A 72,089-nucleotide genomic window follows, 5' to 3' on the forward strand; every position below is an offset into this window, starting at 1 on the left:
ATTTAAATAAATAAAATTAAAATAACAAAAATGTAAATATTTTATAGATTATTTAAATATTTAAATAACTAAATATATATCATAACTAGATTTTAAATAGTTAAAATAATGAAATTATGTAATAAATTTAAAAAATTTCTTCAAAGTAGAAAAAAAACTTATAACATAATATTTAAATTAATAATAGTTTAATATATTACAAAATTAATAATGAAATTATGTAATAAATTCTGTAATAATAGTATAAATTATGGTTTTATGGATAATTAAATTCAATAAATAATTAATATTTTAAATATTATTTAAGTATTTAAATAACTAAATATCTTAAATAAAAATATTGAACATAACTAGATTTTAAATAGTTAAAATAAAGAAATTATGTAATAAATTTAAAATAATTCTAAAAAGTAGAAAAATAATTATAACATAATATTGAAATTAATAATAATTTATTATTTTGACATAATACTGTAAATAATTAATTTCACTTATATCAAGTATTAATTCAAGAAAATAACTTTCAAAAAATCATATTTGTTAATAATAATTTTAAACTCAATCTGTATTTATTATATAATTACATATACTAAAATTAATATTATTGTCTTTTGTGATAAATTTTTTTCAATGATTATGTATAAATTTATTTTGTTTTATTATTTAATAGAAAACTTTCAATAATTATTGGAGATTAAATTAGTATTATTGAAATTTTTAAATTTATTTTATTTTATTTATTGTATTTTTGTTGTAGGTTATTGATTAATATTTACAAAAGATTAAACTATTGTTTGAGATTATACTATTTATTGACTAAGTTAATATATTTTTAGTACTTATTGTATTTTTGTAATTTTTGAAATTATTGTATTTTTCATTATCAATATATTTTCAACAATTGTGTATTTTTTCTATAAATATTCTATAATTATTGGAGATTAAACTATTGTTATTTATTAGAGATAAAACTATTAATTTAGCTGAAATTATGAGTGTTCATGAGTTGGTTCGGTTTGGTCGTAAGCTATTTGGCCAACCAAATTTACATGGTCAGATTAGGGAATTGGTCAGCTAAAACCAACTAACCTTTTGTGAAAATTGACCCACTTAAGTTGTATCGGTTTGGGTTGATTTTGGTCAGTTTACAAATGGCCAAAGTGAAACTGATCCAACGTGGTCGAATTGGGAAATTTTTAACCAAAGCCAACCTAAAATACTAGAAAACCGACCAACTCTGGTCGAGTTAATAAGGTTGGTTGGTTTCATCAGTTTGATAAATAAACCTAACTAAAATTAATTATTGTTATTTTTGTATTATAAAAATTTTATTAAAAGTAGTATATAAAATATGAATAGTTATCAATTATTTAAAAAGTTGAAGATATAAAACAATTGTATGCTCTAATGTGTTTCTATTGTGACGTTGAAGTGGTTTAGGACCTCTATTATAAGAGGGTGGAAAGGAAGACGGAGCCCGGCTATAAGATGCTCCCGAAAGATCACGATCTCGTCAGGACCGTGCTCCCATGGGAAGTTACCCGTAGGAAGACTGTAGGTATACTCCCTAGGTAGATTGTATTGTCGGATGAGGTATCAGAGCCTCTCCAGGGTCATAGTGGAGGGACCGAACCTATCCGGCATCCGACCTCGACGAGAGGTGGACGCCAAATTACCCGAGGCCTCCCGCACCTCGTGAGACTGGACTTTTGTGCAGTCACCCTGAGCCGAGGTATCCACCTCGGGCTCATCCAGTTGGCTATCGAAACTAGACATAGTGGAGAAAATGAAAATGAACTGGAAGGAAAGGAAACTGAAAGAAAAGCTAAGGGGACTCACCAAGAAAAAACAACCGAACTGGGGAGAATTGACCCAAGTTGGAGACCTTAGACGTGAGTTCAAGACAAATGCTGAGAAGTTACGGCAAGGGAAAAATGACCAGGACCCCCGTTATTTATAGCCACTGTACTCGGGCATCAATGGTGAAGATCAAGATGATCTGATGGCTCTCAAGAAAACCGGCTACGCGACCCCGAGGTGAAATCAGTTTAGCGCGTTTTTTGACGTCCGCGGAGTCCATATATCGCGTGACGTTCGCACGTAGACTATACGCGACCTGGGTTTCCCTTGATTGAGCCGAGTAATGAACTGGTCTGACCAATAAGCCACCTGACCAGAAGGCTAGAGCTCCGAGCCAAATCCACCCGGCACACCGCGGACTCCTCGCGCTAGGTCAGAACCCCCACCACGGGGGAGTGGGGGGCAATTGATGGAGGGTGATTTGGCCTGACCTCGTAGCACGGGGACATGTGGGTACAACCTGGCATAAGTGACAACTCAACGTGGCAACATGGCCATAACTCGACATAATGAACTCGCCGGAGCCCGGTGATACAACTCGGTGGGCGTGGCAACTCGTCGAGAAGAAGCATCTAGCTTACCCCGAATTCTCCCTAAGGGAGGAGCGCCTCGAGCTCCCTCCAAGTGAGGACTTCCGACCTCCTCCCAAGACTCGAGCTCCTCCCAGCGGGCCCTGAACTCTTCCTTCCTGAGAAGGGAACACCCCGATCTACGGGTAAGTATCCCAAAGTGGAAGCACTTCGGGACAGCCCCATTAACACTCTTGTCCATATTTACCTAAGGCTCGCCTCAAGCATAAGCACCTCGGCGTACCCCCAGCACCCTGGCATAAGGTAGCTCGGACTAAGGCAACTCGGTGCAAAGTAGCTCGGCAACCTGCAGGAAAGATCTGCCTGACAATAGTACTTGCTGAATCTGGAGGCTGCGCCCACGTCGTGCCTGCCACTTTTGCCAGATGTGGCACGCCTGACAAGTCCGTTCCCTGCAATGGCTGCCCGCATCCACCACCTCAGCTCTGGCAATAACGGCTGTGGTAAAGGCGCTTACGCCTGATTTGAGAGATCCCCAATATAAAAAGACCCCGACCCTCGAGGAGCCAAGGTACTGAACTTGCATCATCTGCACTCTTAGCTCTCTCTTTGTATTCTTCAGTTCTTTCAGAGTTCTAACTTAAGCATCAGAGTGTTCCCGCCGGGCGAGCTCCCCGAGAATTCTTCACCTTCCTCTTCGTCTCAAGTACCGTCTGTCACCAGCTAGGAGTCAGGTTTCCGCCAAATAAGAGTGCCCGGATCGTGCAACATCAACTAGACTTTGATATCTTTTCATTATTTTCTATTTTTATCTTTGTTAAAATATATTTAATTTAACCAAGTTGAGTTGGATCAATTAATTAATTTATATTACACATGGATAAAATGGAGAGGGGATAGAAAGAGATAGAGAGGGAGTTATGAGGGGTACGATGAATCGATGGGGCTGGTGGAGAGAGAGAGAGAAAGATTTAAAATGACAAATAAAAACTAGTGAGGTATAATGACCGGCCAACCCTACCCAACATTTTTCAGAAAACCCTCATAGGATATTGACATATGAGATGGGTCCTTTGTGAATTATTATCTTACCCAAAAGGAGAGTTTTATGGGTCTACCTATATCTGTGTCAAATTTCTTCTTGCTTATGCTTTATAGAGTAGACTATACAAGCCTAACAAGAACCGTTTTGAAGCTATTGAATCAATGAGCTTTCAATGAAAGACATAGTACGATTGATTCGTCCCATCTCCTAACAAACACTTCATATAATTAGAGGTGTAAATTGGATGGATTTGGTCCAATCCGATTTAGTCCATTGTGAGTCCACTTATAAATGGACTAGACCCAATTCAGTCCAAATCCAATGCAAATCAAATCCAATCCAATTTATTAGAATGTGAATGGATTGGATTGGATCCAATCCAAATCGAATGAAATATAAAAAATTATATAAAAGCACTTTTAGCATTGAAAAAATACTTTGGTAAAAATATTTTCATAAAAGTGCTTTTACAAAAGAACTTTAGTGAAAGTACTTTAGAAAAGTATTTTTGTAAAAGTATTTTTATAAAAGCACTTTTTGAAATGTACTTCCATAGACTTTTATAAAAGTACTTTTGTAGAAGTGCTTTTGTAAAAGTACTTTTATAAAAGTACTTTCGTAGAAGTGTTTTTATAAAAGTACTTTCGAAAAGTGATTTTATAAAAGTACTTTTGTAAAAGCGCTTTTCAAAAAGTACTTCCATAGACTTTTATAAAAGTGCTTTTGTAAAAGTACTTTTATAAAAGTACTTTAATAGAAGTGTTTTTACAAAAGTACTTTCACAAAATTACTTTTGTAAAAGTGCATTCGTAAAAGTTCTTTCATAAAAGTGATTTTCTAAAAGTGCTTCTGATGAGGGGTGATTTGGCTTGACCTATTCATGCACAGACTCGTGGAAGCAATCTGCTGAATGGATGATGACTCGGCATTCCCTACCACCTCAATGATACAGGTCACCTTGAGTACCTCAAGCACCTCGGCCAGGACTGAGGCCTGACCAGCTCGTGATGACCCAACCTGCCGAGCAGCTGTATCTAACCTCTTCAGGATCACGCTGCACGTCTGTAAGCCTTATCCTCATCCCGCCTGGATCGGACTAACTCGATAAGCCTTATCGGCTAGCACAAAGTCCACCTCCTAGTGCGGAATGGACTCCTAACAGCACATGTTGAAGATCTCATAAGTGTTTCGTAAGACCCACGACAACTCACCTATATAAGGGCATCAACCCCAATGACACAAGGTACATGCGATTTTCTGCTTACTAGCATTCTAGGATACAAGTATTCAGCTCACTCAACGAAGTACTAACTTAAGCATCGGAGTGCCCACACCGGGTAAGCCACCTCGGGCCCTCTGAGCCTTCCTCTTTTGCAGTTTGACCAGCCAACTAAGCAATCGACGTCCGAGCTGCCCTCCAGCTAGGAGCATCCAGATCGCGCACCATCTCACTTTCTGCAAATTTCATTAATGGCTTCCTCAAGCACTGGCAAGAGTGTAGAGATTACCATCACTTGGGGGCAGGACTAGCCTGCACTTAATCTAGAGACTCCCTTTGTGACCATCGGACAGTTCACTATCCCCCTCACTCTTCCTAGGGTATCAGCAGCACAGAACCCGGGATTCTTCACATAGCAAGTCAGCGTGCCTTTGCCTCATGTGAGCGCCGCTCTCCCAGTTGTAGAGCTTTCTGTGGTTCCTGTTGGGATAGAAGCGCAACAGTTCCATGAGCTCATGCAAAGCGTACGAATTATGGAATTGCAAATGCAGTCATGGGAACAAAGATTTGGAGCAAGCGTCCTTCCGCAGTACAAACAGTATCAATTTCCTCCTCTCGATTAGAACCAATAGAACCATAACCAGCAGCATAGACGCCAGTCACCTCCCCGGGGGTTGGTGCCATCCCGGGTCCCAACTCCTCCTCAAGGCCCAACTCCACATCGGGACCCAACACTAGGTCGGCATTCATCACCACCGCGTCAAGTCATAGTAGACCAGCAAAACAACCTGCCACAACGCAACCAACAGAGCAATCATCAGCAATGATCATGAAATGAACAACAACATCATGATCAGCATGACCCGTAGCACCGCCGTCAGGATGATAGGTAGCCCAACAACCAACAGCCCGGGGTAAGGGGCGAGAACCCAGCCCAGGACCCTTCCAATCACCTCATCCATTAGGATCTAGCCCGTGTTCGTGAGAACGTCGGCAACCAAGATCAGACCCCTGTTTGTGACAATTTTGAGATCAGGAGAACACCAGGGTCGAGACTCTGGCCAACACCAAGGTGAACAACACCAATGAGTTGGCAAAGAAGCGACGCCGCTGATGAGCACGCCACACCTCAAGTAAGAGCAGCGTTGTCCCAATGATTGAAGTTGAGAGAAGGAGGGAAGAAGTGAGCTCGGTAGCAGCACAATCGGCTCCCATCTCACTGAGCTGACTATCCCCCTAGCACCAGAGATCCTCTCGGCCCTAAGGCCGAAAAGCTTTAAGATGCTCGCCTTGGAGACTTACAATGGGAGCATAGATTCCCAACGATCACGTAGATAGTTTCCAAGCCCTGATGCTACTCACGGGGGCTGATGAAGCTAGCCTTTGCATGGCCTTTTCAATGACCCTCAGAGAGGACGCAAGGTTGTGGTATCGAACTCTACCCCCAGGATCGATCAAGAGTTGGAAGCAGTTTGTTGAACTCTTCACGACGCACTTCGCCACCAGTAAGAAGTGTTTGAAGTCCGTGATAATCCTTTTGAATGTGGTCCAAAAAGAGAATGAATCCCTGAGAGACTACATCAAAAGGTTCAACTCAAAAAGACTATAGGTACTAAACCTTAACTCAGTCGTGCAACTCATTGCGGCCCGAAGAGGAGTACAACACCCTGATCTCCATTGGCACCTCGAGTTGAACCTGCCAAGTGCCATGGAGGTGTTCCTCAAGGAAGCCAACAAGTTTATCAAAGCAGAAGAGGCTCTCGGGTCCCAGTTAGAGTTGTACCAGGTCAGGAAAAGGAAGAGAACAGAAGATGAAAGCAACAGCAAGCACCGGCGGTGAAAGAGTAAGTCACCGAAGCGAACCAGGTCACCGCGCAGTAGGTGAAGCAGGTCGCCAAGGAAAAGACGGTTTCCGCCTCGGGATTCTAAATCAGGTCGGCGATCTAGGATCGCCGCCAGTTCATAGAACAAGCTATGCCGTCATGAATGCCAAGCGGGGTGAGATTCCAAGGTCCATTAAGGACATCGACTATGTCAAGGGGGCAGCCAAGATGAGAGGAGATCCCGCGAACAGAAACCCGAACCGGTACTGCCACTTTCACTGGGACATCAGGTATGACACAGAGAGTTGCCGCACCCTAAAGGACTAGATCGAGGAGATGATTTGTCGTGGTTACTTGAGAAAGTTCATCAAGTATGAAGATAGAGAGACAGAGAGCTGACCTGCCAAGTAGCGAAAAGATGCACAGAGTCAAGCAGGCAGAACGACTGCGACCAACCACCTCAAAATCCTCTAGCAAAAATAAACTGATCCGAGGGGTAATCAATATGATTACCGGTGGGTCAATCATAGCGGGTTACAACACAGCGGCGGGCAAGACAGTAGTCCGGGAGCTCGAGCCTGAGGACAAGAACCCGCCAAAGCACCCTTGAGTGGAGGAAGTGATCTACCTCACCAAGGATAACGCTCGCGGGATCTAGTATCCACATGATGATGCCCTCGTTGTCAAGATGGTCATCAACGACTTTGAGGTGAAGTGGATCCTGGTAGATTCTGGAAGGTCCACGGACATTATCTTCTTGGAGGTGTTAAACAGGATGAAGCTAGATCAGAAGGATCTCTAGCCGGCAAACACACCCCTTGTCGGTTTCAGCGAGGATGTGGTGAAGCCCCTTGGCAAGATCACAATACCGGTAGCAATGGGAGCGAAGCCCAACACAGTCCAGTTCAAGCACACCTTCCTCATGGTCACCACCCCGTCCCCTTACAATGTGATTTTAGGTCGGTCCATCCTGCATGCACTATGTGCGGTGGTGTCAACCTATTATCTTTCAATGAAGTTCCTAACGAGCTACGGAGTGGGGGTAGTACGGGGCGACCGGTTGGAATCACGGAAGTGCTACGTCGTGGCATTAAAGGGCAAGGTAAATTTGGTGGATGACGTCGAGCTGAAACCTCCCCCGAGCACACCGAGGAGTGAGCTACACTGATGGAGGATACGGTCCAAGTCCCAGTCTTAGATACCGAGCCCACAAAGACTCTCCAGATTGGTGTTCGCCTAAATGAACCACTTCGGTCACAACAGGTAAGTTTTTTATTAAGTAATTTAGATGTTTTTGCTTGGTTGGCAGTAGAAATGCCCGGCATTGACCCTCGTAAAGAAGGCCAATGACAAATGGTGCATGTGCATCGATTACACCGACCTCAACAGAGCCTACCCAAAGGATAGCTTCCCCCTTCCAAGAATAGACCGCCTGGTAGACGCGACCTCAGGGCATGAGTTGCTTAGCTTCATAGACGCCTATTTCGGCTACAACCAAATCAGGATTGACTTAGCCGACCAGGACAAAACAACATTTGTAACCAAACTAGGGCTATACTATTATAAAGTGATGCCCTTAGGACTGAAAAATGCTGAAGCGACCTTCCAGCGCCTTGTAAACAAAATTTTTGGACCTCTTATTGGAAATAAAGTAGAGTGTTACGTTGATGGCATGGTCGTGAAGACCCAATTTTCTTCATATTTACTTGATGATTTAAACTGTGTTTTTCAAATCTTAAGAAAATTTAACATGAACCTCAACCTGAACAAATGTGTCTTCGGGGTCACGTCGAGCAAGTTTCTCAGGTATATAGTGAACCAACGTGGCATTAAAGCCAACCCGAAAAAGATAAAAGCAATTTTAGATATGAGACCACCCCAGAACATAAAAGAAGTACAATGACTAACTGGCCAAGTAGCTGCCTTGAATTGGCTTTTGTCTAAATCAGTTGGTTGGCGTTTACCTTTCTTTAAGGCCATTAAAAAGAATGAGGACTTTGAATGGTCTGAGGATTGTCATCTCGCATTCGACGAGCTCAAAAAATATCTAAGTACCCCGCCGATTTTAATCTGACCTAAGCCTAGAGATGAGCTTGGACTATACCTCTCTACGAGCGACTAGGTGGTCAGTTCAGTACTAATCAGAGAAGTAGACTAGGTCCAAAGGCCCGTCTACTATATAAGTAAAGATTTGCAGATAGCTAAGACTAGGTATCTCGACATTAAGAAGCTATTCTACGCACTAGTCTTTGCAACTCAGAAGCTATGCCCTTACTTCCAATCCCATATCATCATCATCCTAACTAATAGACCATTGAGGCATGTCCTTCAGAAGCCTGAGGTCTTAGGCAAACTAATGAAGTGGATCATCAAGCTGAGCGAGAATGATATCCAGTTTGAGCCACAAACAATCATTAAATCTTAAGTCCTAGCGGATTTCATTGCGGAATACACATTCAACATGCTGACCCCTGAGGTGGTTGAGCCGACCAGCACCTCAGAGGCATCAGCCAACACAGCACCTGTTCCGGTGAGGGAAGTCCCAACCTGAACGAGGAGCCCTAGATTCTCCACATTGATGGCTCGTCTAATCTGCGAGGAAGTGGAGCTAGACTCATACTGTACGGGCTAAGTGAAATGAACCTAGAGTACACTCTCCAGTTTGAATTCGAAGCATCAAACAACGAAGCGGAGTACGAGGCACTAATATTCATGCTGGTATTGGCGAAGGACGTCGGAGTGAAGTATGTCATGGGATGCAACGGTTCTCAGCTGGTCATGAACCAGGTGAATGGTGAGTACGAGGCTCAAGAACCTGCCATGATGGCTTACTTGGCCAAAGTGAGGGAACTCCTGCCTGGCTTCCACTCTTGGTTCATTCGACAAGTACTAAGGTTGAAGAATGCTAAGGCTGACACACTCTCAAAGTTAGCCAGCACTAGCAACATCACTATGATGACGGAGTACATCAAAGACCTGCCTTGGCGTAGCATTGTTAGGGTGGCAGGAGAGGTCACTCCCATGTTGTAAGAAAAACTGAGTTTGATCGACCCACTTGTCGATTATCTACTCCACGGGACCCTACCAGCAGAGCGTAATGCAGCTTGGAGGGTAGAGTGTCAGTCAGCCCGATATGTTCTCATTGATGGGCGACTATATAGGAGATCCTTTACGCTCCCCTACCTGTGTTGCTTACGACCTTTAGAAGCAAGTCATGTGCTACATGAGATCCACGAAGGTCTCTATGGTGGACACCTGGGGGGCAGGGCGCTTGCCCCAAAAGCGCTAAGGCAAGGATACTACTGGCCTACTATGAAAGCAGATGTGCTCGAGCTTGTTTGGAAGTGTGACAACTGCCAGAGAAATGCCAACATACTTCACCAGCCCGTTGCCAACCTGAAGTATCTGATCAGCCTGTGGCCTTTTGCCCATTGAGGGATCGACATCCTTGGTCCATTCCCACTTGCAACCGGGCAGAGAAGATTCCTGGTATAGCGGTTGATTACTTTATGAAGTGGGTGGAGGTTGAGCCCTTGGTGACTATCACAACCCAAAACGTATAGAACTTTTTCTAGAGGAACATAGTGTGTCGATTCAGACTACCAAAAGTGTTGATCTCCGACAACGGGAAGCAATTCAAGGATATCAAGTTTCAAAGTTGGTGTGCCAAGATGGGGATCCAGCAAAACTTTACGTCGGTGTTGCATCCACAAGAAAATGAATAGGCCGAGGTGACGAACAGGGCAATTCTCCATGGACTGAAAGCTCGACTAGCGCGAGCTAAGGGTTTGTGGGTCGACAAGCTACCCAGTGTCCTATGGACCTACAAGACTACTATCAAGACCGCGACGGGTGAAACACCATTCAACCTGACTTACGGTACAGAGGCCGTCATCCCAGCCGAGATCGAAGTACCAACTTACGGCTAGAGGCATATGACAAGGAGGCCAATGACGACGAGCTGCGGATGAACCTCGACTTAATCAAAGAAGTACGCGACCTGGCCTACATTCAGACTGTAGCCTACCAACAACAAGTAGCTCGGTGCTATAACGCCCGGGTCAAGCGATGCTAGTTCCAAGTTGGCGACCTTGTACTCTAGAAAGTGATGGTATCTGAGCCCAATGTCGGTAAGTGATGGTACCTGAGCCCAATGTCGGTAAGCTCGGACCGAACTGGGAGGGTCCATACTGAGTAAGACAAGTATTCAGTGAAGGAACGTATGAGCTCGAGACGTTGGAAGGGAGGCGTGCCTCGTGCTTGGAATGTCAACAACCTAAGGAGATATTACTTGTGAGCTCAGGAACCAAGCATCTGTCAAATTTTTCTAAGTCCAAGTGACCACTCACTCAAGCGATTCGGTCAAGCCGCACATCGGCAAAATTATATAATGAAGAGTGGACCACGAGTCACTCTAAAAGCCTAAGGGCCACAGTGTTGAGCCAATAATGACCTCGACAGTAAAGATGAATAAGATTCGGTCACTTTCTAAGCATATGGGCAGCTCGGGCAAACCTTACTTATGCCTCACTGGTGTACAAGCAGTTCCGGTCATATACCTTGCAATGTCTGTTCACCTCGGCTCGTAGTTACTATGGCTAGTTATTTTTTAAGCTAGGCACCTCGGGGAAACCTACACTTAAAATTTTTTTTGTTAAAAAAGTGTTGTATGCGAGGTGAAAAAAAGAGAGTTGTATTTCATTTCCTAAAAAAAAAGAGTGGTTCGTACATTCAATCAATATATATATATACACACACACACACACACACTAAGAGCATATGTTTGTTTTCACAAGGGGGTCAAAGAAAAGAGGCAGAAGTTAAACATCAAGGGGCTCATCGCCCCCATCACCAGCAGCTTCAGAAGAATTTTTCGGCTCGTCGGTCTCCATGGCCTTAGCAGCAGCATCCTGGCTTTCCTCTGTCGCTCCTTCGTCAAGGTTCTCGCCACTCTCTTCCTTAGAGTCTGCCTCTTTGTTAGCTTCCAAAACCATCTTGGTGGTAGCTCTGATTGTAGTGACGACTCCGAGGTCAAGCTCGGGGAACCTACACTTGGTCAACATGACAGAGTTTAAAACCCTTCTGGAAGGCATCTGTACGGAGGTTCTCCCTTAGCTGGTTAAACTCTAGCGAGCCCTTGTAGGCATTGATTGCAGTTACCTCGACATCTTTGATCCCTTAAGTAAGAGCAGCCTCACACTTGGCAAAAGCTACCTTCTGCTCTTCGGCCTCCTTCACCAGTCTATCATTTTGCTTCTTCCTCACTGCCACCTTGGCCTCCAACTTCCTAATGGTGTCGATGGCTTTCACCATCTGAGCCCGGCACTCTACAAGGGATACTTCGACAGCTTATGGCTTCATTTCGAAGGCCTTCATCTGCACAACATGCTGGTCAGACTGCTGGAGAAGTGAGTGAATCATAGAATTTGCCTGCAAAGAGAGAAAAATCCACTAAGTATGAAAGAGGACACGAACAAAAGCATAGTGTCAAAATCAGAAACATACCACCATGATGTGACTCAACGCCTTGGCACCTGACTAAGAATGTTGCAGCCTGGCAAACTTGGAGACCTCCTCGGGAAAATCACCTCCTTACTCTTTATGAGGCTGGTTTAGGCTTTTAGGATGCTTTGGACCACCTAGGTGCCCTCACTAGAAGATCCAGCCCCATGATGAATTGACTGAGGCTCGGACGACGAAACCACCTCAGGTTAGTGAGGCAATGAACTCTTCTCTTGGTCCCCCTCGACTCCTCAGGTCGAGTTCCACCATGGAACGCATCTTCTTCCTCATCTTTCTACTTACCCGGTCCCTAGTGTCACTGATGCCCTTTCTCTAGTGAGTTGGGAACGGCCATCCCCCCATCAACAGTAAAAATGAAGTACCTCCTCTTCCAAGCCGGGACCTTAGAAGGATACTCGTGCAGAAGCTTGTGTCTAGGCCAGTAAGTGAGGTAATAACTATACTTCTCTATTCCCTTGGGGTCGGCTGGATTTTTCTTGATGGTACAAAGCAAGCTAAAGACGTCTAAATCTAGAGGGAGGTCATAGTCATGAAAAAGGGAGATAGTTCCGACCAAGGTGCTAATTGAGTTCAGATGGAGTTGGTCAACAGTGATGTCAAAAAACTTTGAAGCCTCAATAACGAATGGGTGAAGAGGGAAACGGAGCCCGACGATCAATTGCTCCTCGAATACGACAATCTTGTTGGGATCATGGTCCCAAGAAAAGTTCTCCAAAGATAGATTGTAACTGTAGTTATCTAGAATTTTAAATTGATCCGCCAAGGCTTGGATCCGCTCATTGGGATCACGAACCGAGGCATCCACCTCGGCTGGACTGGGGTCTGAGTCTTGTGCCGAGGCAACCTTAGCTGGGTTGGACCCAAGACGTTTAACCAAGGCTCCCACCTCGGCCTGGCTGGACTCCCCATTATCACCAAACAAACTACCAGTGCTACTACTAGACATACTGAAAGCAAGAAACGAACTCAAAGCAAGAAAACTAAGGCAAGGAGAGGTGACTTACCCAAGAAAGGAGAAAGGAGAATGACCTCCGAGACGGGAGAAAGACCACTGACCTAGAAGCTAACACACAATCTCCGAAATGCGAAGAACTCAGATCAAGACAAAGTGAATGGGACCCCAAGGCCCCTATTTATAGCCGTTGTAGTCAATCATGGACGACTCATATCAGTTTGATTTGATGGGTCATAAAAACCGGTCGCACAACTTTCGAGGTCGAAATCGATTAAGCGTATGTTTTGACGTCCATGAAATTTTTAGTCTAAGTGTCATCCGCGCGTCCCCAATACGTGATCTAACTTTATGGTTGAGCCGATTGGGTCATTAAAATTTGACCTCTAGACCAGACCTCGACCAAGATGAAGATCGGGCCAAATCTACTTAAGCTCGTCATGAAATCCCTGCACCAGGTCGGGACCCCCGACACGGGGAGTGGAGGGTAATTGATGAGGGGTGATTTGGCCCGACCTATTCATGGACATACATGTGAAAGCAACCTACTGATTGGATGATGACTCGGCATTCCCTACCACCTTAGCGATACAGGTCACCTCGGCTAGAACTGAGGCCTGAGTAGCTCGTGATGACCCAACCTACGGAGGTGACATGTAGCCAACTTCTAGAAGTAAGCTAGCTGTCTCCAACCTCTTTGGAATCACACCGCACATATGTAAGCCTTATCCTCATCTCGCCTGGATCGAACGGACTCGATAAGCCTTATCGGCAAGCACAAAGCCCACCTCCTGGTGCGGATCAGACTGTTCGGACCGGAAACCGGTCACTTGAACATTTGTGGGTTTACCTCGAACCGTTATTTAGTGAAAAAATGTTGAAAAAGTCAAAAAATCATTGACCCGACCGGTCAAACCGTTGACCCGGTTAACGGTTAGTGGTTCGGTATTTTATTAGTTTTTATTTTAAAATAAAAATAAAATGCCATATATATCCTAATAGGATTTTCTTACCTTCGAAAGTCTTAGCCTCTTAGGGTCTTGTTTTGCCAAACCCAAAACCAAAAGCCTTCAGGTGTTCACTGAAGATGAGGGAGGCGATACACCAGCACCGCCATTCCCAGAATCCGAGCAAGCACCCACTAGTGGCCAAAGTTGCAGTGGCAGATGGCAATTAAAGCTTCGACTTTTGAGCCATTCACTCTTTCTCAACCGCATCTTGAAAGGAATGGCCCCGACGACTATCTTCACTGCGGTTGCCAGTGACCACTGTGGACTCCAACCTCCGACGACTATCTTCACTGTGGCTGCTGACCACTGTGATTTTTCAGGTAACTAAGTGACCCAACGACCACTAGTCAGTTCAGATCCACCATTATACAGTTCAGAACTTTAAATTTCAGTTTTTATTTCTCATTTAGCCAATTCAATGACTTTTAATTAACTCTCTTTTTTTTTTTTTTTTTGCAATACTATGATTTTTCAAGGAACTGAATCACCATTTGCACCGGTGACCACTCCATTGGAGCTGAAAGCCACTGGAAAATCTGGGGTTGAGGAATCCCCTGTTTTTCAATTTTGAGGTTGAGCCACTACAGAATCTGAGGTTGTGTCCTAGTCGGTGGGTGTATGTTAGCTGTAGATCTTCTGATAGTTTCTCATGAAGCTTCGGAGAAGACCTCTATCCCTATGCAATCGAATTTGTTAGGATGGTGAACAAGTTGGCCTAGTGGAGAAGGATGCTATTAGAAGGTTTTGGTCAAAGAAGACTATTGACTAGACAACCAAGTGTTGGGCTTCAGGGATGATTGAGTGGAAGAGATTGCGTGATATTCATGAACTCTGTTGGGCATTCGCCATTCATATTTTTTTTTCTGTATTTTATTTAATTTTTATGTTATTTTTTATTATATATAAATATTTTTTGTTTTTTAATTTATTTATGACATCACAGGTTGAACCATTTGACCCGAACAGTTGAACCACTGAACCGGAAAATGGTGCCTAAAACGGTTCCGTTTCCGGGTCAATTTTTAAAACGTTGCTCCTAACAGCATGCACCGAAGATCTCGGAAGTGTTTCGTAAGACCCATGGCAACTCACCTATATAAGGGCATCAACACAAGGTACACGCGATTTATTGCTCACTAGCATTCTAGGATACAAGTATTCAGCTTGCTCAATGAAGTACTAAGTTAAGCATCGGAGTGCGCACATCGGGTAAGCCACCCCGAGCCCTCTGAGCCTTCCTCTTTTGCAGTTTGATTGGCCAGCTAAGCAACAAACATCTAAGCTGCCCTCCATCTAGGAGCATCCAAATCGCGCACCATCAGCTTCCATAAAAGTGCTTTCGTAAAAGTACTTCTATAAAAGTGCTTTCATAAAAGTACTTTCGTAAAAGTGCTTTCATAAAAGTGCTTTCATAAAAGTGCTCTCATGTAAAAGTACTTTTGCAGAAGTGCTTTTATAAAGCTACTTCTGTAAAAGTGTTTTCATAAAAGTACTTTTGTAAAAGTATTTTTATAAAAATGCTTTCGTAAAAATACTTTTCATAAAAGTACTTTTATAAAAGTGTTTTTATAAAAATGGTTTCATAAAAATGCTTTCGTAAAAGTACTTTCATAATAGTGATTTTATGTTGTTTATAGTTTTGATTGATTTCAATTTGGACAAGGGTTTGGCCTCATGATCGGATTATTGAAATTTTGGTTTAGATCTAATTCAAACCAATAAGAATATAGACAATTTATTTTGGATTGGCCCAATCCAATAATTATAATGGACCATCCAAATCCGATTTGATAAGGTTTGGATCAGATTGGATCCAAACCAAAACTGATTAATTGACACCCCTAGATATAATTAAGTTTTTAATATAGTTATTTAATTACTTAGATTAAATTAATTTATTTAATGATTTAAAAAAATATTTTAAAAATATAATATCTAATTTTAAAATTAATTAACAAAATATTAAAAATACATTAAATGAATTTAATTTATTTGACATAATTCAATTATCTAAATCAATTTAACACAATTCAATCACATAAAATTAATTACTTTATTTATTTAATTTTAGGTTATGGGTCCCATGTATTTAATTTTAGATGGATAGCTTACTAAATAGCTACTATGTTCAACTAAGACTATCTTCATTTTGGTTAGACAACATGTGGATCAAAATGAAGAGAAAGAGAGAGAGATGATTGGTTGGGGCCTTGTATCAAAGAGAGGGGTTATATGGGACTCGATAGGGCCTGGTGTTAGAAAAGAGAGGTTGTAAATGTTTTATTTAAAAAATAATATTTTTTTATTTTAATGAAAATTATTTATTTTTCGTTTTTTAAAAGACAATTTTTTTTCTTTTTATAATGTCTTTCAATCTTACAACCCTTACAATAAAATTGTTTATTTGAAAACTATTTATGCCCTTAGCTAGTTCTACTAAAATCAAAATCAGTTGGGCTGTGTTTGGTTGCAATGCAAAACCATGTCAACGCAAATGATTTGTGTAAATTCTGACCTATTTTTGTTTTAAATTTTAGCTTATTTTATTTGATTGCAGCACAAATGAAGTAAATTAAAATATAAAGCAGAATAAAATAAAATCCAAAACAAAATTAAACAAGAATTTACATTTTTTACATTTACACTCTAATACATTTGTATTAGTGCAAATAAATTTGCACTGCAACTAAACACAGCCTTGATTTCAACTTCAACCTGGAAGAGCTTTAACGATAGCTATTTCGGGTTGGATTAATAACAGAAATCGGATATGGATCAGGTTTTCTTGTCGGTCTTACTCAAATCCAACAACCCAAGTAGTTAATGATTTTAACGAGTTATTATTGAAGAGGATCCACTGATGACGTGTTTGATTCTTATAGACAGAGCCAACGGGATTTCGCCGATTGATGATTCATTGACCAAGTTCGCTCAACCTGGTTGGATTTATGGCGACAAGGCAGGTCGCGGCTATTTAGTATTTTCTATTAAATACACGACGGTTCAGTTCAGCCCAGTGTCACAATTTTTAGGTCCAAAATACAGTTGGGGTGGGTGTTAATCTGTATAGAATGAAATTTTTTGACATTTTGAATATTTATAGTTCTGAAGTGAAAATCAGAAATTCGAATTAAATATCATTAATTAACATATACAAGAAAAGCAAAAGAGAAAAAAAAAGAGCTCAATGCTCATTAGTCAATTAGGGTCTCGTTAACTTGCGATGTTTTTTTGTTTTATTTGAATGAACTTTTATAAATTAGGGTCTGGTTAACTGGGTTGATTGGGGGATGGTAATTTCTGTCATCCCGTGGGGCCATTTTTTTATTTGAAAAATAGATTTTGGGACAGGTACTGGTTTTTGGGATTTTATATATATTCTTGGTCAATGAATTATCAATTTAAATAAGGTGCAGTATTAGATTAAATCGAACCCTTCCCAACTCATATTATGTTATTGGAAAGCATGTGAAGTTATGTATGGTTATTGAATTTAATAATATTTTGAATTTTATGCAAATAATAATTGATAGTTTGTGTTTTATATATGTTTTAATCAAATAATTAGATTTTTTTTTACGTTTGTTCATGTTATTTTATTTGTTTATTACTTATATATTAGAGAAAATTATACGTGAGTTTTAACTTTTAAACCCAACAAGATTTTACGTTTTCTTGTGCCATTGTGTGTGTGTGTGGACCTGATATAGGTTTTGGGGAGGAAACAGGTTGGGAGATTTAGGGAGGTGGGTAGCTTTAGAATTTACAAAACCCCCATTCCTTTGAACTTAACTGATTGTCATGATCACATTCACCTAAATATACATTGGGAACATCTCTTATACTTTATATTAGTATCAATACTCTCAATGTGGCGAGACTCGGCGCCCATGAGTTGTGATTGGTAAACCTAGATTCATAAAATGACATTCCTCCATTTGGGGGAATGGCTATTCCAGCCCCTCCTTTTGGGAGTGAGAATCTCATTCTTACCAATAAAAAAAGACAAAGGGCTTAAAAATCCATCAAACCTATTTCTATTTTGTTAACACCAATTCTCTTTGGGAGTTTCCATATTTTATGACATCAAATTCTATTAAGGCCTTGTTCATTTACAATTTTACAAGTTAATCTATTAAGGTAAATATTTCTTGGGTAGCATTTAGCTGGGTAAATTCACTTACCCATGCTCTTTTGATTTATAGGATTCTTGAATAACAGAATGACATTTTTATCTATGAAAATTTAATATTAAAATGAGCAAAATGGTCCCATATGTTTTATAAAAATTTTTCTCATACGGGAATGTTATTTACTTGGGAGATGAATAAGTTTTATTCAAGAAATTAAAGGTGATTTTATGGTGAGGCTCTTTGTTTAAAGCAAAAAGAACGTGAAAAAATTGTTCAATAGAAAAAAAAAAAAAAAACCCATTGACCAACTTTTCCGTACATATTTAATGGTAAACAAATTGGGTATAAGAAGATTTTGATTTCGATTCTGATTTCACCCTACAACCAAACGGACCCTTACTCTCCATACTCATCACTCATCAAAGTCACCAGTACTCAGTAGTCAACACTCCCTCAAAGGGTAAAAGAGTCATTCAGCAGGTGCCAGGTGTCGGGTGGGGTCTCGATTCAATCAATATCAATGAATCAAGCCATAATAAAGCGTGACGTCTGAAATAGCCGTTAATCAAGCCGCTCAAGCGACCTACGTGGCATTCTACATCAGCGAGTGAATAAACGCGTCCGCGTCTCAATCCAACTCGTTAAACGCGCCGACATCTTGGTTTACAGCACGCACAACTGTTGAACATACATCCTTTTTCACTTCTCTCTCTCTCTCTGAGGATAAAAAGCGGTTTTGTCTTCTTGAAAGCGGTTTTGCTGATTTGCAACTTCGGAAATAATATTTCTCAGAAGCCCCAAGCCCGCTGTATTTCGACCAGCACTCTCGGAAGAACAAACCTGTTTTTGTTTTCTCAACAAGCATTTTTTGTTTTACTTTTTGTAATTTCTTTATTATTTCCGATGAGATTTGTCCCAGAGCATGGCTTTATCGGGCAATGAGCGGTTTTTACCTCTGGTGGTGAGTGGTTTTCTTTGAATGCACGGGTGTGTTTGGCGGGTTGTTGCCGGAAAGCCGGATTTTTTGTTGAAAAAGATGAAGCTGAGGAAACCGGTTCTATTCTTGCTTTTCGTTACGGTTCTTGCTCCGATTGTTCTGTACACCGACAGGCTTGGAAGCTTCACCAATTCGTCCAGTAAGCTTGTTTTTTCTTTCAAGAAACTGCAAACTTTAAAAGGAAAAAGATTAGTTTTTGAGCTAACTGGATCTTTTCTTTTTTGGTGTTTCTGCAGCTAGAAGCGAATTCATTGAGGATTTCTCAACTATCGTGAGTGATTTCTTTATCTGAAATTTTGGTTTCGCGTTTTTTGAACTATTTTTTATGAACTGTAATCATTTAATCTGTTTTATTTTTTTCTTGGCGGTCTTCTTTTCAGAGTTTCGGTGGTGAAACCGGAAATTTGAATTTGCTTCGACAGGTATTTTTTTATTTGATTTTCTTGACTCATTTACATTGCTTTGGATGCGAAAAATGTATTTGAAATCTTTTTTTTTTCTGTTTTAGGAACCATCTAATAATTTGAAAGAACCGATTGGATTCGTTTATTTTGATAACACAAGCACTGCATTTTCAAGTTCTGATGGATCGACAGGGGATAACTCCGGCGAAATCATTGAATCCGCAAATGGTAATATTTGCAGGAACTCGCGTTTTAATCTGGACATGCCTTTTTTTCTCAAAATGTAATGTGGATTTTCTTTTAATTTTGGGAATTGTACAGTTTGGGTTTGATAGTTGTTGAATTAAGAAATTTGAACCAGTTTTTCTTCTTGATTTTTTAGTTCTAAACTTCTGATGAAACCCTTCAACTGTGTTTATTATTTACAGTTCGACAATTGGCGAATGAAAAACTTACGACAAAAGTTTCTTCTTGGTTGCTTCATTTTCTTTTTATTATTTACAGTATCGAAATTGGAAGAATCCAGGGATCTTAAGACCAGAGTACTGTCAACGACTAATGAAAGAACTCAGTCGGAAAAGGGGAACCTTATCAAGCAGGTAACTGACAGAGCTGAGGGAGAAAACACAAACAATGGCTTACAGAAACATGAGTCAACTGTGGAGAAGAAAGGTGAAGAACATGATAACATGGAGAAGGAAGAGAAACCTCAGTTGGCTGAGCAGACTTCCAACGAGGCCTCTGATAAGATGGTGACGGTAATTTTTGAATCCTTTTTTCTGTTGTTGTACTGTCAATTTTAGTCCTTTAGAGAATGTGCCAACCTTGAGTCATCCATAGCTTGTTGGTCTAGATTTATCATGCCATGGGTTTCATTGGCTTATTGGCTCGTGATGGATACATAAGCATTTTCTGGTTTGGAGTCACTTTGGTGGAGGAAATATTTACCTCCGAGGGTTCTGACTCTCCCAAAATTTGGTTTCAGCTAAGCTGATTAGAATTGGCCTGAAGTCCAGAGTTGTTAAAAATACTTGCTGCTACAGTTTATGCATTCTATTGTTTATGTTCCGCAAAATAGAGTTCTGAGATGTGGAGCTTGAAAAAGCCGGAAGTCAATGGAATTATGATACAGAAGAAAACTGTTAATAATCCTAATTATCATGGGACTTATGAAATTGAAAATAAAGAAACTTTTGATCATTTGAGTTGCACATGAAAACCTAGAGCTATACGATGTCTTTGTTTGGGAAAATTCTCCATTTTGCAGTCTCTTTAATTTTTCTTTTAGTTTTTAAATGCATGTTTCATAGAATTCCATTAGGCCAGTGACTGTTAATTGTATATATTGAACCATTTTGTATAGAAAAAGAAATGCAACTTTCTAACAAACTTGAAATGAATTTCCTATATCCTCATCCTGATAGGAAAAGGGGTCATTGCTTGGTGCAATGGTAAAATTTGGGCTGACAAGTGTGAGAACACAGGTTCAAGTCTGAGAGCTGCTACTTTTGTACAAAAAGCACCAAAGGTATGGTCTGTGTCCAGTTCACTGTTCACCCATCCCAAGACCTACTGGATAGCCAGGATTCAAACATTGATTAATAGCCCTTCTATCATCCTGGTGGGGAAAATGGTTGTTAGAATAATATTAAAAAGAAGATGACTGCCTGTTCTCAAATTAAATGGAAAAAGAGAAAATAAACCTGAGTGGTGAAGTTAATTTTTTCTTTCCTGATTCTGTCAGGACGATAAAAGTGGCAAGCAATCTGCAAAAACCTCTAGTAAAGGTGATTCAAAAGAGCATCTAACAACAAACACTGAGAGGAGGAGTGACCAGACAGTTATGCCTGATGCTCATGTCCGACAACTTAGAGATCAGTTGATCAGGGCAAGGGTTTATCTTGGACTCGGTGCTACAAGAAACAACCCACACTTCATAAGGGAGCTCCGACTGCGGGTCAAAGAAGTTCAGAAAGCACTTGGAGATGCAGTCAAGGATTCTCAACTTCCAAGGAAGTAAGTCCCTTCTTTAAATAGATTATTAGTGAGTTTCCATTCAAAGGGGGGAAGGGGAAGAGGGTGTTGGCTGTGCTTGCATGCATGACTGTGTATTAATGATTCTGTTTTCTGGCAATTTAATCAGTTGTCTTGTATAGTTGCTTCTTTAGATTCATGTTCTTGTTACTTCCACTCTCTAAGATATGATTTATTTATTTTTGATCAATCTCTAAGATACGATTTATGAATCCAGTGCCTATGACAAAATGAAAGCAATGGAGCAAACATTGGCCAAGGGCAAGCAAATCCAAGATGATTGTGCGGCTGTGGTAAAGAAGCTCCGTGCTATCCTCCACTCAACAGAAGAGCAGCTTAAAGTGCACAAGAAGCAGACCATCTTCTTGACACAACTTGCAGCAAAGACCCTTCCCAAGGGTCTTCACTGCCTTCCTTTACGCCTTTCAACTGAATACTTTTCTTTGGATCCTGGCCAACAGCAATTTCCAAATCAAGAGAAACTAGAAGACAATAGGCTGTACCACTATGCACTATTCTCAGACAACATATTGGCATCTGCAGTCGTTGTAAACTCAACTGTTTTTCATGCCAAGGTAAAGTTGATGGTCTACAAACATAATATGTAATTAGATATTCTTTCTAAGTATACAAGGATTCGTTATTAACGGTGATTTATTTTCTTCTTCAGGATCCAGAAAAACATGTTTTCCACATTGTAACCGACAGACTTAATTATGCAGCAATGAGAATGTGGTTTCTAGCTAATCCACCAGGCAAAGCTACTATCCAGGTTCAGAACCTTGAAGAGTTCACATGGCTAAATTCAAGTTATAGTCCAGTACTGAAGCAGCTTCTTTCTCCATCCATGATAGATTATTACTTCAAGGCTCACCGTGCAAACTCTGATTCAAATTTAAAGTTCCGGAACCCAAAGTACCTATCTATCTTGAACCATCTCCGCTTTTACCTGCCAGAGATCTTTCCAAAGCTCAACAAAGTTCTCTTCTTAGATGATGATACAGTGGTGCAGAAAGACCTTACTGGACTTTGGTCGGTCAATTTAAAAGGAAAGGTTAATGGTGCAGTAGAGACCTGTGGAGAAAGCTTTCACCGTTTTGATCGGTACCTCAATTTCTCAAATCCACTCATTTCTAAGAACTTTGATCCCCATGCCTGTGGGTGGGCGTATGGAATGAATATCTTTGATCTGGAGGAGTGGAAAAAGCAGAACATAACAGGGGTGTATCATACATGGCAGAAACTGGTAAGGGAATATCTGAATAGTTTCTCTTTTCTACTAAAACTATTAGACACATGATTATCTGAACCAAAAGAAGGAAAGCCTTCTAGCATTGAAACTGAAGTCTGAATTCTGAAATTATCTACTGAAATTGTGCAGTTTAGAATTATACCGCAACCCCCTCTTGCAAATGATGGCAGATTTCTTTTGACATAGTAGTTGAGAGAATTTGAAATACCATTACCAGAAACTTTGCAAGCAAAAGGATACATACTTCCTTAGTTAAAGTTTCAAGTTGTAATGAGTGATGTTAGCTGCGTTATGTTTCCTCATGTTAGCACTGTCTTAACTCAAATGGTTGTCGTTCTTGAACACTGTTAAAAGAAAATCCAAATTGTAAAGCAAATCTTTGTTTTATGCGCAGAACCATGACAGACGACTGTGGAAGTTGGGAACTCTACCACCTGGTCTGATAACGTTTTGGAACCGCACACTCCCCCTTGATAGGTCTTGGCATGTGTTGGGTCTTGGCTACAATCCAAGTATGAACCAGAAGGAGATTGAGCGAGCAGCAGTGATACACTACAACGGAAACATGAAACCATGGCTTGAGATAGGCATTCCCAGGTACCGGAACTACTGGGCAAGATTCATCTACTATGATCAAGTTTATTTGCGAGAGTGCAACATCAATCCGTAAGCAGACCATGCATCCCACATCCAACTTTCGATTTTTTTCCAACGCCAAATGTAACATATGTTTTTTGCATCTCTGTGTTACCTTGGTTTCTTTTTTTCTTCTGAATCAAAAGTTGTTACTTTCAAGACTGAACCCAAGAGCAGTCAGTAGCAGTCTTGGCACCCCCCACCCCCCAATTCACAAATCTTTCTCATCTCTTAAATTTGTTTCCAGTTCCATCCGGGAAAAAAGTGCAGATACATTTGTAAATGTTTCAGTGATTAGTGATTGAAGTTAACATAAGTTTATACGTTTTATGATTTTCTCCTCTCCTCCGTAAGTCGTATGAAGCCCATCGAACTTTTTAGCTATTCTTCTTTTGTGATCAATGAATCATACTCTTGCTTTGAGAACGCAGAGATTGTAGTTAATTCAATTTACCTTAGCAACTGTTGTTTTAACAAAAAGAATAAAAAGAAAAGGGTCATTTATTAAAACGCCTCCTATGGTTTTATGGATTTACTAAATTTAATGATTATTCAAATAAATTTAATCAAAAGAAAATAAAAATAAAAATATCATTTTTACTATAATACCCACTATTTGGCTTTATATGATCATTTTGCTTTTATACGAAGTGTTAGGGATAATTTTGGAAAAAAGATTTATGGGTTCATGCCCTTTTTTTATTTAATTGAGGTTTAGGTGATCATGTTGTTGTGAAAAACAATTAGTGAAAAGATCATTAAGTAAATAAGTAAATAGGGGTATTCTAGTGAATGACAAAAAAAAGTTAGCGGTTGCGGGTTGATTCTTTCACTGCACTACCGACAGATTGGCCTTCATTGAGTTTGGTGTAATTGCCGTGAGCTCTGCTGATAGCCTACCACGTGGTAATTCATAGGATCCGGACCCACCACTATGGGTCCCAGATAAAAATGCGTTTGTCCTTTTGATGGAAAAGCTGTGGTGGTTGAAAAATGGGGTTTCGTCGTTGGACGACTTTTGCTGGGGAAGTGAGAATGTAAGTAAGGAAGATGCCCGTGAGTCCGTGACGACAGGTGGATGACTGGATGGGCAATTTAAAGTGATACCGACATTATTATATTTTGGGCCCACATTATTATAATAGGGGGGGCTACCATCACATGGTGGGCCCGAACTCAATTGACATTGACGACAAGATCTGGCCATCTTTTGTCATCTTTTATTTGTCTGTGTTGGATTGTAGCAGTTATTGGCAGATATGTGGCTCCACGTGGTGCTGTCATTTTGTTTTGGGGTTTCGACTTCCGAGCGATTCCGTTTGGTGGACCTGGGTTGGTGGCGTCTACGATTTGTCTACTGTTGCGAATGATGCATCATTAGCCAAAACGATTGCGCTTCGATGTCTTTTTCTCCCCATGTACTCATTCATGTATTGTACCGAGTCTTCCGATATTTACGGTGGTGTTTGGAAACAATGACAAATGCTGTTTGTTTAGTTCCGTTTAAGTTTATTTGATAAACGTTTTGTATTTGTATTTGTGTGATTGCAAAATCGAGAAATACATTTAATGAAAATGTTTTATGATGTATAGACGTCATTAAGCACCACATCAACAAAATGTTAATAAATATCTATCTATTTTAGGAAGCTTCAAAATAAAGCTTCTTGAAACAGAAAAGATGCACTACACATACACATGCAATTAATGAATCATTTGTTGATGGGTGCCCACGTGGTACTGTCAATAAACATTTATTTAATAAATGTAAACAGAACCAAACATATATATAGAGAGAGAGGTGTTTTTAGTAATAGCCACGAAAAAACACTAAAATGTAGTCTTTTAATGTAATTTTGACGTTGCAATGGATGGTTGGCTATACAAAGATATCTTTTCGGTATCATAGCTGGACTCTAATGGCCCAGTTTCTGAGGTGGTAGGTAAAACATTATTTCTTCAGTTTAGTAGTCTCAGTTCATGCATGCACACCATAGGAGATCTGTTGCATAAAGCTCGTTGTTCAGACAAAAGAGATATTAAAGTGAAGCAAGCAGTAAAGCTCTCCACATGACCCCACCTCTTTCTGCCATGTGGAATAATTGTGAGGCCCATCTTATTCTCATCTGTCCAGCTACACTAGCACCCTAGCACCCCTAGGCGTGCAAATGGACTGGACCATGATCCGATCCAATATCCTTTTTTACTGGATTCAGATAGTTGATTGTCAGATTTTTCGGTTGAATCAGATTGGATATAAGATCTGATTAAAATTTGAATCACTCCCAATAAATTATTTACTTATATGTATATGATAAAAATAGTTGAAAAAATACTTTTGTTTTTTATTTTTTTTAATAATTTATTAAAAATTCAGAAATTAAATCAGATCGGATAAGATTTGAATATTTGGCATCCTTAATGAATTCGTATTCGAATATCCATTTGTGACATCTGATTTGATCTTTAGATTGGAGTGAATTTAGGGATATGTATTGCCAGATTGGATTCGGATCTATCCCAATTTGAACCCGATCCAATCTGTTTGCTTCCCTATTGGCCCCACACTTGTATTTGGGTTGAAATTTAAATATTGATGTTAAGGCTGCGTTTGGTTGCAATGCAAACATAAATATGTACACTACATATTTACTCTTTTTTTTGTTCATCAATGCAAATATGGTTCACATTTTAAACCGTTTTTGCACTCATTGTGTTTGTTTGAAATCGGTGCAAGTGTGGGCCTATCATTAAATGCTCCAACTATCTTATGCTCCAATGTCTTAACTTTGGTCAAAAAGTTAATTATCAAAAGAACACAAAATTGTATCAAAAAAATAGGTACAATAATGCTCTCTTCTCAAAGTAAAAAAGTGTCAGAAAATACATTTTTGATTTGATAATCATCACATTTTTACATATCAAACAAACACTTGCAACATGAACCGGGGTACATAAATACCTCAGTTTGGCGTTTGTATCACAAACAAACGGAGACTAAGGGATGAACAACTGAAAGAAATATGTTGGCCCTCTTGGGTCCAATTGCATTGCCACATAGATGAACAATTGGCACTGAGACTTCTCCACAATCCACAGAGCAATCCAGCTAATAGACATGCCTTCATGACCTGGTGAGGTTCTATAAATTGATGCTAATTTCAGAACCAAGAAAAAAAATTGTTTATTTATACTCTTTCTCTTGTGTTATTTTAGGGTTTTTTTTTAACTCATCTCCATATACAGTGATAAAAATGTCATTATCCAAATGTTAGTTCCAGCTATGTGGGATATAGCTTTCGGCATTTTTTCACACAAAGTGGTCGCCCTAGGCTAGAATAACCCACATTCTCACACATTCCAGCCCCATAGAGTTTTTTTTTTTTTTTTTTTTAAGGCTTAAAGCATATTTCATTCATTCAAGAAATTGATACAAGTACTGAGAATTGCCAACAAAGCCAATTAGAACCCAGATACAATTTCTCAAGAAGAACAAAATATATAAATGGATGAAGGAGAACATAATGAACTTCTGCAATCAAACAAAGGTGAATTTAAAATCACCAACAGAAGTAGATAAGCACAACTCCAATCCACCACAAACAACAAGAGAAGTGATAGGAGAGGTTCGCAAAAGAGATTGCAAAGAGTCGGTAATAATATGATTGGGGTAGATCCGCAAAAGACGGTAGAGTCCCAAACATTATAACCACTACCAGAGACCAACTACCTTCCATAATTGAATCTACCGGAGAACAACGAATGGAACCGACTATGAATTATATCTGCTGGAGAACCACGAACAGACTTAACCATGGACAGCAAAATGTAAAGCAACATCCACCAGTATCGAATGCCCAATACAGGATCCAAGAGAAAGTAACCCCCTTGTCAAATTGCCTGCAGAAAGGAGAAAAAAAAAGCACAAAAAGAGGCAAATAATGGAGAACTAGATGGAAAAGGTGAAGGAAATAGATGAGAGGAAGAACGGATAGAAATAAAATAGTGGGAAGAATGGAGAGAACTAGAGAGGAGGAAGAACGAAGAATGAAAGCAAGGGAGCAAAGAAGAAAAGAAACAAAAAAAAGAGAAAAAAAACCAAGAAAAGAAAAGAGAGGATAATGGAAAGGGGGACTTCCGAAGGGAGCCACCCCAATAGAGAAATTGATAAAACCTCGAGAAACTCAAGAGAGAAGCTCTCTCTAAACAGAGAGAGGGAATGGTTTCGCGACATGCTGAGAGGGAACGGTTTCACAACTTGTAAATAGGGAACGGTTTCGCGACTTCCAGCCCCGTAGAGTTGTGCTATTGAAAATTCAAATGGATAAATGATTGATTAAATAATCATAAAAATGAAAATATAATTTGACAGCATAACCAGCGAAAACAAAGAAAAATTATAAAATAATAACAAATAATAGGAAAGGCTAACAACTATATAAATAAGTATAGATGAAGATAGGCAAAAGTTGAATTCAAAGATGTATGTGATAATCTAGTGATATCTATACAAGTAATTTTCCCTTTTATTTTTATATTTTTATATTTTGTATACTTGTGTAGTGGATGTTCCCTAATTGTGTAAATGTGCAAAAGTGGTTCTAAAAAACAGAAAAAAATAAATAAATTTTGCCAAATCTATCCCCTTTATATTTCTCTTAACCAGACCCCTATTTATGGGATGAGTTCGGTAAATTTGAATGGGTCCGACTCGAAGCCCGAATCCGATACATTGTAAAGAAAACTGGTCTACTCCCATCGTATATGCACTTAACCACCAAACTAATCCGTTTTTTACTGACCGAAAAGGGTACCTCCCATGCCTTTTCCTTGCATGAAAAAGAGCAAGGGTATATTTAGTGTCAAATCGTCCACGTCATCAGAAGATAAGATAAAGGTTGTTACAATTGAAGCATGGAATGATCTGATATCATATACTAACAAAACAAATGCGTCTGTTTGGCCTCGATGTCGTTGCTCCAGAAAATAGTGATGATGGTGTGCGATCTGACTATTCCTAGTTGGATGGCGATTTGTATTCCAATTAGACGGCGAACTAGATCAATCTGCAAAACAGTAGATCAGAGAACCCGGGTAGTTAACCCGGTGAGGTCGCTCCTGTTAGACAGTTATGCCCTTTATCTCCAATTAGATTGATGTACCTTTTTTACATTTATTGTAAATGAATAAAAGTACATAATTGATTCATGTCATTGTAGTGTGTTTCTGTGTAATACCCTTAAACTGGACACTTATGAGACTCGTGATAGTTTAGAATCTTCACATCTGTTGGATAGATCTAGGAAGATTTATCCTGCCAAGGCTGACACTGATGTACCGCCAAATTGGTTGAGGTGGCTTGTCTCAGCTGCCAGGATGAGACCTGATGTACATGTAGTGTGGGTTTTTTTGAAACCTTGAACCGGACCAAAATTCCAGTATTGCCCTGGACCTTGGAGATAGATGGGCAAAATTGGAATGTTACACGTGACCCTTAAACTCGATTATGATACTGCACTAGATGTCAGATTGGGTTGTCTTTGATATGCTAATCAGTGAGATCCTTAGAGGGGGTCAAAACCTGGGTATGTTGGGATAGTCCGAGAATTCATCTGAGTGGGTGATCATAGTGACAGGATCAACCCCTTTGTTGGACAAAGTGAATGATCGGGGATGCACTCTCAATTCAAGAACTCAGCAATATGTTGCAGAGGGCTGAAGAACTGATCAAGAAGGATAAGCCGATAGCCGTGCTTGTTGAATGTGGCAAATCAGACAAGAGAAAGCGGAAGGCTAAAGGAGAGGCTTAGAAGAAAAGTAGCAAAGCCAAGAAGCAGAAGAAGGATAAGGCATCAGATGCCTGTCACTTCTGCAAACAGACCAGCCACTAGAAGAGGAACTGTCATCAATTTCTGGAGACTAAGAAGAAAGGTAATTTTGAATCTTTTATCATAGAGACCAATTTGTTGGTCACTTCTGTTTCCTGGTGTATTGACTCTGGGGCTTTAACTCATGCGTGTAACTCACTATAGGGGTTCAAGATAAACAGAAGACTGAGTGACGGAGAAGTGGCGCTCTACTTGGGGACTTCTACAACAGTTGTAGCTACAGCCATAAGAACTGTAGAATTAGTTTTCAGAGAATGAACTATTGTACTTAAAGATTGTCTTTTCGTACCCAATTCAAGAAGAAATTTGATTACGATTTCAAAATTGTGCATGAATGGTTATTCTATCTTATCTAGTAATGTGATTACTATTAAACGAAACAACAAATTCCTCGCATATGGAGAACTTGAAAACATTCTCTATGTTCTCCATCCTTCTATGGAAACAAACATCACCGAAACTACATTGGAAATAATCCCCAAGAAGAGAACCCGTGATATAGTGAATCCCATATGCCAGTGGCATTATTGACTTGGCCACATTAATGTATATCGAATCATAAGGTTGGTAAAAGATGGTTATTTGGATTTTCTAACTGTAGAAAATCTTCCAACTTGTGAACCTTGCCTTCAAGGTAAGATGATGAAACGGCCATTTACCGGTAAGCCTAAAAGATCTACAGGCACACTTGACCTTATACATACTAATGTATGTGGTCCCCTGAATGTTAGGACACGTAACTAGCATGCTTATTTCATAACCTTTACCGATGATTACTCACGGTATGGTTACGTGTACCTAATGAGACATAAGTTTGAATCTTTTGAAAAGTTCAAAGAATTCAGACAAGAAGTTGAGAAATAGTTAGGGAGAGAAATTAAGACCCTTCGATCAGATCGAGGTGGCAAGTATCTCTATGACGAATTCAGGGACTACTTAAAGGACAATGGGATATTATCACAACTAGCTCCTCCTACTACACCACAATTAAATGGTGTGTCAGAAAGGAGGAACTGAACTTTATTAGATATGGTCCGATCACTTCTCATAGACTTGGAGTTACCCACATCCTTTTGGGGTTACGCATTAGAAACTACAATATACGTGCTGAACTGGGTTCCAACCAAATCCGTTCTGAAGACTCCCTATGAGCTTTGGACCGACAAAAAACCAAGTGTAAGACACTTGAACATTTGGGGTTGTCTAGCACATGTTAAAAGAACAAGTGCTGACAAATTGGAATCCAAAACCAGTTGTTGCCTATTTATAGGCTACCCAAAGGCTTTATGAGTTACTTATTCTATGATCCAAAAGAGCAAAAGGTGTTTTGTAGTCGAAATGCCCACTTCTTAGAAGAAGATTACATCCTAGATAATCATCATCAGGAAGTTGTTCTTGATGAGGAGAGCCCATGGGTAGTGGGAGATGTCCCACCAACTCCAGAAAATAACTAACCTAGGAGATCTACTCGGGTTTCCAGGCCTCCAGTCCGTTTTGGCTATGACCAAGAAAGTTACTTGGTGGAAGCCACGACAAGTGAGGAGGATTCCTTGACTTATTCGGAAGTTATGTTGGACATAGATTCCTTGAAGTGGGTAGATGCCATGAGAACTGAAATGGACTCAATGGAAACCAATGGAGTTTGGACTCTAGTAGATCCACCCCCTGGGGTAAAGGCAATTGGTTGCAAATGGACCTATAAGAGGAAGAAGGGCCCCTATGGTAAAGTTGAGACCTACAAGGCTCGTCTTGTGGCGAAATGATATACTCAAAAAGATGGAATCGATTATGAGGAAACCTTCTCGCCTGTGGCCATGCTTAAATCCATTAGGATCCTGCTAGCTGTAGTAGCATACCATGACTATGAGACTTGGCAAATGGATGTCAAAACTGCGTTCCTGAATAGAGATCTTACTGATATCTATATGCAACAACCACAAGGTTTCATAGTTGCAGGTCAGGAACACATAATATGTAAACTCAACTGATCCATATATGGACTTAAACAAGCTTCTAGGAGTTGGAACATCCGGTTTGACTCTACCGTCAAACAATGTGACTTTGAGGAAAATCTGGATGAACCCTGTGTCTACAGAAAAACCAGTGGTGATAAGGTTACGTTCTTGATTCTGTATGTAGATGACATTCTACTGATTGAGAATGATGTAGAAATGTTAAATACAATGAAAGTGTGGCTTTCACAGCAATTCTCCATGAAAGATCTTGGAGAAGCCTCCTACATACTAGGTCTTCGACTCTATAGAGATAGATCGAAGAGGATAATAGGATTATCTCAATCTGCTTACATTGACAAAATAATCAAGAGATACAGCACGGAGAAATCCAAGAAAGGAAATGTTCCTTTTAGACATGGAGTCACTCTCTCCAAGGGTATGTCTCCCAAGACTCCCGAAGAGATTGAGGGCATGAAAGAGGTTCCCTATGCCTCAGTCGTAGAGAGCATCATGTATGCCATGTTGTGCACTCGTCTTGACATCTCTCAAGCAGTGAGTGTGGTAAGCAGATACCAATTTAACCCAGGGCAAAAGCATTGGATCGTTGTGAAAAACATACTAAAATACCTTCGAAGGACAAAAGAGTTTTGTTTGGTATTCGATGGTAGTTCACTACAGATCCAAGGGTATATTAATGTCGATTTTCAGTCAGATCCGGATGATAGAAAGTCTACATCTAGTTATATCTTCATGATAGAATCGTGTGTTGTTTGTTGGAAAAGCAGCAAACTGAGGTCTACCATAGATTCCACAACCGAAGTCGAATACATTGCAGCAAGTGAAGCTTCCAAAGAAACCAATTGGTTGAAGAAGTTCATTCAGGAATTAAGAGTAGTTCCATCCAGCACATCACCCAATCCATTGTTGTGTGACAACACTAAAGCCATTGCTTAGGCTAAGGAGCCACGAGCCCACTCGAAGTCGAAGCACATCGAGAGGAAGTACCATGTAATGTGAAAGATAGTTGGAAGAGGGGACGTCCTGATTCAGAAGGTAGCATTAACGGAAAATGTAGCAGAGCCATTGACTAAGACACTGACACAGAAAGTGTTTGAGAAACACGTGGAAAGCATGGGACTTCGGCTTGTACCCGATTGAACCTAAGTACAAGTAGGAGATGTTTGATAGTTATGCCGTTTAGCTCCAATCAGATTGATGTACCTTTTTGACATTTATTGTAAATGAATAAAAGTACATAATTGATTCATGTCATTGTGGTGTGTTTCTATGTAATACCCTTAAACTTGACACTTATGCGACTCGTGTTAGTTTAGAATCTTCACAGTCGTTGGATAGATCTGGGGAGATTTATCCTGCCAAGGCTAACACTGACGTGCCGCCAAGTTGGTTCAGGTGGCTTGTCTCATCTGCCAGGGTGAGACCTGAGGTACATGTAGTGTGAGTTTTCTTGAAATCCTGAACCGTTCCAAAATTCTAGTATTGCCCTAGACCTTGGAGATAAATGGGCAAAATTGGAATGTTACACGTGATCCCTAGACTCGATTATGATACTGCACTAGATATCGGATTGTGATGTCTTTGATATGCCAATCAGTGAGATCCTTAGAGGGGGTCAAAACCTGGGTATGTTGAGACAGTCCGAGAATTCATCTGAGTGGGTGATCATAGTGACAGGATCAGCCCCTTTGTCGGACAAAGTGAGTGATTGGGGATGCTCTCTCTCTGATGGAAACCTAAACTACCGACAATTGATTTCAACCGTTGAAATTTGTTTTGCAAAATATATTTATATAAAGATATACATATATATATATATATATATATATATATATATATTACGGTCCAAAATGTTTGCTAAAGGTTTTAATTCCCAGGATCCATGTGCGTAGAGAGTGCAACACTGCACCTTGCAACCGAGGGAGAGGTCCTCTCTTGTCGGGCAGTGTTTGATCATTATGGGCTAAGAGGTTAAGTGTAAGACCATTGCGGGTAATACCTGATGGGCTAATCTTGCATCTGCCCACAGTCTTTGGGTTTTCATAAGGTGGCTGGACCCAATGACCATTTAGTATAAATGTTGGGCCCATTAAGAGCCCATGGTGATGGACTTAGGGGTTCATTGTCTCCTGCAGTGAATTCGGTCAAGCCTTGTAACAAAGGATGGGCTAAACCCATGTGGCTGATGTGTAGATCAATGTTTGGGTCGCACGCCATACAAGGATAGCCAATTGGGTAGTAGGTTAAGAGGTTAAGCGAGCACTTAGACTTAATGGGCCTAAAGCCCAATTCGGACTGGCTTAATAAGATTAATTAAATAGGGTCGGTTCTGGGATTTGGATCAGCTGATAAGATAAGGGATTATCCCTATCCACTCAAAGAGTCCAAATCCAAAATAAGATTTGGATCAGGAAACTCCTAATTTGATCATGAAGGTTGATCTTTATATGCAGATAAGATAATGGATTATCCTTATCTCTTAAAGAGAGTCTAGATCCAAATATAAGATTTGGATTAGGAAACTCCTAATAGGATTAGGAGAACTTTTCTTTAAGGCTATAAATAGGAGAGAAGGGTGGACCTCTATACACAACTCATAGTCTGCTAAATTAAGAGAGAAGACAACTCACAGTTTGACTGCTTCTATCTTCTGCTATTTTCTTCCTGTTCTTGCCTCCCCTAGCTAGTTCGATCTCCACCTGTGGGAGTGGTCAAGAATCATTCTTGATATTGCTTCTTGCTAGAAGAAGCAATCGGAAGTTGTGCTCACCAGCCCTTTACTACATTCTTGCTGAAGAGTCGTCTTGCTGATTTTGCTTCACCTCACACTGTGTCATCTTCAATGGGAGCAGATTTTGGTTTTCTCCTTGGGCGTGAACACCTTCGTTGGGAGTTATTGTTACTCCGTATCAGATATATCCCTCTCCTCCCTTTTGGTTTTAGATATGGTCCGGTTTGGTTTCAAGATTGATCCTTGAAAATGCAGTTTTCTAAAATAGGGAATGCGATTCCCACATGGGAGAGAGATAAATTTTTGAAATTTCACTCAACCTTCCTGTAGGGTTCGGCCATCCATATGATGGATCTCTCATCCCTTCAGCTCCAATTCTTAATTCAATACTTATGCTATGAATGTGAGCTGAATGCTTGAGAGCTTAAGTGCTAGTGAGTAGAGTAATCACGCGTACCTATGCCTTGAGGTTTCATGTCCTTATATACTGGAGTAGTCGTGGGCCTTACAAAAGAGCTCCGGGATCTCTGAGCTATGGAGATAAAGTTTGTTCCGTTTTTTAAGGAGTAAAATGTTGATAAGGTTTATCATTTACCTCTGATTCAGGTGGAGTCGGGACGAGTTCTCATCGTGGTCTCGAGAAATTCGGGATTTGTTGGGGAAGCCTTTGGAGTCGGTTATGTGGCGTTTCGGCTCATTAGCTCCGAGCTGGAACTTCGATTCTTTATCCCGAACTGGATTGGGTGTCGAGGTGCCTCTACACCGGGGTGGTTTTTTTGGGCTGAGGTGGCTGAATACTCGAGCTCCGAAGGTCTCAAACTGGGTTCGCTTGGTTGAGTTGTCACCCCTCGATCAGATCGCGCCTATGTATCCCCTTCTTACTAGGTCGTGCCAAATCACCCTTCATCAATTGCCCCCCACTCCTCGTGCCAGGGGTCCTAACCCGGTGTGGGGAGTTCATGAGGAGTTCAAGTGGATTTGGCGCGAGGTCTAGTCAATTTGGAGGGCAAACCATTGGTCCGGCCTATTCAACCATCTGGCTGAACCACGAAACGATTTTGTCCTCACACTACCCGATTTTCATGGGAGCCATTGGATCGTACAGGTCTCAGTCGTTGATTGTCGGATGTGGTGGACTATAAATAGGGGCCGAAGGGCCCATTACCTTCGCCATAAATCGTGTAATTGAGGTAAGTCCTCTATGTACACAGTTCGCATGGTGTTGTTGCTTGTGCTAGTTAGTCACGACAAGGCGTCGGCCTCAGCGTTCTCGGACCTCGAAATTTATCTGATGAAGTAGAAGACAAAGCTGCGCAGGATCTCTCTGACTTTGGCCAAGTAAGCTGCCATAGTGGGGTCACGGGCTTCATACTCACCATTGACTTGGTTGACCACTAGTTGTGAGTCGCTGCATACAATGAGGTGCTTTTCTTTCATTTCCCTTGCTAAGGTTAACCCGACGACCAACGCTTCATATTCTACCTCGTTGTTCAATGCCTCGAATCCGAATCGGAGAGCATATTCCAGCTTCACTTCGCTTGGTCTGTATAGTATCAGTCCTACACCGCTTCCCTACAGGTTGGACGAGCCGTCGACGTGGAGGATCCAGGGCTCCTCGTCCCAAGTCGGTTCCACTCTAATTGGGACTAGCGCCGCACTGGTTGAAACTCCCGTCATGTGAGCGAGCCCGGTCAGCTCGGGGTTCACTGTGCTGAACGTGCATTCTGCTACAAAATTGGCCAAGACTTGAGCTTTGATTGTTGGCCGAGGCTCATATCGGATATCGTATTCGCTCAGCTTGATGGACCACTTCATTAATCTCTCAAACACCTCGGGGTTGAGCAGAATCTGCCTCAGGGGTTTGTTGGTGAGAACAACGATAGTGTGGGCCTAGAAGTACGGGTGAAGTTTTTGGGCTGCTATGATTAGTGCGTATGCTAATTTTTCGATCTCTAGATATTTAGTTTCTGCATCCTGCAAAATTTTGCTAACATAGTAGATGGGTCATTGAACCCGATCTATTTCTTTGATCAGTACTGAACTAACCACTTCATCGTTCGTAGAGAGGTATAGTTTTAACACGTCCCCTTCTTTGGGTCGAGTTAAAACTGGGGTGGTACCTAAGTATCTTTTCAGCTCGTTAAAAGCGAGTTGGCATTCTTCAGTCCATTTGAAGTCCTTACTCTTTTTTATTACTCTTTTTTATAGCTTTAAAAAAGGGTAAGCACCGGTCTGTCGATTTGGACATGAAGCGGCTCAGGGCGGCTATCCGGCCAGTCAGCCTCTGAACCTCTTTTATTTTCTGGGGTGGTTTCATATCTAAAATCGCTTTTATTTTGTTTGGGTTGGCCTCGATGCCACGTCAGTTGACTATATAGCCTAGAAATTTACCCGAAGTGACTCCGAAGATGCACTTAGTCAGGTTCAACTTCATGTTATATTTTCGTAAAATTTGAAAAACATCTTTTAAATCATTCAACAAAAAATTTGAAAATTGGGTCTTCACGACCATGTCATCAACATAACATTCTACTTTATTACCGATTAATGGCTCAAAAATCTTATTTACAAGGCATTAGAATGTTGCCACAGCATTTTTTAATCCGAAGGGCATGACCTTGTAACAATATAACTCGAGCTCAGTTATGAAAGCGGTCTTCTCTTCGTTAGCAGGATCCATCCTAATCTGGTTGTAACCGGAATAGGCGTCCAGGAAGCTTAGCAACTCATGCCCTGAGGTTGCGTCCACTAGGCGGTCGATCTTGGGTAGCGGGAAGCAATCTTTCAGGCAGGCTATGTTCAGATTGGTGTAATCGATGCACATGCGCCACTTGCCATTGACTTTTTTCACCAGAACCAGGTTAGCCATTTAGCTCGGGTAATGGACTTCCCTGATGAATTCTGCCGCGAGGAGCTTCCCAACCTCTTCATCAACTACCCTCCAACATTTCGGGGCGAGGTTGCGTTTCCTTTGTCTTACTGGCCTGACTAGGGGGTCGGTATTAAGTTTGTGAGTAATAATTTTTGGATCAATTCTGGGCATTTCTATCGCGGACCAAGCAAAAATGTCTAAATTTTGAAGTAAGAAACTTATTAGATGAGTTCAAAGTGGTTCGCTGATCGAGGCTCCGATCTGGAGAATCTTGGCCGGTTCAGCGGTAAAGACTGGTATGTGGACCGTCTCCTCTTTCGGGGCAGCTCGCTTGTTGGTATACTCCACTAGTCGCTCGAGCTCGACATCCTCTTCAAGCTTTGCTTTTCCTTTTAGGGCAGCCACGTAACACTTGCGTGATTTGAGTCGGTCACCTCGCACGATTCCCACTCCGTAATCAGTTGGGAACTTCATCCCAAATAGTAAGTGGATACTATTGCACGTAGAACATGCATGATGGGACGACCTACTATGGCATTGTAAGGGGAGGGAGTCACGACTACTAGGAACGTGTGCTCAAATCGCATGATGTTTGGCTACGTGTTGGCTTCCACGGGTACTGTGATTCGACCAAGAGGTCTAACCTCTTGCCGTTGAACCCTACCAAAGGAGTATTTGCCGGTTTTAGGTCGCTTTGCTATAGCTGTAATTTGTCGAAGGTCTCCTTGAAGAGTATATCTGCCGAGCTGCCTAAATCTACCAAGATGTGCTTTACTTCGAAATCATTAATTCTTAGCTTCACCACTAAGGCATCATCGTGGGGGTACTGGATCCCGCGCGCATCGTCCTTAGTGAAGTAGATCGGTTCCTCGAGCCAAGGTCACTTTGGCAGGTTTTCCCCTTCATTCTCTAACTCGCGGATTGAGGTCCTCCCAGTTGTTGATGTACATCCGGCGATGATAGACCCACCGGTGATCATGTTAATTACCCCATGAATCGGTCTTTCCTTTGGCAATTATCATGGTGGTTGCTCTTCTACCTGTTGACCTCGGGGCCATTCCTTCTCTGGTCCCCCTGTCGATCTGCTTATCCCCTCTCTTCTCGCAAGATGTTCTTCAGGTATCCGCGGTGGATAAGTTCATCGATCTCATCACAGAGATTCCTGCAATTCTTCGTACTGTGTCCATGATCTCTGTGGAAATGGCAATAAACATTTGAGTTTCTTGTTGCTAGATCTCCCCTTAGCCTGAGAGGCCATTTGACGAAGGAGGAGTCCTTAATAGCCATTAAGATCTCTCCTCGCTTAGCGTTCAAAGGCGTGTAGCTTGTTTTGTCCACAGGTGGGGTCTTGGAGCGTCGACCTAACTTGCAAGTTCGCGAGGGGGACTAGCTTCTTGACTTGCTTTTTCCCCTACTTGGGGACTTGCTTTTCTTCCTTTTCTGCCCACCATTGCTCGTTCCTTCATTCTCTATCTTCCTCTTTTCTGGCGGTGGGATGTCGGTCTTTTGATTGATCTCCTCCTCGGTACCAATGAATTGATCTGCTAACTTGAGGAATTCGGTGATGTCCTTTAGTTTGTTAGCTACCACATGCCACTTAAACTCCCTATGGGTGATTCCTTTCTTTGCTGCAGTGAGTCGTACCGCCGGGTCGAGGTCCGGTATCTGCAAGCAAGTATCGTTGAAGCGCTTAATATAGCTTCTGATTGATTCTCCTTCCCTTTGAACCACGTTGAGAAGGCTTTCCTACAATTTCAGACACTTCTTGCTGGTAATGAAGTGCGTAGTAAACAGATCGGTGAACTGGGATCAGCTTTTGATGGAGCCCGGCACGAGGTTCTGATACCAAGTTCGAACTACCCCCTTAAACGTAGTGGAGAAGGCCACACACATGCATGACTTATCAGCCCCAGCTAGGTGCATCTGAGACTGGAAAGAGTCCACATGGTCGTTGGGGTCAAACGACCCGTCATACTTGTCTAACGGGAGCATCTTAAAATCTTTTGGCATTGGAGTTGCCAAGAGCTCAGGAGACAAAGGTGATGACTGGCAAAGTAGTGGAGGCGCAGTCTTTGTAGCCACCGAGCTCACTTCCTCCTTTCCTTTGGCTTTCTCTTCTTGCTGGCCTACCTTCGTCGACGGGTTGTTCCTCGACGAGGGGTGGCGTGTTTTGCGACGTTGCCACTGCTGCTTCTTCATTGGCTCGGCATTGGTACTGTTCACTTAGGTCTGGTTTGGTACTTCGGCGTTGTCGCAAGGTAGATCTTGGTCCTTCTCGTTGGATTCTCTTGGTTGTGGGGCTCGAACTGGCTATCTCGAGGGACAGAGAGGTCTTGTCTCGAGTTCGCACCTCGAACTCTGAACCGGTTATTATTTGCTCACATGCTATCATTTTCTTGCTGGGAGTACCGAGGCGGATTGGGATGACTATCCCCGAACCTATTTCTGAGATTTCCTTGCGAGACTGGAGGAGTGCGCTGACCATCTCTCCTCCCACAGGGCGAAACCTGACTCCTGAGAGGAATCGGTACTTGCGAGGTCTCTTCACCCCGATGGGGAGATCGGCTGATGTTCTAGTTGACCCCAGGCCGATTCGAGTTCTGGCCTTGATGGGGCCCTGGGTGCCAGGGTGGAACCGACTGCTGGTTCGGCTGTAGTGGAGGGAACTGGTGTTGATACTGCTGGTACAAATAGTACTACTTGTACTGTTGGAACTGTTGGACCTGCTACATCTGGATCTGAATTGCCCGGACGCACTGAACGTGGTCATGAAACTGGGAATGCTCGATTCCGGGGGGAACCACAGATGGCTCAGAGAAAGTCGTGCCTACCACTAGGGGAAGTGGGACGCTCATTTGTGTGGTGCTCTATGGTGCGGACAGTGACGGGACACCGGACAATGTGAGCGGAATAGTGAATGGCCGATGCATACCGTAGGACCTTGGGGGAAGGTTGATTGCTGAGCTTGCCCCCCGGTGACGTTCATCTCGATACTTTTTTCGGTGTGGCTGGAAGATGCCATTGAGGTTGAGATTGAGTTTGAAACTATAAAGAGATAGGGATGACCTTTCGATCGCTTCTCATAGATAGCGCCAATTGATGGTGTGTGATCTAGCTACTCCTAGTTGGATGGCGATTCGAAATCCAATTGGGTGGCGAGCTGGATCAATCTGCAAAACAGTAGATCAGAGAACCCGGGTAGCTAACCCGGCGAGGTCGCTCCGATGCTTAAGTCAGTACTTATGCTGTGAATGCGAGCTTAATGCTTGAGAGCTTGAATGCTAGTGAGTAGAGTTATCACGCGTACCTTTGCCTTGAGGTTTCATGTCTTTATATACTAGAGTAGTCGTGGGCCTTACGAAAAAGCTTCGAGATCTCCGAGCTGTGGAGATAAAGTTTGTTCCATTTTTTAAGGAGAGTAATATGTTGATAAGGTTTATTGTTTACCCCCGATTCAGGCAGAGTCGGGACGAGTTCCCATCATGGTCTCGAGAAATTCGGGATCTGTTGGGGAAGCCTTTGGAGTCGGTTATGTGGCGTTTCGGCTCATTAGCTCCGAGCTTGAACTTCGATTCTTTAGTCCCGAACTGGATTGGGTGTCAAGGTGCCTCTACACTTAGGTGGTTTTTTTGGGCCGAGGTGGTTGAATACCCAAGCTCCGAAGGTCTCGAACTGGGTTCGCTTGGCTGAGTTGTCACCCCTCGATCAGATCGCGCCTACGTGTCCCCTTCTTGCTAGGTCGTGCCAAATCACCCTTCATCAAGTGATATATCAGCGTCATGTTGAAAAAAACGGTGCTTCAGAAAATGTCAATATGTTTGGAACCATTTTTTCATAATCGAGAAGGCGTGGTTTGGAGCAATGTTGAATTTGACGTTTTCTCAAATTGGAGCTCGTTGCTGCCAATGAGGACATGATGTGGCATGACGTGGACTTCCTATAATAGATACCAATGCAGCAATGCCGAAAACAGATATGGAGAACTGGTATCAAATAGAAGGTGTTGTTGTTGCTCCAGGAAATGTCCTACTTGGCAGGCTGGCAGCAACATTTCCAAACAAAAGAGACACCATTTTCTCAGAAAACGGTGCTTCCAACCCACACATTAGCAGCACTGTCGGACTTGTTATTGATGATTTTTTATAGTATATTAGTTGGATTCCGTGCGATAGAGGGGAAAATAATATAAGAAAAAAATATTAATAGAAAATCAAAAGCAAGAATTATTATTAAAAAGAATTTTGTTAATTATCATTCCATTCAAAAAATGTTGTTTCTCATCTTACTGTTCCTCTTTTATTATTATTTAATTGATTTCCTTTTTTATTTTGATTTTTTGTTTTCAGAATTCTTGGATATGGTATTTTGGTTTTTTAGATCAACTGTGATGCCTAATTTTTTGGAATCAAAACAAAGAAAACAATTATTGTTGTAGAAGATCTACTTTGTGAATCACTGTAAGTATTTACATAAATTTTGAATTTGTAGATAACATTAGCATCTCGTATCAAAACAACTCTGGCCACTATTTTTTTTTTATATTTTTTGTCTTTTTTTCTAATTTCTACTTCATGAATTCTGCATCCAATTATGATGGATTTTTCATTCGATAAATGATTCTTCAGTAATAAGGAAATTAACTTGCAGCAAGTCGTTGATTATTTAGGAAGATTTACCGGCCATTTCTACAACTAATGAAATTAAGAATTAGGATATATAGTTTACTCTCAACTGACAACTAGGCTTAACTATTTTTTGTTATTCTCTATTACTTGTCTTCGAGCTTATGCAGAAATTAGCCCTTTATGTTGTACGAGAAAAAAAAATGAAGCATATAAGGACCATGACTTCTGTCACAATGATAATAATTAACAAAAGAGAAAAAAATATATATACACCTTTAATTAAACTATAAAGTAATTGGTTTCAGAATCTTAGAGATAAGACAATTGTATAGGGTATTCCTCAATTCATTCCCAAAAGAGACACATTCTCTCTCTGACAAATTATTTAATTAACTTGTACAAATTTCGTTTATTTAAGCAATAAAATCAGATCCATGTAATACACGACCAGTCTTGATGCATAGTAGGCAAAACATGGCCGTGCCCATGGGTCTCTTGGTCATGGGAAAGCAGTAGTTATCCATGCCCGGGTGATCTTCGTGGATTTACAATGGGAGAAGGAGGAGATGGGAGATCTCGCCGTCCAACATATGTAGACGCTGCAAAAGTAGTCATCACCAAAAAAAGACGATAAAATAGAAATTAATGAATTGGAAAGTAAAATAAGGGGAAAATTCTCCATTAGTACCTTGTACTTTGTGTTTAGTGCCATTTTGGTTTTGGAACTTTAAAATATGATAATTCAGTACCCAAATTTTTAAAATGTGACAATCTAGTACTTGACATTAATCAGTAATTAACCTGCCGTTAAGTGACATTTGAAAAGGACACAAACGCCCTTTGAGTGTCATTTAATTTTCTTTATCAACCATCTAAATGTTGACAAAAAATTAACAGTCCCAAATTCTTGCTTCTTCCATTCGAGAAAGCTGGGGTTACGTTTGAATTGGCATTCTGGTGACCCCAACTATATTGAATAGAAGAGGCAAGGATTTGGGATTATTAATTTTTTTTTTTTTGTCAATATTTGGATAGCTGATAAAGAAAATTAAATGACACTCGAAGGGAATTTATGCATTTTTAAAATGTCACTTAACGGTTGATTAACAGCTAGTTAATGGCAGGTACTGGATTGTCACATTTTGAAAGATTGGATACGGAATTGTTGCATTTTAAAGTTCAGGGACCAAAGTGACACTAAACTCAAAGTAGAAAGTACTAATTGGGAATTTTCCCTAAAGCAAGCTAAGACTGGTTCTTTTCTTTTCTTTTACACTTCTTATGTTCTGGTTGTCGAGCTCACATCTGCTGCAACCATCGTTGCATTGCAACCTCGAATGAAATACAAATACAATAGTCTTTGAAAAAAATAACTCAGTTGATGTGATGTTCTAGTTTTTCTTTCAAATGCATATATATGTGTTCTCATTTCATTAAGGGTTGCATGCGAGACGGTCACAGCAGTCTTTTTTTTTTCCTCTTGTTTATCACCATCATTTGTATGACTCAATTTGATTGTAGTTTCAATGTATTAGGGTCCATTTGGTTCACAGCTGGAATCGGAATGGTCTATTCTCATAGTCTATTTGGTTCAGACAGAAATGAGAATGGGAATTAGAATCAGCTGAAATGAGATTTCATTCTCAAAGAAGAGGGAGGGAATGGCCATTTCCTCAAATGGAGGAATGTCATTCCACCAGGAATGAGAATAGGGTTTTGATTTCATCCAACCAAACAGTACCCATTCCAATTCCAATTTCAGACCCCTATTCCTGCTAGCCAAACAGTCTCTAAATTTTTATGAATCTTTTATGTTAAAAAGGACTAAATACTAGATAGGCTTCAAAATCATGTATCTATGTAATGTAAGTTGAGAGTATTTTGGTAAATATCTAGCCAATATGAGATTGCATCAATCATAAGTTTGTAACACATCTGTATGTTTGCTTGTGGCCTCCTATCTTTTTACCATGTAATCTGCTACGTGCCTTTGTTATATGTCAAATTAAACTGACAACAATGCCAATATTTTAGTCCTTATTTTATTTGTCTCTTAAACTCTCCATGGGCTGCAAGCATATTAGATTGGATATAATACCAAGATATAAATTCGATTTATTGATATTGGGATTCAAATTGAATTTTATCCATCACATTTAGATGAAATCCTGATTAAATTAATTATACTAAAAGCAATCAAAATATTCACTTCTATTAGTAAACTGAATTAATAATAACTTTAAGACCCCATAATTCAATAATGGATATAACATTAAGCAAAACAGGATTTATGTAGCTGATCCTATATAGTTGGGAATAAGGCTTGGACGATAATGACTGTTATGAACTAAAAATGATTTTGATAATGTATATTGTCAATATACACAATAAAATTAAAATAACTCCCATGGGAATTTAGAGCTATTACACTTAAAATTAGTCAAAAATTACTAGGGAAAAAGCCTTGGGAAGTTAAGAGATTGAAGTTATTAGAGTAATGGTTACCTAGAACAACTCTTGCGTCTGAAAGAGTAAGAAACCAGGAATTCATCGATAAGATGAGAAAGGCTAAAAACCAAACACACATAGCAGCACTACTGATGAACTTCCTCATTGTTGATTGCTCTTCTGGCTTTCCCCTATATCAGGTTGCTTATTATACAAGACTTATCAATACCAAGCTGTATGCATATGGAGAGGTTGATAGATATTATATCCTATGAGAGTTATAATTTTATGTCTCCCGATTTCCACGGTTGAAGTCTAACCACACAAAATATACTATTGCGCGACCAGGACAGCCACATCTATCACATACCTGTGTCCATCTTGATGCCTTCTTTTGACCGGCATCTGGTGTTTTTCTTTCGGAACTTAAAAGGCCCTGTTTGGTTCATGGGAATAAGGGTCTGGAATCGGAATTAGAATGGACTATTCGATTCAACTGTTTGATTGGATGGAATTGAAATCCCATTCCCATTTCTTCTGGAATGGCATTCCCCCATTTGAGGGAATGGCCATTCTCTGCCCCTCCTTTGGGAATGAAATCCCATTCCCCATTTTCATTTTTCTCTGAATCAAACAAACCATGGGAATAGACCATTCCGATTCCAATTCCAACTACGAACCAAACGGACCCTTACCTCGTTTGTAGGATGTTCGAAAAGTTGCATACAAAAGCGTGTTGTCCATTAGCATCTCCAGGCTTCAGCAAAGCCAATGCCTCAACCTCTGAATAAATTGATGGAAGAGGATGCAGTTCATCAGCATTGAAATTTGAAAACAACTTTTGCGATTCTAACAAACCCAAAAACAAGAAAATGATTGACAGGCAGAGAAGATAAGAAGAAAATGTAAAACAAAGCAACACAAAACAAACAAGAGATTAATGCAGTTGAGCTTATAGCCTATGTCCACGAGCATCAGATGAAAAGAAATCCACTACCAAATAGTAGAAATTACAGGTAATGTTTATAGGCTTCTCACCAAAACCCTAGCTTCCAATACACCCCAAGTTCCTCTCCCTGTATCTCACACACACTCCTCTCTATTTATATGAGAAACCCAAAATCAGGTTAATCCCACAAAACTGTGAATCGAATGCCCCTGTCGTGAGCCCAGAGTCGTAATTCTGAGAACTATGAATCTATCCAGTGATTCTAAGCTACGAGCTGCAATACCCAAATGACTGCGAATATAACATTTTACCTTCTGGATTTTTCTCAACTTTGTCCAGATCATAAAACAGATTTGCAACTGGAACTCAAAGCACCAACGCACAAGATGATATCATAGAAATTAGGCTCTCCTTTCACGATCACAAGGTTTATAATTCACAATGGGACTCAAACAATTTGCCAAATGTTACAGATTTCATGATAAATCCATGCTTGCATCTCAAAACATCAAGTTCAAGTGCTTTGAATGTAGCTGCCTAAACGTTCTCAACAATTAGGCATCAAGTTTCCACATCCATAATGCCTGCAAAGTACCCTATTGACTATGGCGATATAATTTGGTTTATGCTGCATGGACGTTGCTTATCTGATCCATTTTAGCGATGATATTACTTCCTTATACTTCTGTTTCCAACAGTTGGGGAGGGTTCCTTGCTAAAGAATTGCAACCCCTGTTCATTCGGTTTGGGCATTCTTCCCAAGTGGAGTTCTCACAGGTAGGTACTGAATGTTTCGATTTCCATCAAAACTCCATTCCGTCTACCTTTCATTTTTTTTTTTTTTTGATAAACAGGAAGGTTATATTATAAGATAGGAGAAGAATAAATAGCAGACCATCAAGAGACCAGCCAGGGTCACACTGAGTCATGGCTCACAAGTTCTACCCACGAAGAGCAGTTAAACACAAAAGCATTCAGATTCAGTTAACCCTTTCTTGGCTAAAAGGGCATGAGCCACTGAATTTACTTTTCTATTTACAAAACAAAAAATGTAATGTTTTTATACTTTAAGCCTCCAAGATGTCATGGCTCACAAGGAGACCACCCAGGGACACAGAGCCATGGTTCCAAGAAGGTCTACCCACCAAGGGCAGCTAAACACAAAAGGATCCAGACTCAGTTAACCCTTTCTTGGCTAAAGGCATGAGCCACTGAATTTACATTTCTATTTACAAAACAAAAAGGTAATGTTTTTATACTTTAGCCGCCAAGATGTCCTGGCACACAAAAAAAAAAAAGCATCCCTCACCATTTGAGAGTTTCCCCTTTCCAATGCTTGAATTAGGTTCAGGCAGCCACTTTCTACCACAAAATTATCAGCATGAAGCTTGTTAGTCATCTTGATGCCCTTTTATGTTGTCTTCGAGCATCTGCAGAAATTATCCCTTCATGTTGGACTGGAAAAAATGAAGGATACAAGGACCATGACTTTTGTCACAATGATAATTAACAAAAGAGGGAAAAAATATAGATCCTTAATTATCCTATAAAGTAATTGGTTTCAGAACATTCAATAATTATGGTCCCCACTACCAATCTCACCTACATCTTCATTCCCACCCCAAAGATTTAAAAAAAAACACCCACCTTCATTTATACTTCCTGCATGGTCTCTCAACCAAACAAGGCGAGTACATTTTAGGCAATTATTTCTTCTGAAGCAGATCCATTCTGGGGTCATTTGATAATGGCTGATTTGCTTATCGGCTTATCCTTTATTGAATAAGCAATTAAGGATACAGACTCCTTGATTGCCGAATGGCATGTCTACATTACTACCTTACTCTTAAACATTTCACTCTATGACTATTTTATGCACTAAAAGACAAATTGATAAACAATTCAGTTCATAGCATCTATAAGTATAATGGACTAAGAGAGTTGTTGAAGCAACTTCTCTTGGTTGTTACATGTTGTGTTCTGTCAAGGAAAGATTAGTTGTTTAACTCTCTCTCTCTCTCTAGGAATTCATTAAGCACCCAAAACGAAACAAATATCCAGAAAACAAGGGGCCCACTTACCTTTGACCAGATACTATTATAGGAGATAAAACTAGGCAGCAGCTGGGTGCAATCTGATTTAATGGTGATACATTTAAAGCCCAACTTCCTGCAAAAAGCAACACCTTCTTTCACAGTTCAAGCTTCTGAAAATAAAGGAGAAACACTAGGATAAGAACCATATTTAGCAACACAACAAAGCTCCCTCCCAGTTTCTAACACAACCACATTTATCTGCTCAACTCATTTACTACATATTTTATTTGAATATTCATACAGAAGTGATATAGAGAAATAGGCATTTCCTTATTTGGCATACAAAAAGAAAAGTACACATTATTTACATAGCATCTACATCAAGATAACTGTACAAAAAGATCAGAAATTTATTAGTAGTTACATTGAAAAGATGCCCAAATTCACACTCAAAACATCCCACCAAAAACAAAAATTTTCCTGGTGAGCCTACAAAAGTGAACCTAATCCAAAAATCTAAACCCCTGAAAGTAAATATCCCTCTTGATCTCTATCTGATTAAAATAATCTTCCACTTATCCTTATGGAAACCGGTTATGAATTACAAATAGTGAAAAATATCAAACCAAACAAACTGTCCCTGAGCTTAGACTTTCTCTTATCTTGATCTTGAACAAAAAAACAGGTAGAATTCCTTCTTTCGTTACTGAGTTATCCCTGTTTCCAAGAAGTTTGAAAACATGACCAATTATTCAGTTTCCCATACAAAAGTTTTCCACCACCAAAAGAATAAAGTAAAGGCCCAGTTAAACCTTTCCTATAGCTCACACATAAAACATTAATAATATAACAATTACCTTCATCTTTCCCTTTAGCCTTCTTTATGTTTTTCCATTTATCCTTCAGATCAACTGGGGTGCGAGTTCCATCAAATACATTAGCACCAAATTCCAAAATCTTCCTCCAGGGGATATTTTTGTTCACTGTAGTTGAGAACATCTGCACTCCTTTCTACAATAACATTAAGTACAACATTATAGACATTACAATCTTAAAACCCCAGAAGAATCCTTAAGGAACTCTAACAGATCCAAAGTGAATAACATAGTAGTTAAGCAGCTTGCACAAAAAACTTCAATAACCATTCAGTTAAATAAAGAGCTAAACAAGAGTTTGAGAGAATGATACCTTTAGAGTTTCTTCCTCTTCAGCCTTCCAAGGTAGTTTCTTACGTCTTGAATTAGAAAATGAAGAGCTGGGGCTGTAAATCATAATGATGTTAATGTCAACTAATAAACACCAGTGCTGTCCAGACTCTTCCTATTGCTTTCTGGCTACAAGATTGATAATGAATTACAAAATGGTTGAACTTTTACCATTAACAGTAAAATAGTTATACTAAGATAAATATATACTTAACATATTAGGAACTTACGAATGATTAGCTGCCCTTTGGTATTTTATTGACTTGTTGGAAGCAATAGCCTTTCTATTCTGGTCTTCTGCATTTTCATCCACAAGACTACTTGCTTTCAAAGAAGGTTCTTCTGGTTGATCATAAATCTGTGGTTGGAGTATTGCTTTTTTAATTCTCTGTGCCGAATATCTGTCACTGTCACTTGGTAAAGTCTCAGTGTCTCTGCAGGGCAAGATCCTATTTCTGGACCACACATTGGCTTTTTCACATGGCTGTCTTTCATCCTCTCTTATATGGTCTTCTTCAACCATATTTGGGTCATTATCACCATAGTGTGCAGTAGATTGTTCCTTTTTCAGCTGATCCTCGACATTTCTCTTTGTTTGACAATCAACTTTTTGTTCATGTTCTCCTTTGGATAAAGATGAACTACCTTTATGTTCAATATTTCCCTTTACTTGCATTTGTTCCTCTGCCTCTGTTAGATGATCATTGTCATTGATTACTGCACAAATGGTGCCTTCACAGGGTGAGTTACTATTTTCAGACGTAGCACAAAATTTTACATGTCTCTTTTGTTCAGCCTCTCTTATATATCTATACCCTTCAAATGTATTGGAGTGGTTTCTTTTCCTTTTGGTTGAGCACTTATCAAACGTATCACTGAGAAAAGGAAAGTCCTCTCTGCAAGGTAGATCTTCACCACTCTGTGCGATAGACGTCACTTTCTGCAGATGATCTTCTACAAAATTTCTGAGATTATGGTCCATTTGCTGCATATGTTTTACAGTTGTTGAGGATACATTTCTCTTACCTGCAGTATTGCTTTCAGCTGGCATTTGTTCTTCCACTGTTAGATGTTGGTTGTCTTTGAGCATCTTTGGCTTGTCTTGTTTTCTTTCTGTTAAGACATCATGTGTCTCACCATCAGAGTTTGTGTCTTCTATGGAGACATCAGCCTCATTCTCAACTGTGCCATTTCCATGCATATTTGCTTTGTTTAACAGAGTATTTAGTCTATCTTCCTCTGGAATTATCTCTTCTTCTCTAAAACGTGCATTATTGGCATGACAAGTTATAGAAGTATCCACTTGCTTCCCAATCTCATCTAACCTCACTGACAAATTTGTACCCAAAAATCTACACAGAGCCTTTTTTGCCAAATATACTTTTTTCTTAATTTCATTAAATTCAACAGTTACATGTTTGTACAAACAGAATGGACAGTAAAAGTTGCCTATATTGTCAAAGTTAGCAGGATAGCCCAAACAGTTTTCATGAACCACTACTGGACAGTCATTACTGCTACACATCAACACCTGCCCACCCTCAGCACACTTTAAACAAACCCCTTCTTCTGTTCCATCTGTTGCTCCCACAAAATCTAGAGTTAACAGGTCCTGGGAATTCAAGAGGCAAAGTTTCTGCTTAGTGACATCAACCTTATTACTTAAAGTTGAAATAGGAGTTATACCACGATATCCATCACTGCACCTTGATGTTTCTGGTACAGTATTAGGTTGACCTTCATCCTTGGCTTTATCAACCAGAATACTACAGTTCGGGCTAATGGCATCATTTACTAGAGTATGAAATTGTCTCTTATCATTGGCTTCATCATCAGTGAAGTTGAGCTCACCCACATTATTTGGGACAGTATTATGTTCACTCTCATCATTGATTTCAACAGCCAAAATACCATGGCTGGGCAGCTTATCTGCATTATCAGGTTCAGTTTCATGTTGATGATTGGATTCATCAGCCAACAGATTAACTTTTGGCCTATCTGTATTTTCTGTACTCTTTTTAAGCCTCTTATCTGCTTGGCATTCATTAGACCCCTTTACCCCTTTAATGGAATCATTAACTTCATCACATCCAACTACAGGAATTCTACTATCCTCTTCATTATCTTCAGCCATTTTACTCCTTTCCAACAATGATCCTGCAGTCAGCTGATCTACATTTTTTATGCTCCTTCCAAGCTTCTTAGCTGCTTGACATTGATTAAGCCTCTCTACACCTTCATTTCCTTCATCACATCCATCTACAGGAATTCTAGTATCATCTCCATTATCTTCATCCAATTCACTCCTTTCTGACAATGATATTGCAGTTGGCTGGTTGCCTTCAAGAAGCTGGTAATAAGTCAGAGCAATTATGTTAACACAGTAAACTGGTGAAGGAGAATCATTTGATGAAATAAATAAGCCAAGAGGAACTCATCTACCAGTCCATGCATACAATTAGCCAACTTTGCTTCTTTAAAGAAATCATGCTGGCTAACATTCTGATTTAAAAATTCTAAAGTTGGAGGGGAAAAACAAAATCATGTGCTATGTACGTACTCAAAATAATAGATAAAAACATGCAAAAAATTATTATCCGCAATAGCTATTTTTGACCTTTATGATGACTGCAATTGTTAAACTCATCATTTATTTTTCTGTTAAATCATCAGTCTCATACTTGATGAGTTTTGAACAATTACAGAGCATTTAATAGATAATGAAAAATAAACATTAATATCAAAAGGGGACAAATCCAATTATATGTGAGTTTTAGGAAGAGCTTTCACATATTGAACACAAAATCATATCAAAATCTAAAATGGTCTGTAAATTAATTCTTCCCAACCAATGGAGAAATTCATAAAGTTTGATATTCTAGAAGCCCTTCAGCATAGAGATCCAGCAATTGAACCATGGAGGATCATTCCCACTTCATCCACCACCTTAGCTTCCTCAAAAATTAGTGGATTCCATTCCTTAGGATTGAAGATACTGCAAGTTAGAGGAATATAACTCTAATGGGACCACTAAAGGCCCAGGGGACACCCTCCTCTCAACAATATAACTCCACCTATGCCTACTGCACCCAGGTTTCACATGGAACTTCTGTCAAACATTAGCCACACCTCTGAGCTACCACTGACCTGAGGCAATGGAAGGTTTTGGCCTTGGAGAAGAGTTGAGAACATGTGATACATTCCTGTTAAATCTCCAATTCTGAAGCCAGCAAAATCATCACAAAAAATGGCCCAAGAGTTACATAACATAATGACGCGAGACTCCAAGTCGACAATAGACCTCTTCTTGTTTTAAAAAATTCTGCAATTTCCCTCTTCTCACACACCCCACATCAGAGTATGTGGGATGAAGCTCTAATAGAACTTCCCTCTCTTGCCAAGATTGCCAGTTCTCCATTGTCATAGGAAATCGATGACATGCTGCAGGGTTGCCCAGATAACTCCAACCAAACTAAGGAAGTGACTCTAGACCTGTAACCAAGCAATGGATAAGGAGACAATCCACCGATTCACCATCTTGTAAGCACATCACACAGATGTGAGGGGACAGGAGTTCTTTCCTTCTATGTTTTCTTTGAGAGACATCACAAGTGTTAATCCTATCCCAAACAAGCCTCCCAAATAAAGAAGCAAACTTTGAGGGGGATCTTAGAATTCCAAACTTTCTTAGCTGGGAAAGTGGAGACCTGAGCATCTGGACCAAGGAGTTGAGAGAAAGAGTTAACCAGGAAATGCCCAGAGGGATGGAGAGTCCAAGTCCTAAGATCATGAGCGTTAGTGGATAAGTAGACCTCATTAATGTGGGTGAGTAAGAAGGGTTGCTATAGGAGAGTCTTCCAATCTTGATAGAAGTAGAAGACTAGCAGTATCCGACCATTAGGGGCCATATAAAATAGAAGATGCCATATTATTTGACCTGGCGAGATTTCATACCACTCCCTGACCACCACCTCTTTAATAGCTGCCAGCCCACCAAACAATACAGCCATGGGAAGACTCGATATAGCAACAGACTCAACCAAACCGAGTGTCATTCCAAAGGGAAATACCTGAGCTGGTCACATCTCCTACCCCAACCTTGAAAGCAAGGCACTTTCATAGATTACCAAAACACTAGCAAATTCTCCTCCCAAGTTCAATGAGAGACGCAATGGGTGCCTACCACATGAAATTTATGTCAACCTTAGCCCCGACAATCCATATTTCGATTAAACCACCGTTCCCCAAGGCTTGCCACTTATAGTCCCTAAATAACCTCCAACCCCATTTTTTTTTATTTGCCTGTAAAACCCGAGTTCAATCATTTAACCAACTAGAATTGCAACAGCCATTGCAATTACCAAAAATAACTGCCATACCACCATTCTAGGGTATGCCAAGGTTGTTCGTTTGGTGATAAGAGAATCCGAAACAGATAAAAAGAAATACAAATACAAATAAAGCAAGAAAGGTAGCAGGAAAGGATGATTGCAAGCATTTACTCCTCTCAGGAATCCAAGTTTATGATACAAAACAATCAGCAGGAGCATCATAATATGAAATTTTGAAGAAGAGAAACGGAAAAGAAGTTTACCTTGTTCAGGACTCGGGCAGCCACTGAACATAATTTGGAAGGAATTTTGGAAGCCGTGGCTTTGCATGCTCGGGTTTTGGTTTTCATCCTTTGGACTCACAGGATCTACAAAGACAGAGGCAATCAGAGGAGTGGGGTTATATATACCTTGGCGCTCCCGTCGAAACGATTAACGATTCCTACTTCTGGTGCAGTGGCCAGGCCGAGGCGGGACCAAGTCTCCGCTACAACCAACCAGAGACCTTACGTTGGCATTTTGCCACTAAAAGGTTTCCCCTTTTTTCTGGTCCGGGTTTTTCTGGAGTCTGGGCTAGGGGTGCAAGTCGGGCGGGTTGGGCTTAAAGCCCAAGCCTGGACCGAGCCCAAGGTCAAGCCTAATCTTTTCAAGTCGAGCCCAGCTCGGATTGGTCATTGAATATATTCTAAATTATACGTATATGTATTTATGCAAATATATATATATAAATAAATATATATGCAAAATATGTATGTAAATAAGTAAATATGTATACAAATGTGTGTATATATATATATAAGGTTTTAAAAACCGATCTGGAAACGGAACCGTTCTAGCTACCGGCTGAGCCCAATATGTATGAATGTGTATAGTTGAGCTAGGCTCGAGCAGGGTTTGGGCTACCTAAGGGCTAGGCCCGAGCCTGGCCCAAAAAAAAAGTCTGACTTCTTGGGCCTGAGTCCAGCCCGAGGACCGAAAGTCTAAGCCCAACCCATGTAAAATTTTGGGTTGGGCTTGCCCAAGTTGCACCCCTACTCTAGGCATAGCCTAGTGGCTTATTGGGTTATATTATATATAATATTTTATATTAATGATATAAAATATGCATATAAATTTATTTTATAAATTATATAATATAATATATAATGTATTTTTTTTTGTAAACAAGGAATTCATTAAAAAACAAAAGCTAAATAGAAATACAAATAGAGTCAATTTTGCCCATTAACTATAAGAGTATGGCATCTACAAAGCAACTAGACTCAAATTTCCTTCTCTAAGTCAGAGAATTACCTTCCCTTTTTACAAAAGAAAAAACCACATTCAAGTTCTTTGAAAAGTTTAAGATGTCTTTGCACAAAAAGAAAGCTTCTTTTGTTGATGAAGGGTCCATGTTCTTCAGAGCATTCGTGATTGTCAGATTGTCACTTTCCAACACAAAAGGGCAATGGAAATTTTGTTTTCCTAGTTGGAGCCCTTTGAGACAAGCAACTGCTTCCGCTTGAAGGGAAAAAGAGCTAGCACATGATCCAAAATGAACAGCCAAAATTAACCCATGATTGTCTCTAATCACCACTCCAAATGCTGCCTTTCCTGTACATCAAAACTTGCATTAACATTTATCTTTACAGCATCTCCTTGGGAGGTTTCCAAAAAACATTCTAACTTTCTTCTTTAAGAGATTGTGAAGAATTTTGCCATTTTTTCAGTAAAGTCATTTTCCTCTACTTCGAACACCTATTCAATATTAGTAGATTTGTAGTTGAAGACTCGAAGCTAGACTCGATCTGAGCCTTCCATTTGGAATCCTCTCCACCACAACTTTGAACCTGGGGCATTCCACGACCAGACATTTCTCCCAACCTCTAGAACCATCTTGAAATCCAAGATTTGACAAGTTAGGCGTGTCCTTGTTGATTCGGGCAGCTCAGTAGACATCCTCTTCAAAGCGGCCTTCGACCAACTCCAGCTTCAAGAGGGCGACCAAGCCCAAGAACACTCCCCTGGTAAGCTTCAGCGGAGAGGAAGTTTGGCCCTTGGGAAGGGTAACAGTACTTGTGGAAGTCGGCACTTGGCCTAGCATAGTGAGGCTCAACCATGATTTCCTAGTGGTCGCAGCCCCCTCCCCATATAACGCCATAGTAGGTCGGCCGATTACCCATGCCTTACGGGCCGTGGTGTCCACCTACTATTTGGCCATGAAGTTCCCCACGGACTTCGGCATCGGGGTAGTGCGAGGTGACCAACTTGAGTCTCGCAAATGCTACGTCGCCACCCTTGAGGGAAAAACCAAGGTGGCCAATGACCTCAAGTTGGAGCAACCAACGGAGCAAAGCGAGGAGCGAGCTGCGCCCACAGAAGATACCGTCTCCATCCTGGCCTCGGCGGAAGACCCAGCTCGGACTCTTCAAATCGGTGCTTCAATTAAGAAGCCCCTGCAATCTAAACTTGTACGCTTTTTACTTGAAAATTTAGATGTTTTTTATGGTCTGCGGTAGAAATGCTCGGCATAGACCCTAGCATCATAACTCATAAACTTAATACTGATCCTGTAGTTAGGCCCGTTAGACAAAAGAAACGCAACCTAGCCCCAGAGCGATGGAGGGCAGCCAATGAGGAGGTCGGGAAGCTCTTTGCAACCGATTTTATCAGGGAAGTCCATTACCCGAGCTGGGTGGCCAACCCTGTCCTGGTGAAAAAGGCTAACGGTAAATGGCGCATGTGCGTCGACTACACCGACCGGAACCGAGCTTACCCAAAGGACTGTTTTCCACTCCCCATAATCGATCGTCTGGTGGACGCAACCTCAGGGCACGAGTTGCTGAGTTTCTAGATGCCTACTCGGGCTACAATCAGATCAGGATGGACCCGACAGACGAAGAACAAACTACCTTTATAACCGAGTTCGGCCTGTACTGCTACAAGGTCATGCCCTTTGGGCTAAAAAATGTCGGGGTGACCTTTCAAAGACTTGTGAACAAACTGTTTGAGCCATTGATTGGCCAAAAGATAGAATGTTATATAGACGACATGGTCGTCAAAACCCAGCTCTCATGCAATTTAATACAAGACTTGAATTTAGTTTTTGAAATCCTGCGTAGATTCAATATGAAGCTAAATCCGAATAAGTGTGTCTTTGGTGTCACCTCGGGTAAATTTCTAGGATACATCGTAAACCGACACGGCATTGAAGCCAACCAGACAAAATAAAGGCCATCTTAGATATGAGACCACCCCAAAAAATGAAGGAGGTTTAGAGGCTGAATGGCCGCATAGCCGCCCTGAGCCGCTTCATGTCCAAGTCGGCAGATCGCTGCCTATCTTTCTTTAAAGCAATTAAAAGCAAAGGGTTTGAATGGACCCAAGATTGTCAGCTCGCGTTTGACAAGCTCAAAAAGTATCTCGCTAGTATACCGGTCTTAACCCGGCCTGAGGAGGGCGAGGTTTTAGAGTTGTACCTCTCGGCAAGTGATGAAGTGGTCAGCGCGGTACTAATAAAAGAAGTAGATCGGGTCCAATGACCTATCTACTATGTTAGTAAAGTGTAGTAGGGAGCAGAAACGAGATATCCAGAGATAGAAAAACTGGCGTATGCAGCCCGAAAGCTCCGCCCGTACTTTCAGGCTCATACCATTGTCGTCCTCACCAACAAGCCTCTGAGGCAAGTCTTACTTAAGCCCGAGGTCTCTGGTCGACTGACGAAATGGTCCGTTGAGCTCAGCGAGTACGACCTCCAATATAAGCTGCGAAATGCTATTAAGGTCCAATCCTTAGTAGATTTTTTTGTGGAGTGTACTTTCAGCTCCGAAGTTCCCAGACCGGTTGAGCATGAAGCCCCCAGCTCGGGCGAGCCCGGAGCTCCAAGGCCGGTTGAGTCCGAACACCGTGAGGTATCAGCCAGTGCAGCATCTCTTCTAGTTAGGCCAAGAGAGAACTGGGATGAGGAGCCCTAGATCCTTCACGTAGATGGCTCCTCGAACTAGCAGGGCAGCGGAGCCGGAATAGTTCTACACAGCCCAAGCGGCACGAAACTGGAGTATGCACTACGCTTTGAGTTCGCAGCATCTAATAATGAAGCAGAGTACGAAGCGTTGATAGTCGGGCTAGCTCTAGCCATAAAAATGAAAGCCAAGCGCATTATCATCTGCAGTGATTCCCAGCTCGTAGTCAATCAGGTAACAGGAGAATACAAAGCTCGCGAATCGACTATGATTGCCTACCTAGCCAAAGTAAGAGAGGCTCTGCCCAACTTCCAGTCACATTTCATTAGGCAAGTCCCGAGGTCCAAGAACGCTGAGGCCGATGCCCTGTCCCGATTAGCCAGCACTAGTGATAACACCATGAGAACCGTGTACATAGAGAACCTGCCTCGGCCTAGCACTCTCGGGGGGGCAGAGGAGGTCGCTCCTGTCATTCAAGCAGAGCCGAGCTGGATTGACCCGCTCGCGAGCTTCCTACTACATGGGACCCTCCCTGCAGATTGTAACGTCGCCAGAAGGGTAGAGCATTAGGTGGCCAAATACGTCATGATAGATGAACGGATGTACCGAAGATCCTACACGCTCCCCTACCTGCGCTGCTTGCGACCCTCCGAAGCCGAGCTCATACTCCGCGACACTCATGAGGGCCTGTGCGGTGGACACTTGGGGGGCAGGGCCCTCTTCCAAAAAGCACTGTGGCAGGGATACTACTGGCCAATAATGAAAGCAGACGTTATTGAGTTCGTCAGAAAGTGTGACAAGTGCCAGAGACATGCCAACATCCACCATCAGCCCCCTGTCGATCTCAAGTATCTCACTAGTCCGTGGCCTTTTGCGCAATGGGGCATCGATATACTTAGACCGTTTCCACTAGCAACAGGCCAGAGGAAATTTCTAGTGGTAGCAGTGGATTATTTCACCAAGTGGGTAAAAGCCGAACCTTGTAACAATCATAGCCTAAAACGTTCAGACCTTCTTTTGGAAGAACATAGTGTGTCGCTTCGGGTTACCTTGGGTATTAATCTCTGATAACAGAAAGAAGTTCGAGGACATCAAATTCCAGAACTAGTGCCAAGACATGGGGATCCGACAGAACTTCACTTCGGTCGCGCACCCTCAAGCAAACGGCCAAGCAGAAGTCACGAACAGAGCTATACTCCGCAGACTGAAGGCACGGTTAGACTGAGCTAAAGGACTATAGGCGGATGAGCTACCTATTGGCTATCGAACCACAGAGAAAACCGCCACAGGAGAGACTCCCTTTAATCTCACCTACAGCACCGAGGCAGTCATCCCAGCCGATATCGAGGTTTCATTGCTACGACTGGAAGCATACGACAACAAGGCAAATGAGGACGAGCTCTGTACCAACCTCGACCTACTCGACGAAGTAAGGGACCTCACATATATCAAGACCGCAACCTACCAGCAAAGAGTAGCTCGGTACTATAACGCCAGGGTCAAGAAGCGGAACCTCCGCGTCGGCGACCTTGTCCTTCGTAAAGTTATGGTACCTGAGTCCGGCACTGGCAAGCTCGGACCGAATTGGAAAGGACCCTACCGAGTGAAACGAGTGCTCGGGGAAGGAACATATGAGCTCGAAACCCTTGAAGGGAAAGAAGTACCTCAGGCATGGAATATTGTCAACTTAAGGCAATATTATCTGTAACTACTGAGTAGACCACGAGTCAATCTCGGGGCCTAAGGGCCAGAATGCCGAGCTAACACGACCTCGACGCAACAAGACCCAGTCGCCTCTATGGCATAGCAAACCGCTGAGTAGACCATGAGTCACTCCCAGAAGCCTAAGGGCCAAAATGCCGAGCTAACACGACCTCAGCGCAATAAGACCTAGCCGCCTCCATGGCATGGGCAAACTTCAAGGGCAGACTATAAATCACCCTCTCAGCTTAAGGGCTAAAAAACCGAGCTAACTAAGATCTCAGCATCAAGAAAGAATTAGCCACTTCAGGGGCAAAGGCAGCTCCCCCTTTCCCGCTTGGCCTCCACCATGTTGTCGAAGTTCCGAGTTTGGTCCAGAAGAGTGGACTCCAAGTCCCGAACCTGTTGACAAAGGAGCTCCCTCCCCGCGGCCACCCTCGACTCCTCCTCCCTATAGCGCGCACTCTCCTCAGAAAGTCTGGCGATCTGTGCCTCCTAGTCCCGGACGAGCTGCTCCTAGGACTCGCTCCCCTTACGAGTGTGATGGAGCTCACCCCGGGTCTGGTCGAGCTCGCCTTGGAGCTTCTGAACAAGGACCCTTTGGTTGTGGGCATCGCCGGAGTGGATGTTCGTCCAGAGGGCCATGGCGTGGATGGTGGAGTTCACCTGCCAACAGGAAACTAAGGTCAAAAGGCAGCAAAAGGAAGCAAAAATAAGGAGAGGGGAAGGACCACTTACCACCATATAGTAAGTAGAGGCGAGCCCGGCGAGATCCCCGGGATCCATCTCCCCCCACTTAGCGATCTCCTCATGGCAGATCACCCTTCGGCTCTTCCGCCTAGCCACTACATAGTCATTAATACCCTCCCAGTTCCCCACTGGGAGCTGCGGGTAGGGGAACGACTGAGAAGGACCAGGACGAATCACCCCTTGTTGTGGGAGCTCGCCCTCCTCGAGGCCAACTCCGCCCACACCTCCTTCAGATGGAGGCAGCGGAACTTCAAGCGGCAGGGAAGTGAAGTCTGGCTCCGCATACCCGAACTCAGTACCCCCAGAGGTGGGAGTCCGGTCAGGACACGATCTCTTCACTTTGCACTTCTAGTTGCTTGAGAGGAGGCGGTGCGTGTCAACACCAGACATGATGGTTGCCAAAAAGTCCATAAGATATTAGTTCGGTAAGAAACAAAATGTATGTATACACAATACTGTTACAAGGCACTATGCAACTTAAAAAGGCAACCTACTCGGGCTCAAACCAGCCTGCACGAGCTTCTCCTCAGTCAAGTAGTCCGAACAGAGGAAGCCTACCGATGCCAGGACAACATCGTTTTCCGAGTTTCAGGGTCCAGCTCAGCCCCGGGGTCCCGGATGGCGCCCCTCCAAGAAGTTGGGAATGGCCACCCCTTGGGGTTACGGACCACAAAATAATCCCGCTTCCACGCGGGAATCTTATTTGGTAGCTTGTATAAGTGCTTGTAGCCGCGGCGGGGAGAGAGGTAGTAAAAATTCCTTTTCGGAGGAACTCTAGGAGTGGCATTTTTAATACAAAGAATAGAAGCAAAAATGTCAAGGTTCAAGGGGAGGCAATACTCATAACACAAAGAAATGGTCCCAACCATATTCCAGATAGCGTTGGGATGAAGTTGATCGATGGTAACATTAAAGTGGTTTAGCACCTCCACTATAAGGGGGTGTAGGGGAAGACGCAGGCCAGCCTCGAGCTGTTCCTGGTAAATAACTATCTCATCGGGACCATGCTCCCAAGGAAGTTACCAGTGGGAAGACTGTAAACGAGGTCCCCAGGAAGGTGAAAATAGCGGATTAGAGACCTGAGTCTCTCCGTCGTCATAGAAGAAGGACCAAAGATGTCAGGCTCCCTCCCCCGAGAAGTAGAGGCCACATCACCGGAGGTCTCCTGAGCCTCTGGGACCTGCTCCCAAGCTCCCCCCAAGCTCGAGGGAGCGTCGTCGTCCTGGTTACCATCCCGGTAATAAGTATGGTACGGGTACCCAGACATGATTGACAATGATTGAGACTCATCAGAAAAGACGAAACGAAGTGAACGGAAGAGCTCGGGTAAACTAGATGGATGTGCGACCTCAGAATCCGAAGACAGCAAGATGGCATGAAAGGAAATGAGGCCTAGGGGGCCCTCCTATTTATAGCCACTACGCCCCCGAATCAACGGCCCAGATTAAGGCAGATCCGGCGGTTCGTAGTCAAGCTGACCGCACACCTTCTAAAACCGAAATGTGATTGGCTGCACGTCTCCCATGATTGAGGTAATGGCGGCAGCATGACATCCGGAGTTAAGAGTCGCTTCAGCACATTTTCGGTATTCGAAAAGTCAGAAATCCCCTGATTCCCGCGCGCACATTTAATATAAGCAGTCAATCAAGTTTGAATTTCAGTCAAATCAACCCATCACACTTCATGAACTCCTCACACTAAGGCAACACTCTTAGCCCAAGGAGTGGGGGGCAATTGATGGAGGATGATTTGACTCGACCTACTGAGACGGTGACACGTGGATCTGACTCAGCACAAGCAACAGCTCAACGTCATGGCCTGACCCCGGCTAAGTAACGAGCCTGTAGAGCAGCTCGCTATGTCATAGCTCGCTATAGGGGGAGCTCGCTAAAACACGAGCTCCAGGTCCCCCGAGCTACCGAGGAGAAGGGAATACTCCAAGACTATTTCAACTCGTGAGCTAGGAAAACTAGCTCGCTCCAGCGAGAATCGCCCCCGAAGACCAACCTTGATGAGGGTCACCTCGAAATACTCCTAAGAGCTTGCTACAAAGTAGCTCGCTGCACGACAGGGTAGCTCGTTACAAAGTAACTCACGACTAAGCAACGCGACACTCTCAGGAAGCTTCTATCTGACAAGACCGTACTTGTCAGAATGCACCACGTCTCTCGACTGACGGCGCAGTCTCTACCCATTTGACAGTCTACACCCACGTCTTTCGACAGATGGAGGTGTGCCTGTCCCTTTAAAACATGCCACTCATCCAAGCGGGTAGTACATTGTAACGATCACCTGCGCAGCCCTGGCAGGTAACGACTGTGGCAGGAGCCTAGTGGCGATTATGCCCGATTTGACAAGAACGCCCCTATAAAAGCCCTTTTATCGAAGAGGAGAACTCTCTCTCGAATTAAATCTGAACTTGGACTCTTACTTTCTCACGAGCTAATCTCGAGGCATAGTGATCTAGCGCGACCTACACTCTTAGCCTTTTACACTCTTTTCTTTCTCTCCAGCGTTCTAACTTAAGCTTCGGGGTATTCCCGCCGGGCAAATCCCCTGGGGATCCTTCATCTTCCTCTTCTCAGGTGTCATTCGTTGCCAACAAGGAACCAGTCAACAGCCAGGTAGGAGTGCTCGGATCATGCCACATCAGGTTCCTTGTAACCAACTTCTATGCTCAACTCACACACTCCAGTAGCAATGACAACCCTCATTTTGATGCCAAAGCTTAATTAAAAGGAGTTTAGTTTCCCTCTATTTGAAGTATATATAAAGGACGAACAAGAAGTAAGTAGACAATTGTTATATGCAATATCGATATAGAACTTCATAAATTACTAAAAGAAAATAGTAAAATAGTTAGCAATGGATTCAGTTTAGAAATGAGAAATGGAGGAGACAGTGGGAGTTGATTGTCGAGGCTTTTAGAGGGTTGCATGGGTTGGATAGTGTTATTAAGACAGCAAAATCGATGTCTAAGAAGAAACCAGGTGGTGGGGATTCGTTCTCTTAGTTTTTGAAGTAGCAGAAACCTTTGGATAGGTGGACTCAAGCCACTAATGGAGAAATTCTAAGTGGCTCAACACGAATAGTGTCAAAGCTAAGAAAGAAAGCGGGAGTTCAAATTAGAGCTCTAGAGAAGATATTTATTTCTCTCATCTGTGCTCTCAAGGCATTTCCAAAAGATTTTCAATGAGATGGGAGAAGATTGCAATAGCCACCGGGCTTGGGGATGGTGCCAGTTCCGAGGACCTAAAAAAGGGTATACAAGGAAGCCCCTGCACGTCATTCCTTGAATATTCTGCTTTTCCGAACTGAAGGCTCCTACCGTCGGTTGATTTATAAAGTTTCGGAATCGCCTAAGAAAACCAAACTGAAGACGGTCGTGTTGCAGGGTTTCGTCTTTGAGCTCTGCGTTTTTAAGCCACAAGGGTCTAGATGCCATTACAAAAGTGAAGGGTATTTTGAACCATAAAAGAGTAGTTTAGGCATTTTGAGAAAACAAAAGTCTCACGTGGCATCACATTTGAATGGAATATAACATCGTGCTAACGGCAAGGGAGGATTTTGTCCATTATTAGAAATGTCCACGGAACTTTAAGTAATTTCTTAAACAATAAAGTAGGTTTGTGTCCATTTGCTAAACCTTAGGGGGTGTTTAAGTATTTAATCCTTATTTTAATAATATTTACTATGAATTAATAAATAAATTTATTTTTTATCTGTTAATTATTTAACATTTTTATTATTTATTTATTTTATGTAATCATTAAATAGATTAATAGTAAAATACTTATTTATTTATCCATTAATTACTTAGTTAATTAATTATTAATTATTGATTAGTTAATAGTATTTTAATTATTCAGTATTTCATTATTAATTAGAGATTAGTTATTCAAAATCCATAATTAGTTAATTAATTATTGTTTTATTATTTATTAGATTATAATTATTATTAATATTATATTTTACTAATACCTATAACTTAATTAATTATTTTAATATTTTAATATTAATTTATTCATAAATAATTAAATTATTCTTCATTGGTTAATTGTTTATTTTAATTTTTTGAATTAAATTATTAATTAATTAATAATAATATTTTAATTTATTATTTGATTATTAATTTGATATTAATTAGTTCATTAATTAATATTTTATTTTTTATTGATTGATTACTATTATTATTTTATTTTGTTAATACTTATGAATTAATTAATAATTTTAATATTTTATTCTAAAAATAATAATTATTTATTTTATGTTATTTATTAGTTTTTTATTAAGTTATTTTATTAATATATTATTAAAAATTGATAATTTATTTATGGGTTATGGATCTAGTACTAACTCTTAGAAATACTACAAGAAAGGTCATTTTTTGTTAAATAAGTTTCCCCCTACATTGCCACTTGTTTTCCACCAAAATGGTGGGATTCCACATCCCAAAAATTAGGATCCATAATCCCACCTTTTTCCCATCCCATCTCATGATATCCCACAAACCAAACATGGGAAGGGAGGAATATTCCAGAATATTTCATATTTCCCTTCCTATCCCACAAACTAAACGGAACCTAAGATAAACTATAAAGTTTATTTTCCTTACTAGCCTTTCATTTTAATTGACCTATAATTACAAAAGTGCCCTTCCCACCATATGTTTTAAATTTAGAAAACAAACATAAATCAATCATTTTTTTGTATTAAATAACTGAATTGTTGTAGGTTTTTTAGGCTTATGCCTGCTTAAACATGATGTAGTAGGGTGGGAATAAACTATCAAAGAGAGAAGAGAGAGAGAGAGAGAGAGAGAGAGAGAGAGAGAGAGAGAGAGAAAGAAGTGGAATCACTCCACACATTGAACTTGCAAAAGATCATTATAGAAACCTTCATTCATTAGCTTCAAAGGGAAGAGAATACATCTATCTATAGAGTGGCTTGTGTGGTTTGGAAAACTATTCATCATAATTATAAAAATGCCACTCCTTGTTTTGTGCATAAACAAATATAATAACTTTCTGCCTACCAAAGCAAATAAACTAAAAATGGAAAGAGGAGCACTACTAAACAAGAGGAACAAAATGCTACAGCCATATGAAATTGGTCAAAATGATGAAAATACCCCTATTCCCCAAAAATACAAAAATACAATTTCTTTCATAAAATTCCGAATTTGGTTCTTTAGCTCTTGTATTATTCTCTCCCGTTTCAAAAAAAAAAAAGTCTTTGAGCTCTAAAAAACTTGAGGATGAATTTTTTATGTACCTCAATGACAAAATGAATAGTCATTCCCATACCCACCTCAACACACTTGGACTATACCACATACATAACTAGAAATGGATCTTGAAAACAATGTATGTCTAAAGTACTGCCTTCCAAAACCTTATTTCTTAAATCATCAATAACATTAGCTTCTTGAACACTTACATCATTATTACGAACTTTTATATCCTAAATCTCAATTGCAAAATTTGGAACTTTCCTCCAATCTCTAGTTGAGAAATGAGAAATGTCCATCTCTATGTGTTCAGCTACCCTTGGTTCTTCAACAAACTCTTGGACTTCTTCCATTATGTTGGTAGAATTTGTACTATGTAAGTTTGTCATTCTTGAATTGGTTCCATTTGAACTTGTAAGTTAAAGTCATGACTTCCATCCCTAATAAGATCTACTACAACCAAAACATTTGCGTCTTGCACTTGAATTTCTTCAACTTGCTTTAGCCTCTATCTCTTTCACTTATTGATCATTAGCCTCAAGCTGGCCATGGGTGTTGGGAGCTCCTTCTTCAACAATTCCTATCTATTCTTGGCCCCCACCCTTTTGATATTCAATGTTTACATCTATAGGTTAAAATTCTTCATTCATAACTTTAGCTCTAGGATGGGCATCAACATGCAAGAAATCATCTTCTTTATCTTCAACTATCTAATCATTGGCTTCAAATTATTTTTTGTAACCAATTGCTTCTTCATTATCTTGAAAGCCAATTCAAAACCATGATCTAAGTCATAAATTTGAACTATAGACAATTTATTCTTGATATCATTCCTTAGTGCATTCATGAAATTTATAAACTAATTTATGCCTTTCACTTTCTAAAATGTCACATGCAATATACAATTCATCAAACTTATGCATATATTGAATTACAGATGACATGCTTTTCTTGAGATTAGTCAACTCCATATATAAATCATGGAAGTGTTGTGGAATGTACTTTTCTTACAAACACTTCTTCATTTCTACCCATGTAGTAATAAGATATCCACCTCTATATTCTAGTCATTGCTCAAGAATTCACCATACTTTAGCATGACCCATGAGTTTCATGCATGCAAATCTAAACCTTTGTTTTTCAAACATATCATGCCAATGAAAATATTCTTCTAGTTCAACAACCCAATCAAAGAATGCTTATAGGTCTTCATCTCCCTTGAAATTAAGTATTTCCTTTTCTCTTCTATCATTCTTGAAAACCTTATTCCTATAGTTGACACTACTAGATCTTTTCTTCCACCAACTTCTTAAGTAAGTCAACCATAAGCCCTTCATATGGTTCAAAAAATGGATAATCATTGACTCTAGACCCATGAGATTGTTTAGAAGATACCCTAGGCCTATAGAATTAATGGTCACTTTTTAAGAACATGGTGACTAACCATTAGCTCTGATACCAAAATTGTTGTAGAATTGGTCTCTTTTCATTACAAGATAGACAAAGAGGGGAATAGAGAAAAAATAAAAAAGGGTAGAGAAAAAAGAAAAAGGAATCCTAAACAATCACTCTAAGGGTCCTAGAATCACTTTAGGGTTTGTAGGAACCACTCTATACAACTACTAGATCTTTTCTTCCACCAACTTCTCAAGTAAGTCAATCATTGGCCCTTCATATGGTTCAAAAAATGGATAATCATTGATTCTAGACCCATGAGATTGTTTAGAAGATACCTTAAGCCTATAGAATTAATGGTCACTTTTGAGAACATGGTGACTAACCATTAGCTCTGATACCAAAACTGTTGTAGAATCGGTCTCTTTTCATTTCAAGATAGACAAAGAGGGGAATAGAGACAAAAGAAAAAGGGTAGAGAAAAAAGAGAAAGAAATCCCAAACAATCACTCTAAGGGTCCTAGAATATAGGGTTTGTAGGAACCACTCCATACAACAAACTTACAAATGAGCTTTCAATAAATCTTCATTCATCCATTAGCTTCAAAAGGAAGAGAATACATTATAGAGTGGCTTGTGTGGTTCGAAATATTGTTCATCATAATTAAAAAAATGTCACTCCTTGTCTTGTGCATCAAGAAACACAATAACTTTCCACCTCCTAATGCAAACAACCTAAAATTAAAAGAAAATGACTACTAAGCTAGAGGAACAAGATTCTATAACCCAAGCCCACATGGGACTGATCAAAATGACAAAAATACCCTTATTGCCCAAAAATACAAAAACACATAAAATTTTAGAAAATTCCAAATTTGATTCTTTAGCTCCTGCATTAACACCTCTTTTTAACAAGGGTTTATGCCTCAACCTAAAGTTATTAGACCTTAAGGAAAAATCTAAGTGCTTCCCTCAAGGTGTAAGCCTCTCACACCTCAAGGCTTAAGCCTTTTAAGTCCATGGCCAAAGGAATGTTGGCCTTCCTATGGAACTCTCCTCTAGGAAGTGATGAATCAAATCTCAAGCTCTTCTCGGGTAAGCTTTGGTTGGTTTAGGATCTATCTCTATTGATTATAGCAATTGGCAATAATGGAAGTTGTTGCATTGTTTTAGATGATGGTGTAACAGCCAAGTGTGGCTATTAAAGAGGGAGGTGGAGTCTATTGGTGTGGATTACAAGAGAGAAATGAGTGAAAGGAATAGAAGAAAAACAAAAAACAAGAAATGAAGAAGAAGAAGAGAAAAATAGAAAGAGGGAAGAGGAGAGAAGAGGTGAGAGGGTTCAGTTCCTCAGCTTCAGACATACCAGAATTCATTCTTTGCTACATTTGTTGGTAGTGCAGAAAAGGGAGAAAGAAAGGAAGAAAGAAATATCGAAGAAGAAGAAGAAGGGAGAAAGAGAGAGAGAGAGAGGATCTCCTAGTACTGCTCTTGTTCATTTTCTAGTGGGTGAAGACAATGAACGGTATGTTACTTAGGGCATGTTCGTTTTTCATGAAGTGAAGGGGGGAAAGTCTAGTCAATGGGATTATGAATCCTATTGACCTCATTCAATTCTAGAATTGTCATGTACAAAGCGCGTACACACATACTAGTGTGTGTGTGTGTGTGTGTATTATATAATCTTTTATCTTGCACAAAAATGATCCTTTGTCTTTGATACGGAAACACAGAAGATGAGTGGAGAAAATAATAATTCACACTATCAATTCAATGGGCTACAACCTATTTATAATGGAGCTAATAAGGTCGGCGATAAGAAGCCAACCCTTATAGGGAACTATACAAAGAGGAAAAGATAAGATTAGGAGATAGAATACTAATTGTGGTAAAATACGAATTGTGCTAACATCCCCCCTCAAACTCAAGATGGCAATGTATCAGTCATCTGGAGTTTGCCAACTAGAGTACGAAAGCGGAGAGGAGAGTGAGCTTTTGTAAAGATATCTGCTGACTGATCCTGGGAAGAGACAGGAATAAGACGAACAGTACCCTCGAGCACATGATGACGAATAAAGTGACAATCAGTCTCAATATGCTTGGTGCGCTCATGAAAGACATCATTGTGAACAATCTGTATGGCGCTACGATTGTCACAGTAAAGAAGAGTAGTAGATGAATGAGTAATTCCCATGTCATGGAGTAACCATCGTAACCATAACAACTCAGAGGTAGTGTCAGCAAGAGCTCGATATTCAGCTTCAGTACTGGAACAAGAGACAGCCGTTTGCTTCTTACTACGTCAGGATATAAGAGAATCTCCAAGAAAGAAGCAATAACCAGTAGTGGAGCGTCTATTAGTAGGATCACCGGCCCAATCAACATCAGAATATGCGATCAAATGAAGAGAGGAAGAACTGGAGTAGTGAAGTTCGTGAAACAAAGTGCCCTTGACATAACGGATGATACGAAGCACGGCAGCATAATGAGTAGTGCGAAGAGTAGACATGAACTGACTCACAATATGAACAGCATATGCAATATCAGGACGAGTAATAGTAAGATATACAAGATTGCCAACTAGTTGCCGATATAAGGTGTAGTCACTAAGAGGAGTATCATTAGTGGCTAAAAAATGGGCATTAGACTCAATCGGAGTGTTAACAGTCTTAGTATCAGCGAGTCTTGCACGAGAAACAAGATCAGTGGCCTACATGGCCTGAGATAGATAATATCCAAATTGGTCGGAGGAAACCTCAATGCCTAAAAAATAATTCAGTCGACCAAGATCTTTCATGTCAAACTGTTTGCTAAGAAAAGACTTAAGAGCTGAAATGCCCTGCAAATCATCTTCAGTGATGATCATGTCATCAACATAAAGGAGAAGTACACAACCCTGAGAGATCTTACGAATGAACAAGGCATGATCATAAGTGCTAGATTGAAAACCAAACTAACAAATAGTAGAGCTGAACTTGGAGAACCATGCTCGAGGCGCCTGCTTAAGACCATATAGAGCCTTATAGAGACGACAAACCTGATTAGGGAGATGATCATAACCAGGAGGGGGCTGCATATAAATCTCTTCAGAAAGATCGCCATTGAGAAAAGCATTCTTAACATCCATCTGAAATAGCTACCAGTGCTTAGCAGCAGCAATCGCAATAAGACTACGAACAAAAGTGAGACGAGCTATTGAGGCAAACGTCTCCTCATAATTAATGCCATACTCCTGTGTGAACCCTTTGGCTACCAGCCTAGCTTTATACCTTTCAACTGAACCATCCGCTCGAGTCTTGATTTTGTTGACCCATTTACAACCAATCATAGATTTATCTGGAGGCAGGTCAACTAAATCCCAAGTATGAGTGCTTGTAAGAGCTTGAATTTCTTTTGCCATTGCTTTTTGCCATAGAGGGTTAGTACTAGCCTCGCGATAGGTACAAGGCTCGTATAAAGATACAATGGTAGAATAATAGTGAAAATCACAAAGGAGAATGGAAGGTTTAGTGACCCTACCAAAACGACGTAGTGAAGTATCAGAATGATCAGGGTCTAATTCATCAGGAGGAATCAAGGGCTCTGAAGAAGGCAGAGCCGAAGGATCCATAGCCAAGGTAGATGCATCAGGAGCGGTTGTAGGTTGTGTAGTACTGGGAGAGCTATCAGAGGAAGGAGTAGTAGGACCCATAGGTAAATCATCAGGAAAAAGCGAAATAGTAGGATCAATAAAAAATTGTGGAGATGTTGTGGTAACTCAAAATGAGGAGAGACTTGAGAACGTTTTGAGTAAGGATAGAATCTCTATATTCCATGGCATTATCAGTGCGAAAAATTTTGATGGTAGAGGAAAACTGTGTTTTGATCATGGTGGAAAATTGAATATAAATTGCAGGTAATTCAAATTTATTACACAAAAGATAAATCCATGTATATCGAGAGAAATCATCAACGAAGATCACAAAATAATGCGAACCACCCACGGTATTATGAGGTGAAGGGCCCCAAATATCAGAGTGAATAAGATCAAAAGGTGTAGAAGAAACAAAATCACTTGTATGAAAAGGCAAAGCATTATGTTTTGAAAGATGACATGAAATACAATCAAAGTGTGTTGTTTTAACAGGACCTAAACATCCATTAGAAATTAAAGATCCTAATCTAAAGGTAGAGATGCCAAGGCGAGAATGCTAGACACTAGAGGTGATAGCAGCAGCAAGGGATGGTAGATGAAGAGATGATAGCTCAAACAGTCTCCCAACCTTACGGCATGTCCCAATGATCTTCCCTGTTCGTGGATCCTGCACAGTACAACCACGACTTGAAAAATGTATTTCAAAACCAAGTTCACATAATTGTCCAATAGATATAAGATTTAAAGACAATTTAGGTACCAAAAAAGTATTAGGTAGTGACAAGTGAGGGGTTGAAATAGTTCCTATACTTTTAACAGTTAGGGTTGAACTATCGGCAGTATGAACAATTGGTGCAATAGAAAGATGTGACTTGGAAGTAAACATAGATGAATTGGAGGTCATATGATTGCAGCAAGCAGAATCAAAATACCACAATGAAGAAGTACCTAAAGTGACAGACAATACTGGATTAAAAGAAATACCAGAATTAGGTTGAAGCTGATGAAGAAGAACTCGGAGTTCTCTAAGGGAAAAATTTGGAGAGGTGTTATCAAAAGAATCCTCTATGGCAGCAGCTGTAGTAGAATTCGAAGCCTGAGAAACCATGGATGAGGACTTCTGTCCAGACGCCTTTTTGGCTTGCAAGCGGCGGCACTTAGAAATAGTATGACCAGTCTTATTGCAGTATTTGCATAAACTCCTTTTTGAGGATTTAGAGGAAGTTGAAGAAGTAGCAAATGTAACCGGGGTGACTGGAGTAGCAAGAACAACATCAGTAGATAATAAGGATCGCTCATCTCGAAGTGTTTTTAGACGAGTTTCTTCAGAAAGCATATCTTTGATCACAACTTCAAGAGAAGGCAATGGGCTACGATGAAGTAGAGTACCACTAACAGGTTCATACTCATCCCTGAGAGTCATCAGAAGATGCCAAACACGTTGGCGATCACGAAGCTTGGAATAAGTAGTGGCCGCAAAGGTACTATCCCATTCAGGTTCACACTGTGCTAACTGATCCCAAAGAACTTGTAATTCAGAGACATAAATGTGAATGGTCTGTTCAGGTGGCTGCTTCATGTGGTGAAGATGCCTATAGAGCTGAAACCGATGCACATCATCAGAAATAGAATAACGAGCTTGCATACCTCTTTAGGAGAGTCATATCTGCGAAATTCCAACTTGATGCTTGCAATACAAGTATTGTGAAACCAGGTCAATATTTGATGATATTTCCCGTCCCATTTTTCTATTCATTCAGTAAATTTATCCTCTGTTTCATCAGGAATTTTAGTAGGTTTGGGAATCTCACCAGTCACATATCGCCATAGAAGGCATCCCTTGAGAAAACTGCACATCTCTTGGGACCATAAATCATAATTTGAGCCATCGAAGGTAACAGTGATGGGATGAGAGATATGTTGAGCAGCTTCAGATGAATCTATGAGGAGAAACACAGAACTTTGGAGCAACACAAATCACAGGAAAATCTCAATACTGACCTTAAAAAAATAGGGCAGAATCCCTAATGTCTTCTTCGTCGGGGCAGCCTCAGTTCCAGTACACGCAGACCTTTATGGAAGAAGAGGTTGGCCAATTCCATTATGATGCACGGGCGGAACAATGGGAAGAAGCTCATGGCTGTCCACATCGTCAAGAAAGCAATGGAGACAATCCATGTGCTCACAGATAAAAAAAAAATCCTATTCAAGTTATTGTGGCCTACACGCAAACCTTTATGGAAGAAGAGGTTGGCCAATTCCATTATGATGCACAGGCGGAACAATGGGAAGAATCTCATGGCTGTCCACATCGTCAAGAAAGCAATGGAGACAATCCATGTGCTCACGGATAAAAAAAAAAACCCTATTCAAGTTATTGTGGATGCTATAATCAATAGTGGGCCGAGAGAAGATGCAACTCATATCGGTTCTTCTGCTGTTGTGAAGCGTCAAGCTGTTGATATCTCTCCTCTGAAGCGTGTTGACCTAGCACTATACCTTCTTACGAAGGGTGCCCGAGAGTGTGCTTTCAGGAATATGAAGTCCATGGCTGAATGCTTGGTCGATGAACTTATTAATGCTGCCAAGGGCTTCCAACAGCTATGCCATTAAGAAGAAAGATGAGATTGATCATGCTGCCAAGGCCAACCGTTAGAAGAGATTAATTAAAGCTCTGTGGGCTGCGGTTGTAGGTGTGTGCTAGAGATCGGAGGAAGATGAAGTTGATATCACTGAAGAACCACCAACACCGCCAACGCCGGAATTGCCAAAAAAACAGTCGAAGCGAGGGGCAAGGATTCTATTGCCTCAGTTGCCTCCACCACCAGGAATTGCCAAGAAAACAGAGTCGAAGCAAGGGGCAAGGATTCTGCTGCTTCGGTTGCCTCCACCACCAGGCCTCAAGCTAATGACCGCCTGATTTAAAAAGAATAAAGTTGTATTGCAGTAACATCTGCATCAT

General features: G+C 40.8%; 3 protein-coding genes across 14 annotated transcripts in view; 1 reads left to right on the forward strand and 2 right to left on the reverse strand.

Moving 5' to 3' along the window:
* The first annotated feature begins 18,765 nt into the window (after nt 1–18,765).
* On the forward strand, nt 18,766–23,748 carry LOC104594381 (putative galacturonosyltransferase 4). Its single transcript, XM_010254672.2, has 9 exons — nt 18,766–19,231; nt 19,329–19,363; nt 19,473–19,514; nt 19,601–19,724; nt 20,001–20,254; nt 21,241–21,512; nt 21,748–22,105; nt 22,201–22,776; nt 23,177–23,748. Exons 1-9 carry the CDS (start codon nt 19,075–19,077, stop codon nt 23,450–23,452), a joined length of 2,094 nt encoding a protein of 697 aa, XP_010252974.1. The 5' UTR covers nt 18,766–19,074; the 3' UTR covers nt 23,453–23,748.
* Nucleotides 23,749–41,839: 18,091 nt separating this feature from the next.
* On the reverse strand, nt 41,840–52,987 carry LOC104594379 (uncharacterized). 10 transcript variants are annotated; one of them, XR_016069164.1, is made up of 8 exons: nt 52,740–52,987; nt 48,376–50,495; nt 48,129–48,201; nt 47,798–47,951; nt 46,986–47,073; nt 46,214–46,334; nt 44,013–44,738; nt 41,840–42,106 (listed from the first exon to the last, which is right to left on the reverse strand). XR_016069164.1 is itself a non-coding variant. In XM_088886695.1 (7 exons), exons 1-7 carry the CDS (start codon nt 52,824–52,826, stop codon nt 46,316–46,318), a joined length of 2,469 nt encoding a protein of 822 aa, XP_088742821.1. In that variant the 5' UTR covers nt 52,827–52,983; the 3' UTR covers nt 45,859–46,315. The 10 variants fall into 10 exon arrangements, 4 of the variants coding, with proteins under 4 accessions (XP_088742821.1, XP_010252969.1, XP_010252970.1 ...); XR_016069317.1 differs by lacking the exon at nt 41,840–42,106 and having other exon boundaries at nt 43,776–44,738; nt 46,214–46,361; XR_734727.3 differs by lacking the exon at nt 41,840–42,106 and having other exon boundaries at nt 43,794–44,738.
* Nucleotides 52,988–63,770: 10,783 nt separating this feature from the next.
* LOC148803329 (uncharacterized) overlaps nt 63,771–72,089 on the reverse strand; it is an 8,515-nt gene continuing 196 nt past the window's right edge. Inside the window, exons 1-3 of one of the 3 annotated variants that reach the window (XM_088903971.1) lie at nt 71,129–72,089; nt 70,112–70,727; nt 63,771–69,794 (exon numbers count right to left, since the gene is read on the reverse strand). The exon at nt 71,129–72,089 is cut by the window's right edge and continues 196 nt beyond it. In XM_088903971.1, coding sequence (XP_088760097.1) covers nt 69,757–69,794; nt 70,112–70,706 — 633 coding nt within the window. In that variant the 5' untranslated portion in view covers nt 70,707–70,727; nt 71,129–72,089 and the 3' untranslated portion in view covers nt 63,771–69,756. Of the gene's footprint in view, nt 69,795–70,111 lie in introns of all 3 variants that reach the window. The other 2 variants (XM_088903964.1, XM_088903961.1) reach the window with 2 other exon arrangements.

This window comes from Nelumbo nucifera, chromosome 1, assembly GCF_055504915.1.
Source record: "Nelumbo nucifera cultivar China Antique chromosome 1, China Antique-T2T, whole genome shotgun sequence".
Lineage (NCBI taxonomy): Eukaryota > Viridiplantae > Streptophyta > Magnoliopsida > Proteales > Nelumbonaceae > Nelumbo > Nelumbo nucifera.

Bases quoted from the DNA above. Each gene is read 5' to 3' on its own strand.
- LOC104594381 (XM_010254672.2), top strand. From the start codon at position 19,075: ATGCACGGGTGTGTTTGGCGGGTTGTTGCCGGAAAGCCGGATTTTTTG. The intron at 20,255-21,240 runs GTAATTTTTGAA...TGATTCTGTCAG, and splicing joins CCTCTGATAAGATGGTGACG to GACGATAAAAGTGGCAAGCA. The intron at 22,777-23,176 runs GTAAGGGAATAT...TTTTATGCGCAG, and splicing joins ATCATACATGGCAGAAACTG to AACCATGACAGACGACTGTG.
- LOC104594379 (XM_010254667.3), bottom strand. From the start codon at position 52,826: ATGAAAACCAAAACCCGAGCATGCAAAGCCACGGCTTCCAAAATTCCT. The intron at 50,496-52,739 runs GTAAACTTCTTT...ACTTATTACCAG, and splicing joins CTGCCCGAGTCCTGAACAAG to CTTCTTGAAGGCAACCAGCC. The intron at 48,202-48,375 runs GTAAGTTCCTAA...TATGATTTACAG, and splicing joins CAAAGGGCAGCTAATCATTC to CCCCAGCTCTTCATTTTCTA.